Here is a 72,089-nt window from a genome sequence, read left to right as displayed (position 1 = left end):
CAAAAAAAAAAAAAAGTTTGTAATATTCCCGCAACTTGTGGCAAAATATAAAATATTCCATGGACTCAACATGCCTCTCAGTAAATAGCTTGGGGTGTCTACTTTCCAAAATGGGGTAATTTTGGGGGGTTTTGTGCTATTTTGGCATTTTATGGCCTTCGAAACTGTGATAGGTAGTGAGGAGTGTGAAATCAAAAATTTGCACCCTTAGAAATCCTGAAGGTGGTGATTGGTTTTCGGGGTGCCGTGCACGACTAAACTCCCAAAAAGTCCCACACATGTGGTATCCCCATACTCGGGAGAAGTAGCGGAATATATTTTGGGGTGCAATTCCACATATAACCATGGCATGTGTGAGCAATATATCATTTAATGACAACTTTTTGTAAAATATTTTTATTTTTTTGTCATTATTCAATCCCTTAGGACAAAAAAAAAAAATATTCAATGGGCTCAACATGGCCCTCAGCAAATAGCTTGGGGTGTCTACTTTCCAAAATGGGGTCATTTGGGGAGGTTTTGTGCCATCTTGGCATTTTATGGCCTTCAAAACTGTGATAGGTAGTGATAGGTAGTGAGGAGTAAAATAAAAAATGTATGCCCTTAGAAATCCTGAAGGCGGTGCTTGGATTTCGGGGTCCCGTACGCGGCTAGGCTCCCAAAAAGTCCCACACGTGTGGTATCCCTGTACTCAGGAGAAGCAGCAGAATGTATTTTGGGGTGTCATTTCACATATGCCCATAGCATGTGTGAGCAATATATCATTTAGTGACAACTTTGTGCAAAAAAAAAAAGTTTGTAATATTCCCGCAACTTGTGGCAAAATATAAAATATTCCATGGACTCAACATGCCTCTCAGTAAATAGCTTGGGGTGTCTACTTTCCAAAATGGGGTCATTTTGGGGGGTTTTGTGCTATTTTGGCATTTTATGGCCTTCGAAACTGTGATAGGTAGTGAGGGGTGAAATCAAAAATTTGCACCCTTAGAAATCCTGAAGGTGGTGATTGGTTTTCGGGGTGCCATGCGCGACTAGACTCCCAAAAAGTCCCACACATGTGGTATCCCCGTACTCGGGAGAAGTAGAGGAATATATTTTGGGGTGCAATTCCACATATAACTATAGCATGTGTGAGCAATATATCATTTAGTGACAACTTTTTGTAAAATATTTTTTTTTTTTTTGTCATTATTCAATCCCTTAGGACAAAAAAAATAAATGTTCAATGGGCTCAACATACCCATCAGCAATTTCCTTGGGGTGTCTACTTTCCAAAATGGGGTCATTTGGGGGGGTTTGTACTGCCCTGCCATTTTAGCACCTCAAGAAATGAGATAGGCAGTCATAAATTAAAAGCTGTGTAAATTCCAGAAAATGTACTCTAGGTTGTAGACGCTATAACTTTTGCGCAAACCAAAAAATATACGCTTATTGACATTTTTTTTTACTAAAGACATGTGGCTGAATAAATTTTGCCCTCAATGTATGACTAAAATTTAGTTTATTCGATTTTTCTTATAACAAAAAGAAGAAAATATCTTTTTTTTTCAAAATTTTCGGTCTTTTTCCATTTATATCGCAAAAAATAAAAATCGCAGAGGCAATCAAATACCATCAAAAGAAAGCTCTATTTGTGGGAAGAAAAGAATGCAAATTTCGTTTGGGTGCAATATTGCATGACCACGCAATTACCAGTTAAAGCAGTGCAGTGCGAAATTGGAAAAAGACCTCTGGTCCTTAAGGTGTTTATTAGTCCGGGGCTGTAGTGGTTAATGCAGAGAATGTGCCCTTGGTGGTCGTGCACTTTTCCAACATGACAATGATCCAAACGCAAATCTAAGGCCACTGTTATATTTCTGAAGAAGAACAGGGTGAAAATGATTCAGTGGCCAATTACTGTATGTCTCCTGATCTGAACTCAATCAAACACCTCTTTTAGACTCTAGTTCTTGAAGAATGGAAAAAGATAGATGTCGCAATTTGTCGCCAACTTCTTAATTTCATACCTAGAAGACTTGGTGCTGTCCTTACAGATCATGGAGGGCATATAAAAATAAAAAAATATAAAATAAAATATTAGATGTAGTAGTTTTTGTTGTGGAGTGCATTCATTTTTGCATAAACTAATTTGTGTAAAACTGAAGATTTTATAATCTGTTATATTATTCATTATTATTCATCTTACTTTCAAGTAATGGAGCTAAACAAATGTTCTATAAAACTCAATTTTGTGAAAAAAAATTAATTAATAAAAAAAAAATAATAATAATAATATATATATATATATATATATATCATTTTTAATTTTTGAATGTATATGTGTACTATCCCCCGTAGGGGTTGCAGAGTACAGGGTTTCCCACTGCTGCACAGCCAGGCCACCATTAAAGCCTTGTACACCCGGTTTGATTGTTGTACAATCGAGCATCTGATTTTTGTCAAAAGAGCATGTGCAGGGTTTTGTCTAGCATACTAGCTATCCGCAAATTGTCGTTTGTCAAACATGAACATAGTGACGTGCTATGAGAGTATAAAAAGGAAGTTCATTTCTCAAGCGCCACCCTTTGGGCCCCTTCTGCTAATTTCGTGTTAGTAGAAGTGTGGTGAACGTTGATTCGCGATCTTCAGATTGTACAATACAAATGCCTTTTTAAAAATGTTTGGCATAACTACAGTACATCAGTATCACCAGCAAAGCAGCTTCATTATAATCCCATTAACCACTTGCCATCCGCCGCACGCCAAAATATGTCGGCACAACGGCAGCAGTGGGCAAATGGGCTTACCTGTATGTCCCCTTTAATTTGCGCGGCTAGTGGGCACACGCCGCTGGTGGGGCATTACCACTCTCAGTTAGAGGTCATCCTCACAGCCCCCAAGTGATTCACTCCAGGCAAGGGATTGTCTTAGTTACGGTACATCTATAAACCAGATATTATAGTGGACACTATAAACAGAGCTTCCTAGATGCTAACTCTAGATAACATACCAGAGCTGTTTTATGATGTCAGCTGTTCTCAGAATGTCCAGGCAGTTTTCTGACACACTTTTTAAGCCATATTGTATGTCCATTTATTAATGCCGATTATCATTGACGGTAAAAATCATAGGCCTCATATTTCCACATCAGGGGAGGAACCAGAGAGCTGCCTGCATGAGTCACGCAGCCCTAAACTCTAATAACCCTGACCCAGATTAACTACTTGCCAACCAGCCGCCGCCGTTATACGGCAGCAGGTTGGCGCTCCGGCGCGAATCGCCGTAGCTGTATTATAGCTAAAAGTAAAGAATATTGATGATTTTTTTCAAAATTTGTGCTGTTTTATATATATATATCTCTATCTATCTCGCACATAAAATAGAAACCACAGGGGTGATCAAATACTACCAAAAGAAAGTTTTATATTTATGAGAAAAAAAAGGACAAAACGTCAGAGTGTAGATTTTTCTGTACGCTAGTAGCATACTAGAGGGCGCTATATATATATATGTTAGCTTATAAAGAGTGTTGATTTGCTGTCTGTCTCTTGGTAATGCTATAACCTGATAAACCTCTACCAAACAATATACAGTGCCTTGCCAAAGTATTCAACCCCCCCCCCCCCCCCCCCCCCCCCAGCTTTTTACCTATTTTGTTACATTACAGCCTTTAGTTAAATGTTTTTTTAATCTGAATTATATGTGATGGATCGGAACACAATAGTCTAAGTTGGTGAAGTAAAATTAGAAAAGTATATACCGTATGTATCACCGTATAACACACGCCGGCGTATAACACGCACCACAAGTTTAGGAGGGAAGTTTAAGGCAAAAAACTTTTAGGAGGGAAGTTTGAGGAAAAAAAAAAACTTACATTTTAAATGCTCATCAATGCAGCCTTATCAGCACCTATCTGCAGCCTTGCACACTGTCTATCTGTAGCCTTCCCCAGCATCCATCTGCAGCCTTACAGTTACCATCTGCAGCCTTACAGTGACCATCTGTAGTCTTCCCCAGTGTCCATCTGCAGCCTTACAGTGTCCATCTGTAGTCTTCCCCAGTGTCCATCTGCAGCCTTACAGTGTCCATCTGTAGCCTTTCCAGGTGTCTGTCTGCAGCGTTCACCAGGGTCCATCTGCAGCCTTGCAGTGTCCATCTGTAGCCTTCCCCAGTGTCCGTCTGCAGCCTTGCCCAAAATTGCAACATGTTTGGGTTTTAAATTTGCCGCCGCCGAAATATTCGGCTCCTCTCGCCGCCGACATAGACCAAGCCAAGTCGAGTGTACTGTATACTCGGCTCCACTTGCAGTCACGCCCCCGTACTGCCCCTTGGCCCAGCTCCTATGATAGACACAACACCGGGCCAATGGCAGGATGTAAAGGCTAGGAGACGGGACTGGGCATCACTGCGAGTGGAGCAGAGTCTAGCCAAGTATACAGTACACTCAGCTCGGCTCAGCCAATGTCGGCGGCGCTCCTGTTGCCCCCACAGACAGCAAGGATCAACCTATAACACCCACCTGCAATTTTCCCCTGATTTTAAGGGGGAAAAAAAGGTGTGTGTTATACGCCAATAAATACGGTACATAAAACTGTTTTTCAGAAATGAAAAACTGATAATTGGCATGTGCGTATGTATTCACCCCCTTTGTTATGAATGTTTTTAAAAATTCATATCACCACAGAGTGTTACTGTAGATACAACACACTGATAATTAATGCCACGTCCCGATGTTTGAGATTATTAAAATAAATTTTGGATGATGGACTTTGTAGGCATAACAAAAAAAGTTTTATAAAAAATGTAAATACTTATTACAAAAATAAAAAAAACTAAACAACTCATACATAGAATTACATATATTCACAGATTGTGCCTATGAGCATATTAAAGTGGTTGTAAACCCTTACAACACACTTTGACCTACAGGTAAGCCTAGATTAAGGCTTACCTGTAGGTCCAAGAAATACTCCTAAACCTACACAGTTTAGGAGATATTTGCCGAAAGACAGGCACCACTGTCTATGGCACAGCGGCGCAGGCGCGGCACCGTCAACTGCAAATATGCCACGCGTGGCCTCTCCTGTACGCATGCGCGGGAGTGACGTCATCATGGCTTCGCTGAATGACAGCGGCGGAGCAGCGAGACCCTCCGAGAAGATGGATGCGCCGGACTACAGGGGACAGCGGTGACATCGCTGGCTCCTGTGTCAGGTAAGTGACACATAATGGACTACTATGCGATGTATAGTAGTCCATTATGCTTTACCTTTGGGAATGAAAGAGGAAGTAAACTCATCAGGGATTACTTCCTCTTTAAATACACCATCTACGTAATCAAGTTAGATATTGAAAGATTTGGAAAACCGAGTTATTCACTTTTTACAATGATATGAAATTTTGGAGAGACAGTGTATCATATATAACTCAGCTCAGCTTGCTCTACATGTTGCGCTTTCAATACACTTCCTCAGGAGATTTTGGCGTATTCTATGAACAAAATAATAAGTTCATCATATTCTACATATATAAAGAACATTGATGTATAATACTGTTGCCCCCGTGACCTTGGCTATTCAGACCATAACCCCTAGCCAAAACCTTCCCCATTGCCACATAGAAAAGCCCCAAAAGGGGCAGAAAAATAAATAAAAAAATAAAAAAAAGAGACAAATACATTAGCATGGAATATGGGAACTATGGGAACGGGTGTTACATTGGGATTGTTTAATGGATGGGCAGTAGAAAGGGAGCTTGTCAGCATAAGGATATAGTTATAACCAGATATCTACTTATTTTTGTAATAAATATTGTAATTTTTTATAAAACGTTTTTGTGTTATGCCTACAAAGTTCATCATCCAAAATTTCTTTTATTAATCCCCTTTGTTATGTAGCCAATAAAAGCTCTGGTGCAACCAATGACCTTCAGAAGTCACACAATTGGTGAAATTATGTCCACCTGTGTGCAGTCTAAGTGTCACATGATCTGTCATTACATATACACACCTTTTTGAAAGGCCCCAGAGGCTGCAACACCTAAGCAACAGGTACCACTAACCAAGCACTGCCGTGAAGACCAAGGGACTCTCCAAACAAGTAAGGGACAATGTTGTTGAGAAGTACAAGTCAGGGTTAGGTTACAAAAAATTATCCAAATCTTTGATGATACCTAGGAGCACCATCACTAGTGATGGACGAACTTCCGACGGGACGTTTCGCGAACGCAAAACGCGAACGCGGCCGAAAGTTCGCGAACCGCAACGTTCGCGGCGGGCCCCATTGACTTCAATGGGAGGCGAACTTTACAAACCTACAGGTCAAATTTGCAGCCACAAAATAATTACTAGCTGTACAAACATAGTCCCACCACATGGCCAATGACATAACACATGTATGAGGTCAATCTGGGATCGACAACTACAAGCATTCTTTTTTTATATGTGAAATTGTGACAATTCAAGACTGTGGAGCACATGAAGGCAATGGAGGAGAGGGAAGGTCAGGGTAGGCACAGAAGAGGGTGCAGGAGATGATCACCAGCAGCGTGACATACAGCAATGACACCTGCACCGTGATAGAGTGATCTGACACCAGCACTTTTAAGAGAGCACTGACATCAGCAGCGTGACATACAGCAATGACACCTGCACCGTGATAGAGTGATCTGACACCAGCACTTTGATAGAGAGCACTGACATCAGCAGCGTGACATACAGCAATGACACCTGCACCGTGATAGAGTGATCTGACACCAGCACCGTGATAGAGATCACTGACATCAGCAGCGTGACATACAGCAATGACACCTGCACCGTGATAGAGTGATTTGACACCAGCACCGTGATAGAGAGCACTGACATCAGCAGCGTGACATACAGCAATGACACCAGCACCGTGATATACAGCACTGACACCAGCATCGTGATATACAGCATTGACATCTGCACCGTAAGCAGCCCCAGGAGCAAGTCAGCATAGCACAGGGATGGTGGGAGCCCCTCATAATGAGCATAGCATAGGGATGGTGGGAGCCCCTCATAATATGCACAGCAGAGGTACAGCCCCAGGAGTGAGTCAGCATAGCACAGGGATGGTGGGAGCCCCTCATAATGAGCATAGCACAGGCATGGTGGGAGCCCCTCATAATATGCACAGCAGAGGTACAGCCCCAGGAGGAAGTCAGCATAGCACAGGGATGGTGGGAACCCCTCATAATGAGCATAGCACAGGGATGGTGGGAGCCCCTCATAATATGTACAGCAGAGGTACAGCCCCAGGAGGAAGTCAGCATAGCACAGGGATGGTGGGAGCCCCTCATAATGAGCATAGCACAGGGATGGTGGGAGACCCTCATAATATGCACAGCAGAGGTACAGCCCCAGGAGGAAGTCAGCATAGCACAGGGATGGTGGGAGCCCCTCATAATGAGCATAGCACAGGGATGGTGGGAGCCCCTCATAATGAGCATAGCACAGGGATGGTGGGAGCCCTTCATAATAAGCAGCCCCAGGAGGAAGTCAGCATAGCACAGGGATGGTGGGAGCCCCTCATAATGAGCATAGCACAGGGATGGTGGGAGCCCCTCATAATATGTACAGCAGAGGTACAGCCCCAGGAGGAAGTCAGCATAGCACAGGGATGGTGGGCGCCCCTCATAATGAGCATAGCACAGGGATGGTGGGAGACCCTCATAATATGCACAGCAGAGGTACAGCCCCAGGAGGAAGTCAGCATAGCACAGGGATGGTGGGAGCCCCTCATAATGAGCATAGCACAGGGATGGTGGGAGCCCCTCATAATAAGCATAGCACAGGGATGGTGGGAGCCCTTCATAATAAGCAGCCCCAGGAGGAAGTCAGCATAGCACAGGGATGGTGGTAGCCCCTCATAATGAGCATAGCACAGGGATGGTGGGAGCCCCTCATAATATGTACAGCAGAGGTACAGCCCCAGGAGGAAGTCAGCATAGCACAGGGATGGTGGGAGCCCCTCATAATGAGCATAGCACAGGGATGGTGGGAGACCCTCATAATATGCACAGCAGAGGTACAGCCCCAGGAGGAAGTCAGCATAGCACAGGGATGGTGGGAGCCCCTCATAATGAGCATAGCACAGGGATGGTGGGAGCCCCTCATAATGAGCATAGCACAGGGATGGTGGGAGCCCTTCATAATAAGCAGCCCCAGGAGGAAGTCAGCATAGCACAGGGATGGTGGGAGCCCCTCATAATGAGCATAGCACAGGGATGGTGGGAGCCCCTCATAATATGTACAGCAGAGGTACAGCCCCAGGAGGAAGTCAGCATAGCACAGGGATGGTGGGAGCCCCTCATAATGAGCATAGCACAGGGATGGTGGGAGACCCTCATAATATGCACAGCAGAGGTACAGCCCCAGGAGGAAGTCAGCATAGCACAGGGATGGTGGGAGCCCCTCATAATGAGCATAGCACAGGGATGGTGGGAGCCCCTCATAATATGTACAGCAGAGGTACAGCCCCAGGAGGAAGTCAGCATAGCACAGGGATGGTGGGAGACCCTCATAATGAGCATAGCACAGGGATGGTGGGAGACCCTCATAATGAGCATAGCACAGGGATGGTGGGAGCCCTTCATAATAAGCAGCCCCAGGAGGAAGTCAGCATAGCACAGGGATGGTGGGAGCCCCTCATAATGAGCATAGCACAGGGATGGTGGGAGCCCCTCATAATAAGCAGCCCCAGGAGTAAGTCAGCATAGCACAGGGATGGTGGGAGCCCCTTATAATAAGCAGCCCCAGGAGGAAGTCAGCATAACCCAGGGATGGTGGGAGCCCCTCATAATGAGCATAGCACAGGGATGGTGGGAGCCCCTCATAATATGCACAGCAGAGGTACAGCCCCAGGAGGAAGTCAGCACAGCACAGGGATGGTGGGAGCCCCTCATAATAAGCAGCCCCAGGAGGAAGTCAAGTATGTGCAAGTATTTTATACGTGTATTACACAACTATATACTGCACACCAAATAGTACACCTATACCAGTCCTTAAGGACCTTTGTGGAACTAGTAGGTTGTGATTAGCAGACTGTACCTCACTCAACCCTATATACTGTAGTACACTGTACTTTACCAGTCCTCATAAGGACCTTTGTGGAACTAGTAGGTTGTGATTAGCAGACTGTACCTCAGTCCCTATACTCATAAAGGACTACTGCAGCAGAAGGGCAGAAGTCAGCAGTAGTGCACCTCAACCCTATATATTGTGGACCTATACCAGTCCTTAAGGATTAGCAGGCTGTACCTCACTCAACCCTATATACTGTAGTACACTATACCTTACCAGTTCTTAGAAGGACCTTTGTGGAACTAGTAGGTTGTGATTAGCAGACTGTACCTCAGTCCCTATACTCATAAAGGACTACTGCAGCAGAAGGTCAGAAGTCAGCAGCAGTGCACCTCAACCCTACATATTGTGGACCTATACCAGTCCTTAAGGATTAGCAGACTGTACCTCACTCAACCCTATATACTCTAGTACGCTATACATTACCAGTCCTTATAAGGACCTTTGTGGAACTAGTAGGTTGTGATTAGCAGACTGTACCTCAGTCCCTATACTGATAAAGGACTGCTGCAGAATAGGGCAGCAGTCAGCAGCAGTGCACCTCAACCCTACATATTGTGGACCTATACCAGTCCTTAAGGATTAGCAGACTGTACCTCACTCAACCCTATATACTGTAGTACACTATACCTTACCAGTCCTTATAAGGACCTTTGTGGAACTAGCAGGTTGTGATTAGCAGACTGTACCTCACTCAACCCTATATACTGTAGTACACTATACCTTACCAGTCCTTAGAAGGACCTTTGTGGAACTAGTAGGTTGTGATTAGCAGACTGTACCTCAGTCCCTATACTGATAAAGGACTGCTGCAGAATAGGGCAGCAGTCAGCAGTAGTGCACCTCAACCCTATATATTGTGGACTTATACCAGTCCTTAAGGATTAGCAGACTGTACCTCACTTAACCCTATATACTCTAGTACGCTATACCTTACCAGTCCTTAGAAGGACCTTGGTGGAACTAGTAGGTTGTGATTAGCAGACTGTACCTCAGTCCCTATACTCATAAAGGACTACTGCAGCAGAAGGGCAGCAGTCAAGTATAATATTCTTTCTATATTTGGAAGAAAGAATATTATACGTGTACAACCCTATTACCATACCAGTCCTGAAAAGGACCTTTGTGGACCTAATAGTAACAGCTACTGATTAAACTGACTGTCCCTCACTGCCACACACAGTTTCCTGTCTGTCCCTATTTAAACTGACAAAACACAGGCTGCTGCAACAATAACTTGAATAGCACTCAAAACTATATCCTGTACTACTACACCATACCAGTCCTGAAAAGGACTTTTGTGGACCTAATAGTAACAGCTAATGATTAAACTGACTGTCCCTCCCTGCAACACACAGCGTCCTATCTGTCCCTCACTCAGCACTGACAAAAGACAATCTGCTGCAACAATGACTTGAATAGCAGTGCCTCAAACCTATATCCTGAACTACACCTATACCATACCAGTCCTTAAAAGAACTTTTGTGGACCTAATAGCTAGCGATTTGGGTCACTGTAGTCTCTCCCTGCTCCACACAGCAACCTCTCCCTATAGTGACAGTAGAAAGAATGTAAAATGGCAGCCGGATCAGGTCTATTTATAAGTTAGGGGGAATGTCCAAGTGTCCATGTGCTGTAATGTCTCAATTGGCTGTCCTGTACCCCATGATGGATGTGCTATCATAGGTCAAAGTTCTTTTAACAGTAAACACGTAAGTCCGCCGGGCGAACAGCGGCAATAGTCCGCCGATCGGGCGGACCGCGAACAGTCGAAATTTGCCGCGAACCGACCGCCGGGCAAACAGTTCGGCCATCCCTAACCATCACATCTATCATAACCAAATGGAAAGAACATGGCACAACAGCAAACCTGCCAAGAGACGGCCGCACACCAAAACTCACGGACCAGGCAAGGATGGCATTAATCAGAGAGGCAGCACAGAGACCTAAGGTAACCCTGGAGAAGCTGCAGATTTCCACAACAGAGACTGGAGTATCTGTATATAGGACAACAATAAGCCATACACTCCAAAGAGTTGGGCTTTATGGCAGAGTGGCCAGAAGAAAACCATTACTTTCAGCAAATAACATGGCACGTTTTGAGTTTGCAAAAAGGCATGTGGGAAACTCCCAAAATGTATGGAGGAAGGTTCTCTGGTCTGACGAGACTAAAATTGTCTTTTTGGCCAAAGAAAACACTATGTCTGGCGCAAACCCAACACATCACATCACCCAAAGAACCCCACCCCCACAGTGAAACATGGTGGTGGTAGCATCATGCTGTGGGGGTGTTTTCCAGCAGTCTGGACTGAGAAACTGGTCAGAGTTGAGGGAAAGATGGATGGTGTTAAATACAGGGATATTCTTGAGCAAGACCTTTACCACTCTGTGTGATTTGAGGCTAGGACGGAGGTTCACCTTCCAGCAGGACAATGACCTCAAACACACTGCTAAAGCAACACTTGAGTGGTTTAAGGGGAAACATGTAAATGTGTTGGCATGGTCTAGTCAAAGCCCAGACCTCAATCTAATAGAAAATCTGTGGTCAGACTTAAAGATTGCTGTTCACAAGCGCAAACCTTCCAACTTGAAGGAGCTGGAGCAGTTTTGCAAGGAGAAATGGGCAAAAATCCCAGTACGGTGGCTCTACAAAGGATTGACTTTAGGGGGGTGAATAGTTATGCACATTGACTGTTTCTGTTATTTTGTCCTATTTGTTGTTTGCTTCACTATAAAGAAAAAAACACATCTTCAAAGTTTTGGGCATGTTCTGTCAATTAAATGATGCAAATCCTCAAACAATACATGTTAATTCCAGGTTGTGAGGCAACAAAACATGAAAAAAAATGCCAAGGGGTTTGAATACTTTTGCAAGGCACTGTAGATGTAGCACCCCCTGGGGTAGAGGCAAATTACTGACATTACTCCAGTGTGGATGAATGGGTGCAGGGGGAGAGCATCACTCAATGAAGGGTGCCAGTTACTTGAGTCTTTTCTAGATTTTTATTTCTGCAACTCAGAGAGAGAGGGTTAGGGTATAGGTCTCCATTAGAAACAGTGCTCCATAAGCAACTAGACTCCAGACTCTGGCAGGCATCTTCCTCTACTCAAGGGAGTGCCAGGATCCTCTCAGGGCTCCATCAGCAACTAGACTTCGGCTGGCATCTTCCTATAATCAAGGGAATGCCACAATCCTCTAAGGGCTCCATCAGCAACAGGACTCCTGGGAGTGCCAGAATCCTCTAAGGACAGACACTGATCCTGCTCCAGCAGGAGTTTCATAGGGCTCTACCACCTTGGAAGCCATGCCCTCCTCAACCAGGCTGGACAGCCTGAAGAATTCTGTGCCATGTCCCCATACAGGCTCCAGGCAGGGTCGTCTGTCATTGTTGGGGGCCCTGCGCTGCCCGCCCCTTGCGCCCTGCGTTGCTCGCCGGAGTTCGGCCACCTCCAGTGCTGGTCGCATGCTGACTGCTCGCTACTGTCACTTGGAAATACACAAGCCCTGTATTTCCAAGTGACAGCGCTCCTCTTCTGGCGGCCGCTCTCATTGCTCGGGTACACACGATCTCTGAGAGCAGAGGAGGAAGAGGGTGGGGACTTTGCACAGGAGAAGTTGCTTCTGGGACTGGCATGCTCTGAGTCCACGGACATCAGAGGCCAACATGCTGGGAGTAGCATTTGGGACAGAGTTTTCTTCTGTACTGGAATGGGGGGCTTTGTGCGAGGACAGCCTTCTACTTAGGGGGAGTGGAGCTCTGTACTGGAATCTGGGTGGGAGGAGAGCCCTGCACCCTCCTCACTCTGCACCACCCTCCTCACCCACCATACCTCTGCACCCTCCTCACTCTGCACCCTCCTCACCCACCATACCTCTGTACCCTCCTCACTCTTGCACCCTCCTCAGTCCTGCACCCGCCTCAGTCCTGCACCCATCTCACCCCTGCACTCACTTCACTCTGCACCCACCTCAGTCCTTGCACTCTGTACATAGTGCACCCCTCACTGCTAGTGCAGGTTGGCCACACTCGCAATTTGCACTGAGAGGTTATGATGTGCAGTAACCTCTAGCAACTAATCGGTGAGCAATAATAATTTTCAGTAACCTCTAGAATCCAATTAGTGAGCAGTAATGATGTTCTGTAACCTCTAGCAACTAATTTGTGAGCTGTAATGATGTGTTGTAATCTCTGGCAGTCAATCACAATCGTTGCCTGATCTGCTGCAGTAAACTCATTTGGAGTCTACCTGTCGGGCCCCACCAATAAAATCTTTGCCCAGGGTCCAATCAATATCAAAGATGGCCCTGGCTCCAGGCCTACAAACAACAAACACTTGCCAAAGCCCAGGGAAAAGAGATCAAACCAGGCCACTTACCACGCTTTTATATCCTTCCCCAACATGCACCACTGCCATTAAATTCCTATTGGTAGCCAAAAAGGACATAAAAATTCTCTATAGCACAATATTGTCACTACCCCATACCTACTTCCCTGAGTGCCAGTGACACCCAGAGGGAACAGTAGGGAACTGCAGCAATCCTATACAAAAATAAATTAAATGAGAAAAGCTACAAATTGACCTAAGCAAACTACTGTGCAAGAGAGCTGAACTTACTAGACACCGCTGAATACAAGTTGTCTACATAGACTATATTTCCTCTGAGATAGGGGATGGGGCTGAGCCTGCTTATGGTGTTATCTAACACACACCCCTGTAGTCTTAGTTATGGATACCATGGTTCTGAAAGCAGACAGTTGGCATCCTATGCTGCCTTAAAACATGTTGTCCAATAGCATTTACCATATGAGATGCTAAACAAGGTAATCTACTAGCTCATACACCATAGTACTACAGTGTTGCATTTAATAATAAGGAAGATAATAGTATCTGAGAGGTCAGTTAGTAGAGCTGTAGATATGAGGTGTGGACAACTAGCCACCAGGGCTCAAGTCCTGCGGGAACGCATGGGAACGGAGTTTCTGTAATTTTTCCACAACAGGAACTCAGTTCCCGTTAGCAGTCGCGTCCTGCAAGACTTTGAAGTATGTGAGCTGTGCGGCAGGTGCTACACCAGCAGCCGCCGACACAGCTCGCAATAGTAAGTGTCGCACACCAGGGGTGGACTGACCATTCAGGCATTACCAGTAGGGGGCCCCATGACAGCTTCCTCTTTGATCTACCTGTCAATCACAGCTAGCTGATGGGTAGATCAGGTCCCTGCTGCTAAGAGATTGTATTTAGTCAGACCTCTCGTGATGCTCTCCTCCCGCTGGCCCCTCTTGATTTTCTGGCTCCTCATCCCCCCCCCCCCCCCCAGTCTCCTGCATACTTGCTCTGTGTGTCCCACTGAATCTCCCCCTCCTCTATCTTCAGTGCCATATGATGAGAGAACCCAGAGGAGGAAAACAGCTATTCTTCTCACAGGACATGCAGGGAGAGAGGTGAGCTGAGGGAGGAACTGTCAGAAACCATGAAACAGACTGAGACAGAAGTACAATCAAATCACACTTGTTTATTAATAAAAATAAAAAGGTAAATAGGAAAAAGCGTAGTCAAGCATAGCCAGAGTCCTGTAGCCAGGTCAGGTAGTCAGCCAGTCCAAAGTTCATAAACCAGATCGGGTAACAGCCAGGCCGGAAGTCAGGGATCCAAGGAGAGCAACCGCAAGCAGGATAAGAAGCCAGGTGGGATGTCAGCAAGCCAGTCTTGAATCAAACAGCAGGAGATGGTTCCTTGTGATGTGACCAATGCGAAGGAAAATGAAAAAGTGAGCAGGAAGGCTTTAAATAGGCAGGTCAGACGAACATCATCGGGAACAGCTGGTAACTGTGGAAAGAGAAGAGAGCTGGCAATTAACCGACAGCTGAGCGGCCAGCCCAGAGGAGGAAGGGCTAAGCCAGCCCCGACAGTACCCCCCCATGACCCCTCTCCCTCGGAGGGCCACAGGGCTTCAGGGGAAACAGGCTATGGAACTTGCGGAGGAGAACAGGGGCATGTACGTCAGAGGATGAAAGCCAGGAGCGTTCCTCCGGACTGTACCCCCCGGACTTCTCCACAACAGTATTACGGACCTGCCTGGTGTGTTCCTTGGTCTTCATGATGCGCTTTCAACAGAACCCTGAGACTATCACAGAGCAGGTGCATTTATACAGAGACTTGATTACACACAGGTGGATTCTATTTATCACCATCAGTCATTTAGGACAACATTGGATCATTCAGAGATCCTCGCTGAACTTCTGGAGTGAGTTTGCTGCACTGAAAGTAAAGGGGCCGAATAATTTTGCACGCACCACTTTTCAGTTTTTTATTTGCTAAAAAAGTTTAAATTATCCAATAGATTTCGTTCCACTTCACAATTGTGTCCCACTTGTTGGTGATTCTTCACAAAAAATTTAAATTTTAAATCTTTATGTTTGAAGCCTGAAATGTGGCAAAAGGTTGAAAAGTTCAAGGGGGCCGAATACTTTCGCAAGGCACTGTATATACAGTGTTTTTAAAGGGGGAGAAATGCAAATATGCATTAAAACTGAATGCAAAAACGCAGGATTACAAAGGCAAAACGCACCGCAAAACATGCCTAAAAAAACGCATCAACCGCAAATGCATAGCTGTGAACCTACATTCAATGGGGAAACTGCAGAAAAGCATGTAATGCGATTTTGTTGCAATTTGCGCTTTTAATCTGCCCAACAACAAATTTGCCCAAAAATCAAAACATAAAAAACGAAAATCGCTGGAAAAGAATGCAAAAAGCACTTCAGAAAAGCTCAAAAGCAAACTATATAGGTGTGAATTGAGGCTCATTGGGGCCTAATAAGCCAGTTTGTTGAAAGTACAATTCAAAGGCAGAAAAGACTGCTGCTGATTCTGAATACAGGCCGGGGAGAGGTTTGCTACAAACATTGCTGACATTGTTTCATATATCAGGAAAACACCCTTTTCTTGCCATCAGAAAATAAATTGTTTGTGCTTTTATAGAACAGCCTCCACTTGCCACACTACTGTACAATGAGAACATGGGAATTCCCAAAACCTTATTTATAGATTTTAGTCCGTCTCTAACAGAAAGTATTTTTGAATTTCCCTAAATTTCTAATTATTTTTCCTGTTCTTTGTAGTATATAAGTAGATATAAGCTGGGTGAAATATAATGTATAATGTAGCACTATGTATCTTTCATAAAATACTTTATATTTCATTTCATATATTCATTTTTTTCAGGCTTTGTTGCAACTTAGTGCCGCTAATCTCCTGCATTCATTTTGCAGCCATTTCACATCTACTTGCAGTCACGGTGGCAGATGTTCAGGGAGGGCTTCCTGATAGTGACAATGGCAGAACATGCCTGTGCAATAAGCATGGGCGCACCCTGTGACAGCTTCAACTGTAAATATTTATTAGGGTGACAATGTAGGAAAACACCCTGTGTACAAGAAGTACCTAATTAAGGACTTTCATGGCATGATCACCAGGTATTTTGTTAAAGAAAGTCCTTCAACTGGAGAGGGTGGCGAGGAGGCACAGAGACAACACCGATGGAAAACTACTTTATCCATCACCCGCTGGCTTGCATGCTGACCTAATTGATCGTTTTTACCACCTTGAGGGACCTGGGAGTATCTTGGGATCCCCATTTGAAAAGCCACATAGACTCAGGGGTCAAGTCCTGGAGAAAAAAGTGTGGGAACTCCCACCCAAGATCCACTCCCCCACCAAAAAAATTTCAAATGACACGCTCATATGCATGAACGCTTCTAAAGTGGTATTTTTCATCCAATCTTCATATTGAATGTATGAAGCGTAACTGTTAGTACATAAAAAAAAAAAAAACAATCCTCAATAAACATAAATACGGTAATTCTCTGAATAATCAGCGTTCATTCAATTGTGCTTCCATGCAAATGTGAACATCATGTTCTGATCTTTATTGGGGAATGTTATTTTGTATATAGAGTGTTTATGTTGTGAGTTTACACTTTTCATTGAACAGAGTTTCGATAACACAGGGTTGAACGGAAAGGTCAAAAATGAACTGCACATTATCTTGACAGAATGCTTGGGGAGATAGTGATGTGTTCCCGCTTAGGAGATGTATGTTAGCTTGGGGGGCTGCAACCTCTGCAGGGCTCCAACACACACTCGCTGCTATTCCAACCCTTCACATATTTCCACATAAACTTCCCTCCTGGCATTAAACTTTGCCAGGTATTGTCCTCAGCTTACCACCCCAAACTGATGTTCCTCCCTCAGCTCACCTCTCTCCCTGCATGTCCTGTGGGCAGAATAGCTGTGCTCCTCCTCTGGGTTCTCTCATCATATGGCACTGAAGAGGAGGGGGGAATTCAGCGGGACACACAGAGCAAGTATGCAGGAGACTGGGGGAGGCGGGGGAGATGAGGAGACAGAAAATCAGGAGGGGCCGGCGGGGAGGAGCGCATCACGAGAGGTCTGACTAAATACAATCTCTTAGCAGCAGGGACCTGATCTACACGTCAGCTAGCTGTGATTGACAGGTAGATCGAAGCAGAAGCTGTCATGGGGTCCCCTACTGGCAGTGCCTGAATGGTCACGTGTGCGGCGCTTACAATTGCGAGCTGTGTCGGCAGCTGCTGGTGTAGCACCTGCCACACAGCTCGCATACTTCAAAGTCTTGCAGGACATGGCTGCTAATGGGAACTGAGTTCCTGTTGTGGAAAAAGTACAGGAACTCTGTTTCCATGCATTCCCGCATGACTTGAGCCCTGCATAGACTGTTATCGGATCACTTAGCTCCTGCACACTCTGCCAAATGAACAATCTATGGCCAGGGCTGGACTGGGACAAAAATTTGGCCCTGGACTTCATACAGACCGGCCCACTTTAATTTTGCAAACATGCAAAAAACAGTATATAAACTGTACGCAATTGGGCAAAAAAGCCCCTAGAGAGCCCCCCTTACATCTGGGTCCCCATATAGCCTTCCCCATACATTAGGGTCCCCAGAGAGCCCCTCTTACATCGGAGTCCCCAGAGATCATTCGCCTTACATCAGGGTCCCTAGAGAGCCAACCCCTTACATCCGGGCCCCCGCAGAGCCCCCCCCTTACATCCGGGTCCACAGAGAGACTCTCTCTTACATCAGGTTCCCCAGAGAGCCTCCCCTTACATCAGGGTCCCCATATAGCCTTCCCCATACATCAGGGTCCCCAGAGAGCCCCTCTTACATCAGAGTCCCCAGAGATCATTCGCCTTACATCAGGGTCCCTAGAGAGCCAACCCCTTACATCCGGGCCCCCGCAGAGCCCCCCCTTAAATCTGAGTCCACAGAGAGACTCTCTCTTACATCAGGTTCCCCAGAGAGCCTCCGGCTTACATCAGGGTCCCCAGAGAGCCCCTCCTTACATCAGGGTCACCAGAAAGAGGGCAGGTAGTGGGCTGGGACCCTGTGGTTGGGGACTCCTGGACTGACTCTGGGCTATGGGCCCCAGATTCGGGGCTATAGCCCCAAAAGTCGCCCCCAGTGATGCCACTGGCTGTCACTGAAACCGGCCCACTGAGCCATCGGCCCACCGGGAAACTCCCTATAGTCCCTATGGCCAGTACATGCCTGTCTATGGCTGTGTATTTAGTGAGAATGGTATTCACTGATCGCATAGGAAAAACATGCACCTGATAAGGGGAGGTAGTGATATACAGGAGTAGGAGGGTCTGGTATATTGATACATAAGGGAGCTGGAATTTAGAAAAAAACTATAGTTGTGGGTTCTGGCCTGTGCTTCTAACTTCCTGTGTCACTATTGCTCACTAAGGCCACCCAACAACCAAGGAATTCATAAAGCATGTCTATGACACTCTATAGAATTCCATTGTTCCTCCACATGGAAAATGTTGAAAAAAGTTTTAAACAGGTACATGCATTGCGCTTATGCCGCGTACACACGACCAGACTTTTCGACGTACTAGGTCAGACGGTCTTCCCGACAGACTTTCGGCAGAGTTCCGATGGACTTTCCAAATGAACGAACTTGACCGCACACAATCACACCAAAGTCCAACGGATTTGAACGTGATGACGTATGAGTGGACTAGAATGAGGAAGTTCATAGCCAGTAACCAATAGCTGCCCTAGCATCAGTTTTTGTCCGTCGGACTAGCATACACACAAACGGATTTCTCTATAGGAACTGGGTCCGGCGGAGTTGCGGTCGAAAATTTTTAAACATGTTCTATTTCTAAAGTCCATCAGATTTTTGGACAGCAAAGGTGCGACGGAGCCTACACACGAACGAATTGTCTGACAGATTCGTTCCGTCAGACCTTTGCTGTCGAAAAGTCCGGTTGTGTGTTCGCGGCACAAGAGGCACACTGAGTGTGCAAAACTAGCATCAGGTCTTTTTGAATCTGGAGCAGGAACTTTTAAAGGCAACACTACCAGAAATGCGGTGCAAATGCTTTATTGAATTCCCCTGAATACGTCAATCTGCAAAGGGACATTTGCATACCAAATGTCAGTTGAATGATAAATTAGGTACATAGTACAAAAAGTCATGCTGCACTGTTGTTTTATGGCACCTGCACTCAATAAACAGAATCACTGCCCTATATGAACTGCAGGTGGATAATTATTTTTTTCCAGTATCTGGTATATAATTGCTTCCTTAAAGTGGCTGTAAACCCTTTACAACCACTTTTTACTACAGGCAAGCCTATAATTAGGCTTACTTGTAGCTACACTGGATATCTCCTAAACCTGCACGGTTTAGGCGATATCCCTGTATTTGCATGTGCTGACGTCATCAGTCGCCAGTTAAGCGTACGTGCCATTGCTTCAGTTAGACTGTGCTGTTACCGGTGGCTCCCGTGACGTGATACACGGAAGTAACCCCCAGGAGAGATGGCGGCCGCCAGAGTGGTGAACGAGGACCACTGCAGGGGCTTCGATCTCAGGTAAGTAATTCATGAAGTCTCATGATTTTTTTTATTTTTATTTTTTTTAAATAACAAACATGTTATACCCACCTCTGTGCAGTTGGATTTGCACAGAGCAGCCCGGGTTCCCTTCTCGGGTCCCTCTTTTCTGCTCCTGGCCATCCCTCCAATTGAGTGCCCCCTCAGCCTCTCTGTGGGAGCACCCGAGCCGAGTCAAAGCTCCATGTATCCATTCAGACACAGAGCCCTGACCCGGCCCCGCCCCCCTCTTCCCTGATTGGCTGACTGACTTTGACTGCCGCAGTAGCCACTGATACCACTGCTATGTCTCAGCCAATCAGGAAGAGTGTCCCAGATAGCTTAGACACTTGTGGCCATTGCTGGAGAGAGAAGGGGCTCAGGTAAGTGATTAGATGGTGACACCTGCTGTGGGGGGAGCTCTGAAGGGTACACCTGCTGTGGGGGACTCTGATGGGGACACCTGCTGTGGGGGACTCTGATGGGGACACCTGCTGTGTGGGGGAATCTCTGACGGGGACACCTGTTGTAGGGGGGGACTCTTATGGGGACTGTGATATAAAGTGGATCCTCAGATGGGGACCCTAAAGTAAGCAGGGACTCTGATGGGGACACCTGCTGTAGGGGGGGACTCTGATGGTGACTGTGATATAAAGGGGATCCTGAGATGGGGACTCTGATGTAAGGAGGGACTCTGATGGGGACTTTGATATAAGCTGTGTGTGCTGCGGGTCACACTCTCCCTAGAATGTCCCTCATTCTAAACTTCAGACGTTGGGAGGTATGCACATGCTATACCATTTTAAATCCCAACTTTAGGTAAAAATGAAAAAATAAATCAACACAAGGGACAGTATTTACATGTAAGGAAAAGAGGCCCTTGTTCTGGTACCAGCTGTCATAGTGGATATCTGAAGTCCTCTGCCCCACCTTCCCTCCATACCATGCAGCCATAATCTTCTGGTGCTGCAGGGGTTAATACAGGCCCTGGAGATGTCACAGACACTCGTCTTTTTCAACCCCCTCCACTTATAGCTTTAGCATAAGGGGCACTTCTCAATAAATGTAAGTATGGTCCCCTGTGCTGATTGTTTGAAAAAAACAAAACGGAATTTTTGTACTCACAGTAATATCATTTTTTCTGAAGTTCATTGACGGACACAGCTCCTTTAATTCTTGACCTTAGGGTTATCACGCCACTTCAGGAGAGGACTAGGCAGAACATATAACACATGTAAAAACAACAAGACTGCACAGCACCGCCCATGGGGTGGTCCTTCTGGCTGTAACCCCTCACCCTGCTTCCTGCAGCTCAGTTCGTCAAAAAGCAGTACAAACATAAATAGGAGGGGTGGATGCTGTGTCCGTCAATGAAATTCAGAGAAAAAGATTTTATGGTGAGTACAAAAATCCTATTTTCTCTTTTGTTCATTGACGGACACAGCTCCCTTAATTCTTGACCTTAGGGACGTCCCCAAGCAGTGTCAAAAAATAAAATTTTCATCACGAAAATCAAATGACGCGTTTCAATCGAATTCTCATCCCCCTATGCGCAGTCAGGATTATATCAATCCAAATCGCAGTAGACAGAAGAGGAGCTGAAACAATAGGGGCTCCTTGGAAGAAGATCATAAAAAGCGCACAGTGGAAACTGATTCCGATCAAACATTGAGTACTAATTTAACTACAGATCACCCCACAATGGGGTTGGGAACAAGATACAATGTAGAACAGGGAGAATCGGATTCCTCATTCTCAGATGCATCTAGCATCTCTACTAATATGAACGTTCCAAATGAGCGCAATATGTCACAAAAGACTTTAAACTCAAATCGGGGGAGAAATCCCCCCAAATCAACAAAGTGGGGAAGGGATTGGAACCACATATGATGCGAACGTAATTAAGCAGCTGAATGTTGTAAATTTGTCTTCTTACACTCCCACTAATGCAGAGATTGAAGTACTCTCGAGTTTGAGTTTTTGTCCCAGCCAGAACTTCGATCTCTTTGAAGTAGTCACAGACTTACACTTGTTCGCTAGAAAATTTGTGCTAAAATGTGAATATGAAACGGGTAGGAAGGACATTGACAGTACAGACTGGTCAAAATATAGTATACATCTAGAAAAACATAGGCCGATCCTTAGAGACGATCACAAGATTGAGCAATTTGTACCCGAAAAACCTCTGATCACATACAGGCGAGCCTCCTCTTTGAAATACAAATTCGTAAAAAGCAAATTTGTAGACAAATCACTGGCAAAAAAACACTGTCCAATATATGGATCCTTCCTCTGTGGGCATTGCTCACAATAGAAAGGAAAAAAACTTTTTTACTTCCAAATGGCGAGATGTTTATCCCAAAACATTTTGCCAATTGCCAAACACGAGAAATTGTCTACCTGATGTCCTGCCAATGCAGGGCTTATTATGTGGGCAAAACGAAGCAAGAATTTTGTCACAGGATCTCAAAACATGTGTACAGCATTGAGATCGGGAACAGATACCTATCCTTAGGCAGACACGCTGCACTCCACCATCACTATAGAATGCCCAAAGTAACATTTGTGGCACCTTGACAGGATTCATATCCCTGATCGAGGGGGCGATTGGGATAAAACGCTGCTCCAACATGAGCAGCGTTGGATATTTAATTTACAAGCTACTGCTTTTCCAGGATTGAATGATGCACCCTTTCTGAAGGGCTTTGCCTCTGGAAAAACAAATTAATAGGTGTTGTCATTTCTCCCCCTTTTTGTTTTTTTGCTTTTTTGCAATTTAAATACCATTTTAATGTAATACTGTGCAGGCAATCACTGGAACCTTCTGCAAATATATGGGCAACAATATATTGTCAAATTTACTTTATATAAGTAACTCAATGTATCTATTTATAGTCAAAATTATTTTCTTAAAAAAATTATGTTAACACACTATGTAGTTAAAAATGTAATTGTTTCTTCTCTTTTCTTCTGACTTTTCAGCCTGGTGATCACACTCTTCCCCTGTGTTGGCTCCTGTCTCTCTCCCAGGGCGGGGGGACTCCTGGCTTCTGCTTCTTCCCAGCACACGGAGGGGATCTGTTTCTTGTAAGCCCTTGTACACACGGTTGGATATTCCGATGGACAGTGTCCGATAGGACCGTGTTGTCGGATAATCCGACTGTGTGGGCTCCATCGGACTGTTTCCGTCGGAATATCCGACGGACCAAGTTTTACAGCTGGGCTATAAAATTTTCCGACAACATGTTCCGATCGTGTGTGGCCTAGTCCAATGGACAAGGTGCCACGTATGCTCACAATAAAATTCTGAGACGGAAGCGCTCACTCAGGTAAAACTACTGCTCGTACTCGATATAGCACATTTGTCACGCTGTAATGTTAAAAATTCTTTCATGCAGCGCATTCTCTTTTTCTTTACAATGCTACAAGAATGAACTTGTTTTGCTGCTCATATTTACACACACTTCTCCCAAACGTATTTCTTTATTCTTTTTACTCATTTCAGCAATACAATATTTTAATTCGTCACATCTCCCCAATCTTATTTTTATTTTATTTTTTATAATTTTGTGGTTGGTTTTTTTAATCAACATCTCCTTTTTTTTACAGTTTGCTCATCTTTGCATTTTTTTGGTGTGTTTTGTGTGTCAACTTACCACAACACCATTATTATATTTTTAATTTATTATTTTCTTTTTTAATCTACAGGCGGTTGTTTGGTGTTGGTGCCCCTTGTTATTCATTTGACTTTGTATTTTTGAAATGTACCTGCCTACTCACAAATAAACTGTCCTTTTTGAAGTAAAACACATACGCAAGTATTTCTTCAACCAAAAAAAAACCTTTATTTAGGTGTCAAACAAATAAACAGGAAGGCAACGCTGGAGAAACTGGTCAATTTGGCAAAGCCTTTGGCCCCTGGGCAGACATGAACTAATTAGAAAATGCAAAATTGGTGGCCTGAGGAGTACATATCTCAGGGAGAGCAGTCTGGTCCAGAAGTCCAAGAGATCAGAAAGAGCAGATGCCATCTATGTCCCCAGGCTGTGGTCCTACAAGAGGCTGAATCTTCTGTCAGACCAGACTGAACCCAGGCCATCACTCTCTAGTCTTCCTTAGGCACTTCCCACCAGGCTTCCTTCCAGGCTGTGGCTCGGCTCCTGTAGTTGTGGCAGGAGGAGGAGAAGGAGGGCGATGGTCGACCTCCTGGCTGCCACTTGCCACAGCCTCCTCCCGGCTGAGGTCTTCCTGTGTATGAAAGTGGGTAGTTTTAGTTTTAGTTCGTAGTACACCATCCTGGGGTAATAAATGGCATCTGGATCTCCTGATCTCAGGGAATTCTGGTGCTTCTTTCACTCCCTGAGATATGTACTCCTCAGGGCACCAATTTTAAACATCACATAGGCCATGTCTGCCATAGGGACCATGATCCTGACCAAAGCAAGAAGTTTCTCCAGCGCTACCTTTCTCTTTCTTCGGTCATTATAAAAGGGGTTGTTCTTCTGCCACAGGCAGGGCACCTCCCTGAGCAGATCAATGAATAGCCCCATAAAATTAGAGTGCTTGAAGGGATCCATCTTGTCTGCAAGACACAACACAAGACAAACCCTAATAATAATAATGCCATGCTAAACTCTCCTAATCTTGTCCCAACATAGGCCTATATAGAAGCAGTATAGGCTAGTGATGTACCAAGTTAAAAATTGTACCTTCGTTTGCACGATCGTCCTCACTCTGCTCACAGATCATACGCACGACACATGCGTGTTGCGTTTTATATACAGTGCACATGCGTAAAACTCCACCCGCCCATGACGTTCTTTCTAGACTATTCCCCGCCCCTTCTCTTTCAGCGCAGTGGGGAGGGCACATGGCGGAGACAACGCAGGTGCACACTAATAATAGTTCCACTAACGAGGAGGAGGGCGAGGAAAGCCCGGAGCCTGAAACCTCCCGATCCTCAAATATGTCTTTTGGAGAGATGTTGGAGATGGTGAACATATTGAAGAGGAACAACTATGATGGGAAGTATGGACCTTACCCAAACCCAAATATCAGAAAGGCCAAGATCGTGACAAAAGTTGTGAAGAGTCTTAAGAAGAATTTTGGGGTACGACGATCCAAGGATCAACTGAGAAAACGCTGGTCAGACCTGAAACTGAGGAAGCACGATCAGTACAGAAGGATCAAGCGAGTTCTTCAAAAAAGTAAGTAGTTGTCGTGTGTTCATATTATTATTATTGCTTGCATACTGCTCCATGTGCTTTGATTTAATGTTGTACATTTTCAAATGACCACTTTCATGTTCATGGTTTCAATCATTCGTAATAAACATCGTTCGTTAGCCCACTCCCAAAACAATGTTTTCCCAACTTACATTTCACTACATTTGTTCACACTGCAGGTAAGTATTCCAGCTTTAGAAAGTGTGCAAAATAATGTTCTCACCTTTGAACTTGGCCAAAAAACACAATTGCACGACACTTATAAGCAATGTTTCATATTCCTATTTCTGCCTCTGTGTGCTAAGTATTCCTTTTTTACATTCTCATAGGGGAGAGAAGACTCGGGATGTCTGAGGACACCAGGGACCCCACACCTCCCAAAGAAGGGGAAATTGCAAAACCAGAAGCAGAGGAGGAGGAAGGAGAGATTGTTGAAGTTGGACAAATTGTCACCATAACAGGTGAGTGTCAGAGACCACCGCTTCCGGTAAGCTAATCAATGTATGTCTGCATATTTATAATACATGGTGTGTTTATTTATTTTTTTAGGTGATGTGGAAGAAGAATCATATTTTACCAGTGAAAGTGCCCAGATCCTCATTGGGGAGATAATGAGGTGTAATCGCGATTTAGAAAATATCCCAGAAAATGAAGAACATCATTGATGTTTTGGGGAGAGTCTGAAACACCCCAAACTAGCTAGCATATTTTTTGATTTTTCCGAAAAACTTTTATATTTTTCAAAAAGCCAAATTTGGAAGATGCACACAGTGTGTCAACATGTACTATCTCCCATCATGGGGGATCAATGTACGTGTTTTGTGGGTGCAACCCCTTCCTTAAAAGGAAAGGGGGTTTAGATTGCGCTATGGACCACTTGCTATAGAGTAGATTGAATTTATGAAAAATATGTAATATGGAAAAATAGGAGGGAAAATAGGTAAGAGCAGCCTCTATTTATTTCCACCTTAACAGGTGGAAAGGTACTAGGAAGAGGTGAGGAAAAATAGACTTGGCGCTATACCTTCCCCCTGAGAATCTGTATGTTTTAAACTTTTGTAAGATATTTTCCAGCTTGCTGGCAATTAAATGAAAATATTGAATATTATGAAATCAATGAATAGCAAATGCTTACCATAACCAATTCTAGTGATATATAAACCAGTGCAAGTACAAATAAATTACATGTGCCACAAATTATATACTGTCATTATTTAAAAAATTATTAAAAATGCAAGTGGAAAAAAGTGGTGGCTATTTCTTGCCTAAAAGTATGGTGACTGTGCTTGATCTATGATAAAAGAATCATGCTGGATATAATCAAGATAAAGTAACGTGATAACCAGCACACAGTGGCAAACATAAAAAGCAAATAGACATGTATTGTGCAAAAAAACATTAAGGGCCGGTTCACACAGCGGGCGATGCGAGGCGACACGACTCGCCTCGCCTCGCTCCCGCAAGTCGCCCCCGTTCTGTACAATGGAATCGTTCTGAGAGGAGCGACTCGAGTCGCTCCGACTCAGAAAAAAGGTTCCTGTATTACTTCTGGGCGACTTCGGGGGCGACTTGCATTGACTTCTATACAGAAGTCCTCTGCAAGTCGCCGCTGAGGTCGCCGCAGGTCGCGGCGAGGCAAGTCGGAGACGCCTCGCCGCGCCTGCAGTGTGAACCGGCCCTTAAAGTTGGAATTAACATTCATAGTGAACCATATATATTTATATTGTGAATAGTCTTTAGTGAGTGGCGTGATCCTCCGTGCATAAAGGGAAGGAAGGGGGGTGATGATTTCCAAACAGTGTTTCCCGTGTTCAGTGGTTACTTCAATAATATGCTCTCACCGGAAAAAATACCCCATCCGGGGTGGATCGACCTTCACAATATCAGCTATTGTGTCGCTCTCTGGCTTGCTTCTGATGTGATACTGGGGGTCTCTCGTTTTTCGGTGAGTGTAGTAAACCACGTGTGTTATGTCAAAAGAGAGGCATATCCATAGTGTGATACCGTTTAAAATACATATTTATTAAAGAAAATGAGTAAAACCTACTTACAAACGTAGCTATTGCAACTGCAGTGATAATACAGCGTTTAGGCAGGTTTAAAAGTCCCGCTCAGCTTCCTGGTTAGTGCTAGAGGTGTACGTCGTATGGCCACGCCCTACGCGTTTCGTCATTCAGACGTCATCTGGAGCGCTACCAACCCCTTCCTTGCTACTAAAGTGGCTGAGATGAAGGGGTTGCACCCTCAAAACATGTACATTGATACCCCATGATGCCATGATGGGAGATGGCCCATGTTGACATTAGGCATGGGATCAGGAGGAAAATGGCCACTTTTGTATTCTCAATGTGTGTACATCTTCCAAATTTGGCTTTTCCAGGGGTGGCACCTCATCCGATGAAGGCAATATCAGCACAGTTTGTACGTACTCATGCCTGATATTGTCTTCACTTTTCAAAGTTGAACTTTGTAAGCTCCTGTGTACTGTATGTTATGCTTTGATACATGCCTGTTTACACAAAAACGCCAAGTTATAAAAATGTTACCCAAAATAATGTTTTCTATACACCAAATATGTTGGTTTGTTGTAAAACCCTTTTCTAAACGCACATGTGAATGTACTTTGAGTAAAAAGTGAAATTAACAACAATGTGTGGCTTCCTTTTTCAATGCGCAAAAGCAGTATTTGGAGTAAAGTTGTTGTTTTCTATGTCAATGGGTGGTATTTACTAAAGGCAAATCCACTTTGCACTCCAAGTGCAGTTTCAGGGGCACTTTTGCAGTGCACTTGTAGTGCATAGTGGATGTGCCTTTGGTAAATAACACCCACAGTGATGTTTAAATGTCCCCAATCACGCCATTTTCATGGCCCCACATATTTCTGCCAAGGTGCTGAAAGTGAGCAATGTTTTTGTCAGTAATGCACTACATACATTATCAACAAAAACAAGGTGTGTGTGTGTAGCAGCCCCACAACATAATAATATTATCTGAAGAAGAGACTGTCACCTCATCTTGCTCAGAACTTGGGTTTGCACTGTTGTTAAAAAAAGGCACAAAAAAAACAGCAAAAATACGTAAGAGACACCTAAAACAAAGCCAAGCAGTAAATTAAATCAATTATTGGAGTTTCAAAGAAAAATGTATTAAAAAAATGCCTCTCAGACATTGTCTGGTATATCAATGACCCCCCTACCCACAAAGTACTCCATGTATTGGTTTCTGACCTTGCGGGCGCTTTGGGGGGCAAGCCAGGACGAGCAGCTTCAAGGGCCGTGAGGTTGTCATTTTCAGGCAAGTCTGCATCTGGGCCAACTGAGACTACATAGTTAGCTGAATGTTTTAGTGTGATTTAGTTTATATTCCGCCAGGTGGATTGGCGTCAAAAATAGGCAGAACCGGCTGGCCAGTATTCCAAAAGTGTTCTCCATGACTCTTCTGGCTCTGGCCACCCGGAAATTAAAAAATCCTCTGATCCGGGGTGAGGGTCCTCATCGGGAAAGGCCGCATCAGGTGGTTTGCCAGAGCAAACACCTCATCCGCGACGAAAACGAAAACGAACGGGAGTTCTTCTACATTCTCCTCTGGGAGTGGCAAACCCAGACTGCCACTCTGGAGACGCCAGTAGAATTCCGTCCGTGCGGACACTCCACCATCAGACATCCGGCCATTTTGCCCACGTCCACATAAAGGAAGTCATAGGTTGCTGACACCACCGCCAACATCACGATACTATTAAACCCCTTGTAATTATAATAGTACGACCCCGAGTTGGGGGGTGGGATGATGCGGACATGTTTCCCATCAATTGCACCTCCACATTTGGGAAAGTCCTAACGGCTGGCAAAGTGGGAGGCCACAGTCTGCCATTCCTGTGGCGTTGAAGGAAACTGTGAAGTGAAACAAGAAAAAAAAATTGTCATTTTGCACATCAACAATGCAAGTAGATTAGACACAAACATTTTTGGACAATATCAGTATAACGTTTTGGGAAATTAGTATTTAAAGCCTAAAGTATAAGGTCCCCTTATCAGAGTCATCACCCCCCTATCCCCCCCACCTGATGGGCCCTTGCAAAAAATGAGGGGGGGGGGATGTTTTGGACAGGTAACCCTCTCCACTTCATTGAGAGCTGAATGCAGAAATAATGTGTGATACCTCCTTATTTACACTATTGGCAGCCCACCAGACAGGTAAGAAGTGTCATAATACCAAAAAAAAGGAACAAATGGAAGCACATTTGGACATTCTGCTATTACCTATCAAGATAATAATAGGTGAAAAAAATACTTGAAATGTAGCATTTGAAAGTATTGAGGCAGGCCCTTGCACTACATGCTTTGGTGAATTTGTCCATAAATCTGACCAGGAAAAAGGTAGGTATAGTGTGTATTGGGTTTGGCAAAGTCAGCAGATAGAGGATTGCTATCAGCTGACCTAGCAGTTGGGGGGAGGGGGTTCCTAATGAGTTTGGCCCAACCAAAAAAAAAAAATCTGGCACTCTGCATGAATTTAAGCACACACATAACATTTGTACACATTTTAGGGGAAAGCAATACTATGGAGCTGACAAAATACTTCGCTAAGTGACTAGACTATAGGTTTATGGGCCCAGAAAGGTTAACCAGTTGCCGACCGCCGCACGCCGATGTACGTCGGTACAATGGCACGGGCAGGCATAAGGACATACATGTACGTCCCTTGCCTCCCGCGGGTCGGGGGCCCGATCGGGCCCCCGCCCGGTGCCTGCGGCGGTCGGTATTCGTTCGGGAGCGATCCCGGACGAGGGGACGGCCATTCATTCATGGCCACCCCCTCGCGATCGCTCCCGACGAATAGAAATCCCCGGTGACATCACTTCCTCTCCTGTAATGTAAACACAGGAGAGGAAGTGATGTATTCTCTCCTCCGTGTCGGTATTTTTCGTTCCGACACGGAGGAGAGCGGATCAGTAAGTTGCACCAACACTCTACACACACAGTAGAACATGCCAGGCACACTCACACCCCCCCTTTACCCCCCGATCACCCCCCCAATTACCCCTGCCCCCCAGTCACAGTGACACCAATGTCATTTTTTTTTTTGCATTGGTGTCATTTGTGACTGTAATAACTGTTAGGGCAGTTAGAGTTAGCCCCCTTTAGTTCTAATGTACCCCCCTAACCCCCCCAATAAAGGTTTAACCCCGTGATCACCCCCCGTCGCCAGTGTCACTAAGGCTGGGTTCACATTGCAGCGGTTTATGAGAACGAATGTGATTCGCACCGCACTGCAGTGCAAATCACATCCGATCTCTGTGCGATTCGAGTTCAGCCATTCGCCGCACCCGCCGCACCCGCCGCACCCGCCGCAAATTCGCACGGGACCCTTTTTTTGGCCCGCAGCAGAATCGGATCGCATGGGTGTTCACACCATGCGATCCGAGTTTGCAGATCGCACTGCGATATGCGAACTGATCTGGGGGTGTCAGTAACATTTCACTGACACTCCCAGCAGTTCGCATAGGGCAGTGTGAACTGCCGCCGGGAGGCATGCGATGCGGGAACCCGCCGCGGATTCGCGGCGTTTCCGCATCGCTCCAGTGTGAACCCAGCCTAATAAGCGATCATTTTTCTGATCGCCGTATTAGTGTCACAGGTGACGCTAGTTAGGCAGGTAGGTATTTAGGTTCGCCGCAGCTTTTTATAGCGCCAGGGACCCCCATATACTACCGCATAAAGCCCCCTGATTGCCCCCTAGTTAACCCTTTCACCAGTGATCACCATATAACTGTTACAGGTGACGCTGGTTGGTTAGTTATTTTTTTATAGTTTCAGGGCACCCGCCATTTATTACCTAATAAAGGTTTAACCCCCTGATCACCCGGCGGGTGTCATTTGTGACTAATAACTGTTAGGGCAGTTAGGGTTAGCCCCCTTTAGTTCTAAGGTACCCCCCTAACCCCCCCAATAAAGGTTTAACCCCGTGATCACCCCCCGTCGCCAGTGTCACTAAGGCTGGGTTCACATTGCAGCGGTTTATGAGAACGGATGTGATTCGCACCGCACTGCAGTGCAAATCACATCCGATCTCTGTGCGATTCGAGTTCAGCCATTCGCCGCACCCGCCGCACCCGCCGCAAATTCGCACGGGACCCTTTTTTTGGCCCGCAGCAGAATCGGATCGCATGGGTGTTCACACCATGCGATCCGAGTTTGCAGATCGCACTGCGATATGCGAACTGATCTGGGGGTGTCAGTAACATTTCACTGACACTCCCAGCAGTTCGCATAGGGCAGTGTGAACTGCCGCCGGGAGGCATGCGATGCGGGAACCCGCCGCGCATTCGTGGCGTTCCCGCATCGCTCCAGTGTGAACCCAGCCTAATAAGCGATCGTTTTTCTGATCGCTGTATTAGTGTCACAGGTGACGCTAGTTAGGCAGGTAGGTATTTAGGTTCGCTGCAGCTTTTTATAGCGCCAGGGACCCCCATATACTACCGCATAAAGCCCCCTAATTGCCCCCTAGTTAACCCTTTCACCAGTGATCACCATATAACTGTTACAGGTGACGCTGGTTGGTTAGTTATTTTTTATAGTTTCAGGGCACCCGCCATTTATTACCTAGTCTCACTAGTGTACCCCTAAATTTAGGGGTGTCTACTTTCCAAAATGGGGTCATTTGGGGGGGGTTTGTGCCATCTTGGCATTTTATGGCCTTCAAAACTGTAACGCCCTTAGAAAGCCTGAAGGCGGTGCTTGGTTTTCGGGGCCCCGTACGCGGCTAGGCTCCCAAAAAGTCCCACATATGTGGTATCCCCGTACTCAGGAGAAGCAGCAGAATTTATTTTGGGGTGTCATTTCACATATGCCCATGGCATGGTGAGCAATATATCATTTAGTGACAACTTTGTGAAAAAAAAAAAAAAAAGTTTGTAATTTTCCCGCAACTTGTGGCAAAATATAAAATATTCCATGGACTCAACATGCCTCTCAGCAAATAGCTTGGGGTGTCTACTTTCTAAAATGGGGTCATTTGTGGGGGTTTTGTGCCATCTTGGCATTTTATGGCCTTCAAAACTGTAATAGGTAGTGAGAAGTGAACTCAAAAATTTACGCCCTTAGAAAGCCTGAAGGCGGTGCTTGGTTTTCGGGGCCCCGTACGCGGCTAGGCTCCCAAAAAGTCCCACATATGTGGTATCCCCGTACTCAGGAGAAGCAGCAGAATTTATTTTGGGGTGTCATTTCACATATGCCCATGGCATGCATGAGCAATATATCATTTAGTGACAACTTTGTTAAAAAAAAAAAAAAAAAAAAAAAGTTTGTAATTTTCCCGCAACTTGTGGCAAAATATAAAATATTCCATGAACTCAACATGCCTCTCAGCAAATAGCTTGGGGTGTCTACTTTCTAAAATGGGGTCATTTGTGGGGGTTTTGTGCCATCTTGGCATTTTATGGCCTTCAAAACTGTAATAGGTAGTGAGAAGTGAACTCAAAAATTTACGCCCTTAGAAAGCCTGAAGGCGGTGCTTGGTTTTCGGGGCCCCGTACGCGGCTAGGCTCCCAAAAAGTCCCACATATGTGGTATCCCCATACTCAGGAGAAGCAGCAGAATTTATTTTGGGGTGTCATTTCACATACGCCCATAGCATGTGTGAGCAATATATCATTTAGTGACAACTTTGTGTAAAAAAAAAAAAAAAATTTTTTTTTGTCATTATTCAATCGCTTGAGGCAAAAAAATAAAATATTCAATGGGCTCAACATGCCTCTTATCAATTTCCTTAGGGGGTCTACTTTCCAAAATGGGGTCATTTGGGGGGGTTTTGTACTGCCCTGCCATTTTAGCACCTCAAGAAATGAGATAGGCAGTCGTAAACTAAAAGCTGCGTAAATTCCAGAAAACGTACCTTAGTTAGTAGATGTGACAACTTTTGCGCAAACCAATAAATATAAAATTATTGACTTTTTTTTTACCAAAGACATGTGGCTGAATACATTTTGGCCTAAATGTATGACTAAAATTGAGTTTATTGGATTTTTCTAATAACAAAAAGTAGAAAATATCATTTTTTTTCAAAATTTGCGGTCTTTTTACGTTTATATCGCAAAAAATAAAAATCGCAGAGGCAATCAAATACCATCAAAAGAAAGCTCTATTTGTGGGAAGAAAAGGACGCAAATTTTGTTTGGGTACAACATTGCATGACCGCGCAATTACCAGTTAAAGCAGCGCAGTGCCAAAGTGTAAAAAGACCTCTGGTCATTTACCAGCAAAATGGTCCGGTCTGAAAGTGGTTAAGTTAAGTGAAGGCAAATATGCAGGAAGGACAAAAAAGGAACTTGAAAAGCTTCCAGCATGCATGAGGACAAAGGGGCACAGCATATCAATTAGAGCATATTGCAATCATGGTAATTAGGGAATGAGAAAAGAAATACAAAACATTAGCAATCATTAAATACATAGAATGTGATGTTAAAGGAGAAAACTTACCTTCATATAGTCCTTCTGCAGGACCTGAATGATGGCAGAACAGGTCTCTGGAATAATGATTCCCAGAGCCTGGGGGGAGATGCCTGTGGAGAACTTTAGGTCCTGAAGGCTTCTCCCTGTCGCCAAGTAGCGCAACATGGTGATGAGCCTCTGCTCCGGAGTGATGGCTTGCCGCATGCAGGTTTCCTGCCTGCTGATATTAGGGGACAGCAAAGCCAGCAGACGGTGAGAAAACGGGGTCCGTCATCCGGAGTTAATTCCTGAAATCATCAGGATTATTCTCCCGGATCTCACGAAGCAAAGGCATGTGCGAAAACTGGTCACGCTGGCGCAACCAATTCTTAGTCCACAAACTCCTCCTCTCCCTGTTCATGGACCGGGCTTGTGTCAAAGCTAAAAGCCCAACACCAAGCCCCTGCACAGCACAAACTCTACGACGAGTATGTACACGAAAGATGGCTTAAAACGGTCGGCTGGTCAGAACGAACAACAGAAAGCACCGATAAACAACAATGCCTGAAAGAACGACCTGAAAAGCAGAAATTACCAGACAATAAGCAATGCAAATCAAAGTACTATACCAAGATATAGTCCACAATGAGCAACAAATGCTTACTGACTCCACGCACTGATAAGCAGATATGCACCGACAAGCACAAACTGAAGAGCAGTAACGAACGAAAGCACAAATCTGAAAAGCACGAATCGTCTCTCACCAAACTTCTACTAACACGCAATAAACACAAGATCAGCAGAAGGAGCCCAAAGGGTGCCGGACGTGGTGCTGAACTTCCCTTTTATAGTGCCGTCATATGCGGCTTACGTCACTACGTTCTTGGCAACCAGAAATTCCGACAACTTAGTCTGACCATGTGTATGCAACACCACTTCCGGACCACTTCCGGACTAAATCCGTCGGAATTTATCCGACAAATTTGGTTGCCGGAATGTCCGACCATGTGTATGGGGTCTAACAGTTCCCTTCTGTGAAGCTCCGAGCGGCGCATTATCTTTCTGCGCTGCTAGATGAAGCCTATGTGTGCAGGTGGCATCCTGTGATCGTTGTTGGATGTATTTGGAGTGCCGTGCGCGGCCGTGATGATTGCTGTGCATGCGCGTGATGTCAATGTCGCACGCATCCGGGGTGTCTGGCATGCGCGCGCTGCACTTAAGCGTCTTGCTGTTGCTACAGCAACGGCAGCGGTTGCCAAGGTACCTGGATACCTTCCAGGACGCCAAGGGAGTCGCACCTCAACAGCTATTGCAGCCAACAGCCTTGGTGGGGGTTAATGGGGGAGGGTGGGGGATGAGGACGAAAACAGCTGTTGCCTCTTAATTCATATAATCCCCAGACTGCAGTGGATCATTTATGGCGCGTACACACGATCAGACTATCCGGTGGACTTAGTCTGGCGGACAAACCGCCGTAAAGTCCGCCGGACTGTCCGAACGAGCGGACCTGCCCACACACGTGACTTTTCCGGCGGACATAGTCTGCCGCACTATCTGCCGTACTTTTGAAATGAACGGACTTGCCCACACACACAGAGGAAAGTCCGTTCATTTTGAGCGCAGCTTCAGGTAGCCGGGACCAGCGAAGGAAGCGTCGCTGGCCCCGTCACCTGGTATGGAGTTAAAGGGGAAGCTCTACGCCGAAAAAACGGCGTGGGGTTCCCCCCTAGGTCCATATCAGACCCTTATCTGAGCACGCAACCCGGCCGGTCAGGAAAGGGGGTGGGAATGAGCAAGCTTCCCCCCTCCTGAGCCGTACCAGGCCGCCCTCAACATGGGGGGTGATGTACCAGGCCCCCCCACCCCAAAGCACCTTGTCCCCATGTTGATGAGGACAAGGGCCTCTTCCCGACAATCCTGGCTGTTGGTTGGGATCCTCTGGGACTGTGACATCATAATGGGCGGGGACATCACCCGGCGATGTCCCTATATAAGTCACCGCACACCGCGTCCCAGTCATTGTGGCCAGAGACAGCGACGAGTCAACAGCTCAAGTAGAGAAGAAGAAAAAAAAAAAAGAAAAAAAGGAAGAGAACTGCGCAATCCCCAATATTTCTATTAGGATTTAAACCAAACTACCTTAAACAGGTGTATCTTGTGATCTATAACTCTAACACACCAAACTTATGGCTAAATAAACCAAAAACATTACTTATAATTATATACAGTGAATATATATATGTTCCCTCATAGGCTATGAACCAAAAAGGAAAAAGACATGTGTAATTCAAAAAAAGGCATATGAAGTAAACTCAAACGGTTCTCAAACTATATGTGATAACATAAAGTCCATAAACAGTCCAACTGGAGAGCCACCCTGTGTAGAAAGGATCTATTCAATCGTAAAGCTTATCGATCAGCGTGAAGCAAAACCAGGTGCACCTCAACCAGACAAGTAATAATAGCCCCTTACCAGATGTCCCGGTAGGGAGCGCGTATTCACAAAATGGGTCTGCAGATGGATCAAACTTGAGCCCTCCAAATGGAACACTCCCGTAAGGCAGGTTTAGGAGATACACCAGTCATAAACCGTCAAGCATGGGAAGACGCTGTTTGAAGCGGGACTCAGATGTATGGCATTGTAGAGTCAAGGAGGGTTCACCATAGGGAGGAAAAAAAGCGCTCCAAATAGTGTAAAATCATTTATTAAAACGAATATAAAAAACAAGAGATGCACTTACAAACATGAAAGAACATCGGGCATATCATCAAACTGGGCAAGCGTCGGCCGATCGCGAACACCAATCGATATCCCTTCTAGTACCGGTTCACACGAGGCAAGTAAGCGTGTCACGCCACCCAACGCGTTTCGTGAAAAATTCACGTCGTCTGGGGTATGGGTGACACGCCATATTGCCTCCATTAAATAGTGAATGTTGGAACAAGCCACCTCCTCCACTGTTTGAAAGCCTCTTTCACTTCCGGGGTCAAAGGGCCAAGCCTCACTCCCATATCCAATAGAATGCGAGGTCAAAGGGCCAAGACAGCGGAAGTGATGCTCCCATGTCCAATGACGTGCAAGATCAGGGGGTCAGGGCGGCGGAAGTGATCCATGCAATCACCCGCCCATCTCTATTTCCGTCTAAAAAGGCGCTCAATATGACGGCGTGACAACACGCCGTACGTAACGAGCGGATGACGTCACGTCGTGGATCACGAGCGGATGACACCACGGCGTGCGTGGCGAGCGGATGGGCGGCGCACAACACCCACTACAAGGAAGTGTGTGCGCTCCATCTGATACCATGTCTCACTTTCAATGTAATGGGCGCGACGAACGGATGACATCGCGTCGTACGTAGCAGACGGATGAACGGCGCACATCACCCCTTACATGGAAGTGTGTGCGCTCCATCCGGTGCCACGTCTCACTTTCAATAAAGCGTGGTAATAACTACGGGCCTCCATAGCCAATAGATCTTCCTACTTATCCCAAAGGAGGAAGACATATATAGGAGGAAGATGTATAAACCTCAAACAAAACTAAATTGAGACGGGAGGAGGGGACTGGTCCAAACACAAAAATTAAAAATTATTAACTGACAATTAATAGTCAAAATAGATAAAACATACAAGGCACTTTATAATGCATATCTAACTAATTATGTGGTTAAACACTTCGTAATGATAGAATGGCGGTATTGGATCAGCTACAAAGTTCACCCACAGCAAAAAGTGGAAGGGACATACACAACTGTATTATATGGGACTCAATGTATTATGAAATATAAAGTATTTCCCTCTTAGAATAGAAAAATGGGAGCTTGCAAGAACAACCATCAGACGCTAAAGTAAGGTAAGGAAATCCACAGATATCCAGATCCCACAATGTCTAATGGAAAAGTCATATCTGTTTAGCGTCTATACCTAGAACACTGACATAAACAACACGCTAAGCATTATTAATGAATGCATTAACGTCTGTATCTGTATTCATACCATAAGGGGTGTAAGTTTTTAGTCTATGGATCCAAGACATCTCCAACCGTGAGATCTCTCTGACCAGAGCTCCCCCCCTCCAGTGGGGTTTGTACTTATCAATCCCCATGTACAAGGTGTTGGACGGATCCCTTCCATGTTTCTCGTCATAGTGTCTAGAAAGGGGATGTTTGTCAAAACCCCGTTTAATGTTGGCAATATGCTCATTCAATCTGACCTTGAGGGCGCTCTTAGTTCTCCCCACGTACTGAAGCCCACAAGGACATTGAATGAGATAAACCACTGCTTCTGACGAGCATGTAATGAACGGCTCTACTGTGTACTTTCTATGGGTACTGGTGGAGACGAACTCAAGGATTTTAGAATTTTTGTTCTTATTATAGGAACATACCTGACAATTCCTACATCTATAATACCCTTTAAGGTTCTGAAAGAAGCATCTGTCTTTAACAGGGGGATTCTGTACGCTAGGGGCAATCATATTACCTAGTGAAGAGACTCCTTTAAAGATCACTCTGGGGACTTCCGGTAGGATAGTTCCAAGAGTTTGGTCACTGGTCAAAATATGCCAGTGTCTGCGGATAAGCTGTTTAACCTTCTGGTTGATGATATGCCCGATGTTCTTTCATGTTTGTAAGTGCATCTCTTGTTTTTTATATTCGTTTTAATAAATGATTTTACACTATTTGGAGCGCTTTTTTTCCTCCCTATGGTGAACCCTCCTTGACTCTACAATGCCATACATCTGAGTCCCGCTTCAAACAGCGTCTTCCCATGCTTGACGGTTTATGACTGGTGTATCTCCTAAACCTGCCTTACGGGAGTGTTCCATTTGGAGGGCTCAAGTTTGATCCATCTGCAGACCCATTTTGTGAATACGCGCTCCCTACCGGGACATCTGGTAAGGGGCTATTATTACTTGTCTGGTTGAGGTGCACCTGGTTTTGCTTCACGCTGATCGATAAGCTTTACGATTGAATAGATCCTTTCCACACAGGGTGGCTCTCCAGTTGGACTGTTTATGGACTTTATGTTATCACATATAGTTTGAGAACCGTTTGAGTTTACTTCATATGCCTTTTTTTGAATTACACATGTCTTTTTCCTTTTTGGTTCATAGCCTATGAGGGAACATATATATATTCACTGTATATAATTATAAGTAATGTTTTTGGTTTATTTAGCCATAAGTTTGGTGTGTTAGAGTTATAGATCACAAGATACACCTGTTTAAGGTAGTTTGGTTTAAATCCTAATAGAAATATTGGGGATTGCGCAGTTCTCTTCCTTTTTTTCTTTGTCTCTATATGTATATTACACTTTGGGTATATATAAGAACTGCTGCATCACACATTTTTTCGTTAAGTACACACTGTAGCGCAGATTTCCTCTCCTTTTTTTCTTAGTCTTTTTCCAATTAATAATCTTGCGGCTTCAGGAGATAGGTTAAGTCCTACACTATGCATATCTTTGAATTTAGAAATAAGAGGGTGATAGACACGGCTGGGGTGTTTGATTCTACACCCATATCTGCTGGTTCAGATATTAAAGGTGTATTCACCAGACTAAAAAATCTCACTACCTCTGAATTACATGCCCAGTGGGACATCGCTTTCTTTGAGACATATCTCAGAGAGGGCATGGTCCCCAGGAGTCTCAGGTGGGAGCTGAGCCCACACAGGGATGAGTCCGACATGGAAGGGTGGCAAAAGTTTTTTAATGATTCTGGGCTGTGTCTTTTACGTTTTCTAGCTCAAAAAAAGAGCGAGAAATTAGCCCGCCTTGATGAAGAAATTAAACTAATCAAGGAATCACTAGTCCCTCTGAGCACCACTGAAGAGTATAAGGAGTGTTCTAAGAACCTCCTCAAAGCTCTTGAGAAAGAGGAGAAAGAGCAAAAGCTCAAAAAGAAAAAGAAATTCATCAGGGACAAGGAGGACTATCAATCTGGGGTTATCTTTCTTTGGCAGAAGAAATTAGCCATGGAGAGGGAACAGATGGATACTCTTCCTCCCAATGCTCCTAACAATACTCAGAGGGGTCCTCCTGAGGCAGTCCCAAGGGACAACATAGTACACTATCCCACAGAATGGGTACAGGGTGTTAGAGTCACACCGAGCAATCAGGCCCATCTGGGCACAGGTCCATGGCAGACACGAGGTAATACCTCTTTGTCTCTGGCATCTCCAAGACCCCAGTGGGCTTCCCCGGGGAGGGGACCCGTAAATGGGAGATACAATAATAAAAACAAGAAAAAGAACAATAAGGGCCCTTATCAGGGTGGCCATCAGAGATCTACCCTAACTCAAGGACCTGGCGGTTACCCAGTATGGGACTCTATTCAAGGGTTTGACCAAGAGAGGTCGGTTTACTCCAATAGGAGAAATCAACCTTGGGAGGCTTCAACTCAAAACCGTTTCTTCCCACTGGCAGACTTTGAAGCCCCATACATGGGGAGCCAGAGAGAGGATAATCTCCAGCAAGCACCATACCCGATTAGATCCCGGGGGGTAGATCAAAGTGCTGTGTTTAGGCCCTCCCAACTTAGTCATGACTCCATCAATAACCACGGGTGGGATTTTCCCAGGGACCACAGAGGCCTAAAAAGGCCTATAGAACCAAGAGGGGAGTCAGAGGGGGGAGGCGGATACAAGCAGCTAAAACGAAAAAGGCACTAGGGGAGGGTATTTTTAACCTTAGCACCCAGGCACTTTCTGACTCCGAAAAACGGCTTTTGGATAAGGGTCTGAAATTTGCTCCACCAAGATGTCTGAGCAAATTTCAGACCTACATGGACATACACAAATTTGTACGCAGATTAAATATCAAGCGGTATATGTTGGGTAACCCCATTCAGGAGAATAATAGGCCGAGTCCGGTCTTTCAACATTCCGGCCTTGCCAATGCATCCCTTTTCAATCCCCCAGGGACACTGGCCCCTAGTATCAAAGTCTTTAGGGATCTAGTACTGAAGGATTTGGATGGGATGAAAATAAAAAAATGTAAACTTCGTGGTGACCTGCAGAAGGGTTTGGATTCCCTCTGCAACAATAAGTCCCTCGTCATCAGACCTGCAGATAAAGGGGGTGGCATTGCTATCCTGGACAGGTGCGACTACCTTAAAGAGTTGCATCGCATCACTGATGACAGGGAGACTTACTCCCTGCTTAGCAGGGATCCAGTGACGAAATACAAAAAGGAATTAACAGGGATTGTAGATGTGGGTTTCCGTAGAGGGATCCTTACGGACAGGGAAAAATCTTTCCTTGTACCTATGGCCCCCAGAACCCCAGTTATCTATTATCTCCCGAAGCTACATAAGAGTACTACCTGCCCCCCTGGTCGACCTATTGTCAGTGGCATAGATTCAGTGACGTCCAGGGTGGGCAGGTATATAGATTTTTTTCTTCAGCCGCTTGTGAAGAAAATCCCATCATACGTGAGGGATACCAAGCAAATCCTGAACATGTTAAACACCTACAAACCAACCCCAGGTTTATGGCTTGTGACAGCCGATGTCACATCCCTTTACACCATTATTCCCCATGAACTGGGACTTGAAGCCGCCAGGGTTTATCTGGAGCGAGACTCTGGTTTAACACAGATCCAGATTGATTTTATTTTGGCCCTTTTAGATTTTGCAGCCAAGCACAATTACTTCTGGTTCGACAACCAGTTTTATCGTCAAGATAAAGGGGTTGCCATGGGGGCCAAATATGCCCCCAGTTTGGCTAACTTATTTATGGCCAAATGGGAGGAGGATGTCATAGATTCTCCCAGACGACCGGAGATAGTGCTGTGGGCACGGTATATCGATGACGTCCTCCTCCTTTGGGACGGTGACGAACACGAACTCCATGCCTTTATGGAAGGGCTAAATAACAACACGAGAGGCATCAAATTCAGCTATGAAGCCAGCCAGGAAGGTGTCAACTTTCTAGATTTAAACATCAAGGTTAACAGTGAGAGTTTTGTCACCTCCACCTTCTTTAAGTCTACAGATAGGAATTCTTATATTCCTATGGGCAGCTGTCACTTGGACTCCTGGTTAAGGTCGGTCCCTTTGGGACAGTACCTACGTATCAGGAGAAACTGTTCTGATACCAACAAGTTTGATGAGCAAGCTAAGCTTCTATCCCAGCGGTTTGCGGAGAAGGGCTACGCAGCGGACCTGCTGACCGAAGCATATACAAAAGCACGGGAGAGAGACAGATCTGCTTTGCTGGCGGACAGGGAGCGTGAGGTTGATGCGAATCAGTCCCTATTACCCTTCGTCACTACCTTCTCGATGCAACACCAGAAGGTTAAACAGCTTATCCGCAGACACTGGCATATTTTGACCAGTGACCAAACTCTTGGAACTATCCTACCGGAAGTCCCCAGAGTGATCTTTAAAGGAGTCTCTTCACTAGGTAATATGATTGCCCCTAGCGTACAGAATCCCCCTGTTAAAGACAGATGCTTCTTTCAGAACCTTAAAGGGTATTATAGATGTAGGAATTGTCAGGTATGTTCCTATAATAAGAACAAAAATTCTAAAATCCTTGAGTTCGTCTCCACCAGTACCCATAGAAAGTACACAGTAGAGCCGTTCATTACATGCTCGTCAGAAGCAGTGGTTTATCTCATTCAATGTCCTTGTGGGCTTCAGTACGTGGGGAGAACTAAGAGAGCCCTCAAGGTCAGATTGAATGAGCATATTGCCAACATTAAACGGGGTTTTGACAAACATCCCCTTTCTAGACACTATGACGAGAAACATGGAAGGGATCCGTCCAACACCTTGTACATGGGGATTGATAAGTACAAACCCCACTGGAGGGGGGGAGCTCTGGTCAGAGAGATCTCACGGTTGGAGATGTCTTGGATCCATAGACTAAAAACTTACACCCCTTATGGTATGAATACAGATACAGACGTTAATGCATTCATTAATAATGCTTAGCGTGTTGTTTATGTCAGTGTTCTAGGTATAGACGCTAAACAGATATGACTTTTCCATTAGACATTGTGGGATCTGGATATCTGTGGATTTCCTTACCTTACTTTAGCGTCTGATGGTTGTTCTTGCAAGCTCCCATTTTTCTATTCTAAGAGGGAAATACTTTATATTTCATAATACATTGAGTCCCATATAATACAGTTGTGTATGTCCCTTCCACTTTTTGCTGTGGGTGAACTTTGTAGCTGATCCAATACCGCCATTCTATCATTACGAAGTGTTTAACCACATAATTAGTTAGATATGCATTATAAAGTGCCTTGTATGTTTTATCTATTTTGACTATTAATTGTCAGTTAATAATTTTTAATTTTTGTGTTTGGACCAGTCCCATCCTCCCGTCTCAATTTAGTTTTGTTTGAGGTTTATACATCTTCCTCCTATATGTCTTCCTCCTTTGGGATAAGTAGGAAGATCTATTGGCTATGGAGGCCCGTAGTTATTACCACGCTTTATTGAAAGTGAGACGTGGCACCGGATGGAGCGCACACACTTCCATGTAAGGGGTGATGTGCGCCGTTCATCCGTCTGCTACGTACGACGCGATGTCATCCGTTCGTCGCGCCCATTACATTGAAAGTGAGACATGGTATCAGATGGAGCGCACACACTTCCTTGTAGTGGGTGTTGTGCGCCGCCCATCCGCTCGCCACGCACGCCGTGGTGTCATCCGCTCGTGATCCACGACGTGACGTCATCCGCTCGTTACGTACGGCGTGTTGTCACGCCGTCATATTGAGCGCCTTTTTAGACGGAAATAGAGATGGGCGGGTGATTGCATGGATCACTTCCGCCGCCCTGACCCCCTGATCTTGCACGTCATTGGACATGGGAGCATCACTTCCGCTGTCTTGGCCCTTTGACCTCGCATTCTATTGGATATGGGAGTGAGGCTTGGCCCTTTGACCCCGGAAGTGAAAGAGGCTTTCAAACAGTGGAGGAGGTGGCTTGTTCCAACATTCACTATTTAATGGAGGCAATATGGCGTGTCACCCATACCCCAGACGACGTGAATTTTTCACGAAACGCGTTGGGTGGCGTGACACGCTTACTTGCCTCGTGTGAACCGGTACTAGAAGGGATATCGATTGGTGTTCGCGATCGGCCGACGCTTGCCCAGTTTGATGATATGCCCGATGTTCTTTCATGTTTGTAAGTGCATCTCTTGTTTTTTATATTCGTTTTAATAAATGATTTTACACTATTTGGAGCGCTTTTTTTCCTCCCTATGGTGAACCCTCCTTGACTCTACAATGCCATACATCTGAGTCCCGCTTCAAACAGCGTCTTCCCATGCTTGACGGTTTATGACTGGTGTATCTCCTAAACCTGCCTTACGGGAGTGTTCCATTTGGAGGGCTCAAGTTTGATCCATCTGCAGACCCATTTTGTGAATACGCGCTCCCTACCGGGACATCTGGTAAGGGGCTATTATTACTTGTCTGGTTGAGGTGCACCTGGTTTTGCTTCACGCTGATCGATAAGCTTTACGATTGAATAGATCCTTTCTACACAGGGTGGCTCTCCAGTTGGACTGTTTATGGACTTTATGTTATCACATATAGTTTGAGAACCGTTTGAGTTTACTTCATATGCCTTTTTTTGAATTACACATGTCTTTTTCCTTTTTGGTTCATAGCCTATGAGGGAACATATATATATTCACTGTATATAATTATAAGTAATGTTTTTGGTTTATTTAGCCATAAGTTTGGTGTGTTAGAGTTATAGATCACAAGATACACCTGTTTAAGGTAGTTTGGTTTAAATCCTAATAGAAATATTGGGGATTGCGCAGTTCTCTTCCTTTTTTTCTTTGTCTCTATATGTATATTACACTTTGGGTATATATAAGAACTGCTGCATCACACATTTTTTCGTTAAGTACACACTGTAGCGCAGATTTCCTCTCCTTTTTTTCTTAGTCTTTTTCCAATTAATAATCTTGCGGCTTCAGGAGATAGGTTAAGTCCTACACTATGCATATCTTTGAATTTAGAAATAAGAGGGTGATAGACACGGCTGGGGTGTTTGATTCTACACCCATATCTGCTGGTTCAGATATTAAAGGTGTATTCACCAGACTAAAAAATCTCACTACCTCTGAATTACATGCCCAGTGGGACATCGCTTTCTTTGAGACATATCTCAGAGAGGGCATGGTCCCCAGGAGTCTCAGGTGGGAGCTGAGCCCACACAGGGATGAGTCCGACATGGAAGGGTGGCAAAAGTTTTTTAATGATTCTGGGCTGTGTCTTTTACGTTTTCTAGCTCAAAAAAAGAGCGAGAAATTAGCCCGCCTTGATGAAGAAATTAAACTAATCAAGGAATCACTAGTCCCTCTGAGCACCACTGAAGAGTATAAGGAGTGTTCTAAGAACCTCCTCAAAGCTCTTGAGAAAGAGGAGAAAGAGCAAAAGCTCAAAAAGAAAAAGAAATTCATCAGGGACAAGGAGGACTATCAATCTGGGGTTATCTTTCTTTGGCAGAAGAAATTAGCCATGGAGAGGGAACAGATGGATACTCTTCCTCCCAATGCTCCTAACAATACTCAGAGGGGTCCTCCTGAGGCAGTCCCAAGGGACAACATAGTACACTATCCCACAGAATGGGTACAGGGTGTTAGAGTCACACCGAGCAATCAGGCCCATCTGGGCACAGGTCCATGGCAGACACGAGGTAATACCTCTTTGTCTCTGGCATCTCCAAGACCCCAGTGGGCTTCCCCGGGGAGGGGACCCGTAAATGGGAGATACAATAATAAAAACAAGAAAAAGAACAATAAGGGCCCTTATCAGGGTGGCCATCAGAGATCTACCCTAACTCAAGGACCTGGCGGTTACCCAGTATGGGACTCTATTCAAGGGTTTGACCAAGAGAGGTCGGTTTACTCCAATAGGAGAAATCAACCTTGGGAGGCTTCAACTCAAAACCGTTTCTTCCCACTGGCAGACTTTGAAGCCCCATACATGGGGAGCCAGAGAGAGGATAATCTCCAGCAAGCACCATACCCGATTAGATCCCGGGGGGTAGATCAAAGTGCTGTGTTTAGGCCCTCCCAACTTAGTCATGACTCCATCAATAACCACGGGTGGGATTTTCCCAGGGACCACAGAGGCCTAAAAAGGCCTATAGAACCAAGAGGGGAGTCAGAGGGGGGAGGCGGATACAAGCAGCTAAAACGAAAAAGGCACTAGGGGAGGGTATTTTTAACCTTAGCACCCAGGCACTTTCTGACTCCGAAAAACGGCTTTTGGATAAGGGTCTGAAATTTGCTCCACCAAGATGTCTGAGCAAATTTCAGACCTACATGGACATACACAAATTTGTACGCAGATTAAATATCAAGCGGTATATGTTGGGTAACCCCATTCAGGAGAATAATAGGCCGAGTCCGGTCTTTCAACATTCCGGCCTTGCCAATGCATCCCTTTTCAATCCCCCAGGGACACTGGCCCCTAGTATCAAAGTCTTTAGGGATCTAGTACTGAAGGATTTGGATGGGATGAAAATAAAAAAATGTAAACTTCGTGGTGACCTGCAGAAGGGTTTGGATTCCCTCTGCAACAATAAGTCCCTCGTCATCAGACCTGCAGATAAAGGGGGTGGCATTGCTATCCTGGACAGGTGCGACTACCTTAAAGAGTTGCATCGCATCACTGATGACAGGGAGACTTACTCCCTGCTTAGCAGGGATCCAGTGACGAAATACAAAAAGGAATTAACAGGGATTGTAGATGTGGGTTTCCGTAGAGGGATCCTTACGGACAGGGAAAAATCTTTCCTTGTACCTATGGCCCCCAGAACCCCAGTTATCTATTATCTCCCGAAGCTACATAAGAGTACTACCTGCCCCCCTGGTCGACCTATTGTCAGTGGCATAGATTCAGTGACGTCCAGGGTGGGCAGGTATATAGATTTTTTTCTTCAGCCGCTTGTGAAGAAAATCCCATCATACGTGAGGGATACCAAGCAAATCCTGAACATGTTAAACACCTACAAACCAACCCCAGGTTTATGGCTTGTGACAGCCGATGTCACATCCCTTTACACCATTATTCCCCATGAACTGGGACTTGAAGCCGCCAGGGTTTATCTGGAGCGAGACTCTGGTTTAACACAGATCCAGATTGATTTTATTTTGGCCCTTTTAGATTTTGCAGCCAAGCACAATTACTTCTGGTTCGACAACCAGTTTTATCGTCAAGATAAAGGGGTTGCCATGGGGGCCAAATATGCCCCCAGTTTGGCTAACTTATTTATGGCCAAATGGGAGGAGGATGTCATAGATTCTCCCAGACGACCGGAGATAGTGCTGTGGGCACGGTATATCGATGACGTCCTCCTCCTTTGGGACGGTGACGAACACGAACTCCATGCCTTTATGGAAGGGCTAAATAACAACACGAGAGGCATCAAATTCAGCTATGAAGCCAGCCAGGAAGGTGTCAACTTTCTAGATTTAAACATCAAGGTTAACAGTGAGAGTTTTGTCACCTCCACCTTCTTTAAGTCTACAGATAGGAATTCTTATATTCCTATGGGCAGCTGTCACTTGGACTCCTGGTTAAGGTCGGTCCCTTTGGGACAGTACCTACGTATCAGGAGAAACTGTTCTGATACCAACAAGTTTGATGAGCAAGCTAAGCTTCTATCCCAGCGGTTTGCGGAGAAGGGCTACGCAGCGGACCTGCTGACCGAAGCATATACAAAAGCACGGGAGAGAGACAGATCTGCTTTGCTGGCGGACAGGGAGCGTGAGGTTGATGCGAATCAGTCCCTATTACCCTTCGTCACTACCTTCTCGATGCAACACCAGAAGGTTAAACAGCTTATCCGCAGACACTGGCATATTTTGACCAGTGACCAAACTCTTGGAACTATCCTACCGGAAGTCCCCAGAGTGATCTTTAAAGGAGTCTCTTCACTAGGTAATATGATTGCCCCTAGCGTACAGAATCCCCCTGTTAAAGACAGATGCTTCTTTCAGAACCTTAAAGGGTATTATAGATGTAGGAATTGTCAGGTATGTTCCTATAATAAGAACAAAAATTCTAAAATCCTTGAGTTCGTCTCCACCAGTACCCATAGAAAGTACACAGTAGAGCCGTTCATTACATGCTCGTCAGAAGCAGTGGTTTATCTCATTCAATGTCCTTGTGGGCTTCAGTACGTGGGGAGAACTAAGAGAGCCCTCAAGGTCAGATTGAATGAGCATATTGCCAACATTAAACGGGGTTTTGACAAACATCCCCTTTCTAGACACTATGACGAGAAACATGGAAGGGATCCGTCCAACACCTTGTACATGGGGATTGATAAGTACAAACCCCACTGGAGGGGGGGAGCTCTGGTCAGAGAGATCTCACGGTTGGAGATGTCTTGGATCCATAGACTAAAAACTTACACCCCTTATGGTATGAATACAGATACAGACGTTAATGCATTCATTAATAATGCTTAGCGTGTTGTTTATGTCAGTGTTCTAGGTATAGACGCTAAACAGATATGACTTTTCCATTAGACATTGTGGGATCTGGATATCTGTGGATTTCCTTACCTTACTTTAGCGTCTGATGGTTGTTCTTGCAAGCTCCCATTTTTCTATTCTAAGAGGGAAATACTTTATATTTCATAATACATTGAGTCCCATATAATACAGTTGTGTATGTCCCTTCCACTTTTTGCTGTGGGTGAACTTTGTAGCTGATCCAATACCGCCATTCTATCATTACGAAGTGTTTAACCACATAATTAGTTAGATATGCATTATAAAGTGCCTTGTATGTTTTATCTATTTTGACTATTAATTGTCAGTTAATAATTTTTAATTTTTGTGTTTGGACCAGTCCCCTCCTCCCGTCTCAATTTAGTTTTGTTTGAGGTTTATACATCTTCCTCCTATATATGTCTTCCTCCTTTGGGATAAGTAGGAAGATCTATTGGCTATGGAGGCCCGTAGTTATTACCACGCTTTATTGAAAGTGAGACGTGGCACCGGATGGAGCGCACACACTTCCATGTAAGGGGTGATGTGCGCCGTTCATCCGTCTGCTACGTACGACGCGATGTCATCCGTTCGTCGCGCCCATTACATTGAAAGTGAGACATGGTATCAGATGGAGCGCACACACTTCCTTGTAGTGGGTGTTGTGCGCCGCCCATCCGCTCGCCACGCACGCCGTGGTGTCATCCGCTCGTGATCCACGACGTGACGTCATCCGCTCGTTACGTACGGCGTGTTGTCACGCCGTCGTATTGAGCGCCTTTTTAGACGGAAATAGAGATGGGCGGGTGATTGCATGGATCACTTCCGCCGCCCTGACCCCCTGATCTTGCACGTCATTGGACATGGGAGCATCACTTCCGCTGTCTTGGCCCTTTGACCTCGCATTCTATTGGATATGGGAGTGAGGCTTGGCCCTTTGACCCCGGAAGTGAAAGAGGCTTTCAAACAGTGGAGGAGGTGGCTTGTTCCAACATTCACTATTTAATGGAGGCAATATGGCGTGTCACCCATACCCCAGACGACGTGAATTTTTCACGAAACGCGTTGGGTGGCGTGACACGCTTACTTGCCTCGTGTGAACCGGTACTAGAAGGGATATCGATTGGTGTTCGCGATCGGCCGACGCTTGCCCAGTTTGATGATATGCCCGATGTTCTTTCATGTTTGTAAGTGCATCTCTTGTTTTTTATATTCGTTTTAATAAATGATTTTACACTATTTGGAGCGCTTTTTTTCCTCCCTATGGTGAACCCTCCTTGACTCTACAATGCCATACATCTGAGTCCCGCTTCAAACAGCGTCTTCCCATGCTTGACGGTTTATGACTGGTGTATCTCCTAAACCTGCCTTACGGGAGTGTTCCATTTGGAGGGCTCAAGTTTGATCCATCTGCAGACCCATTTTGTGAATACGCGCTCCCTACCGGGACATCTGGTAAGGGGCTATTATTACTTGTCTGGTTGAGGTGCACCTGGTTTTGCTTCACGCTGATCGATAAGCTTTACGATTGAATAGATCCTTTCTACACAGGGTGGCTCTCCAGTTGGACTGTTTATGGACTTTATGTTATCACATATAGTTTGAGAACCGTTTGAGTTTACTTCATATGCCTTTTTTTGAATTACACATGTCTTTTTCCTTTTTGGTTCATAGCCTATGAGGGAACATATATATATTCACTGTATATAATTATAAGTAATGTTTTTGGTTTATTTAGCCATAAGTTTGGTGTGTTAGAGTTATAGATCACAAGATACACCTGTTTAAGGTAGTTTGGTTTAAATCCTAATAGAAATATTGGGGATTGCGCAGTTCTCTTCCTTTTTTTCTTTGTCTCTATATGTATATTACACTTTGGGTATATATAAGAACTGCTGCATCACACATTTTTTCGTTAAGTACACACTGTAGCGCAGATTTCCTCTCCTTTTTTTCAAGTAGAGAAGAACAGAAGGTGGCGACGAAGACAGCGGTGATAGAAGACCGGGCCACCGCTTGTAAAAGAGCTAGAAGAAGGCGCGGGGGCCGGCAAGAAGAACCGAAGAGGGGGACAAGACCCCCGAAGTCGGAAGAAGAGGGCGGCGACTAAGAAGAAAGTCGGGCTCCTCCGCTAGTAAAAGAGATAGACCAGCGAGAAGACCCCCGAAGACGGAAGAAGACCCCCGGAGCTGTGCAATAAAATATTTTTAACCCTTGTGTGTTGTGGTTTACTTTTTTTTCACAGGTGAATGGGTAGGGGTACATTGTCCTCATCAACATGGGGACAAGGAGTATTGGGGTGGGGGGGCGCTCGCTCGTCCCCACCCCCTTTCCTGACCGGCCAAGTTGCGTGCTCGGATAAGGGTCTGATATGGATCTAGGGGGGACCCCCATGCCGTTTTTTCGGCATAGGGCTTCCCCTTTAACTCCATACCAGGTGACCTGGAGCCACGCTCAAAATTAACAGACTTTTCTCCGTGCAGGAAAAGTCTGTTCATTTCAAAAGTACGGCGGACTAGCACACACCGTATTGTGCAAAACTACTTTCTATGTCCGCCGGACTTTTGGGTAAAAAAAAGTTTGCCGTAGCCCACACACGGAGGGATTGTCCGCCGGACTTTTCCACCGGATTGCTTGATCGTGTGTACGCGGCATTAGAGATCCCTGGCAGTCTGCATAGCAAGGAACCCACTGACAAACTTTCTCTCGGGGTGAGTTACACAGATGGATAATTTCTTACAAGGATTGTTACATGGCTTTTTAGGTTTCAATTTATAGATAGACTAATTTGTTTTTTACATATTTTTTTTTCTTAAAGCCATAGAAGCCGACGCAAGGCTTTATAGTAGGCTGCTATAATTGTATCTTGGAGCCAATTCACTTTTTGAAACATTGAAGGTAAAAATTATTGTTTATACACTTTTTTCCAAATTTCCTTTTTTGCACTTTTTTTATCACATATTATTGTAATAGTTGTCACCAGGCAACACATGTTTGTTTTTCACCAGTAAATTTTTAGCATGTGTTTCACATTATACATGCATTTATTTCACCTATGGATTATATTAAAATCCTCTTTACATGGCATTTCTTTTTATAGCATATATTTTATTAAAATATGTTTTCACCATCACATCAACACTGCTTCACAGCTAATTCAATTTATTTATTTGATTGATAATTTTCATACACATTCTCCTTTCCCTTTTTTTGTTTTTTTTTCATTAATAATAGCTAATTATATGATACACCTGCATATTATATGATCAATAGAATCGTACTGATTTAAATATAAAAATAACTAAGATTGTAAGATATTTTAATACATTCAGATAGATTGCATTTGATTTAAAAGGTTGCAGGGATATGCATCTCATTATGAATAAATCATTTCTAACAACCTAAGTCAATTAAATATCACATTATTAGCTGTAGCATGATATCCCTTGGGTTAGAGATGATCTGTCTGTCATACACCCCCTATTGCATTACAATTTAAATCTAGATCCCTTTGATTTTTGTTACACAGATCATTAAGGGGTGCCACAGTGTTCCTTTTTTCTTCTCCCCTTCTCTCAGAGGCTCCCCCCACATGCGACAGGAGGCAACTCCTTGCAAGTTGTACAGAGGCCGTGAAGGGCCTGTGCCCCTGTTGAAGGTGCGGAAGCACTTCAGGGGGGTGGGATCTTCTAGGCTAGAGATGTTTTTAGAAGAATGGCAATTCATTTAACTGGTAGTTCTCTCGTCAAGAATTGGTAAATATACACATCTCTGTCACAATCAGTATGAAATGATGATGTAAAATAAATGATGTAACTAGAGACAATGTAATTCATACTTTTTCTTTTTCATATAGAATAAACTCCTCTGAAGAAAACCGTTACATATATAGGTCGAAACGCGTAGGATTATCATGTGAAACGCTCACAAAATTGTTTATTCTCATATATAGAATGAGTGTACACGTGTGTTTTTTTTTTTTTTCTCAAAGTTGACAAGATATGTGTTTTTATGTCGAGACCAGAATTGCTTTTTATAACTCCTCTGCATTAATGCAATACACCTCCTTTTTGATACTATAACTTTAATAAAGAAAAAATAAATTTTAAATTATTGTTGTTTGCCCAAATATCTTTTTGTTGCTAAAAAACCCCTTAAGGGAATTTCGATTCAATCAAACTGATAGTGCTCTTCCCGACTGCAAATCGCAGAATCCAGGGATGCCAGAAAGTCCCCCTGATGGAGTGCAGCGACCACGGAGTGAACTGATTCCATCCTAAACCTTTGCACTTTCACAAAGCTGTTGAGTGCCTTCAAGTCCAGGATTGGACATACCCCTTCTTTTTTGGGGACTACAAACAGATTATAGTCGAACCTGAAACCTTTCCAGCGTTGGTAAAGGTACTATCGCCCCGTGCAGTAGTAGGTCCTGTACTGCCCGAACAGGGCTTCCCGACAAGCTAGAAGTAGAGGTAGGTTGGAGAGAAAAAATCTGTTTGGTGGACAATAAACAAACTATCTTGTATCCCAATGAAACCAGTTCGCAAACCCACTGGTCAGACAGTAGAGAGGTCCACCAGGCTGCAAATTCCCGAAGGCAACTCCCCACCCGGGAGTTGGGCGGGGGGCAAACCTTCATGCAGTAACATTTTTGTTCGCAGACTTGTTTGGCTTGTGAAACCAGGGATGGTTTTGTCTTTCAGCAGGAGCCTTGTCGGACTGGGAACACTTACCTGCCGACCTGGGCAGGCGAAAAAGACATTTCTGAGTGGAAAAAGAGGGCCCTTGCCTACAGCGTGGCTCTTTACCCTTTCTGGACTGTGGGAGCAACATGCTCTTCCCACCAGTAACATTTTTAATAATATCATCCAGCGAAGCTCCAAAAAGCCTCTCACCTTGGAAGGGCAAATCCACCAGAGCATTTTTAGATGCCTGGTCCGCAGACCAGCATTTCAGCCAAATCAGGCGCCGTAGCACCACTGCTGATACCGATGCTCTAGAGAGCAGGGGGACCATATCTAGGGCCGCATCACAGACATAATTAAGGCCATGCACCAACTGCCAGCTCTATGTAGACCGGGTGAGACTGTTGCTTCTCCAATTCATGGTGCAACAGCTTTGCCCATTCAGTAAGCATCTGCGACACCAAGGCCGTGGCCAACACAGGTCGTAACGTTTACCCCACTACCGTAAACATGAACCGGCCACTGCTTCGGCCTTCCTGTTGGCAGGATCCTTGAAGGCTGGAGTCCCTTCTACCAGAATCGTGGTTACTTTATTTAACCTAGATACCGGGGGGGGGGTCAACGACCGGAGAAGACGTCCATTTTTTCAGGAGGCTCTCCTCAAAGGGGTAACGCATGGCCATTGTTCTTGGGACTGAAAAGGCCCGCTGCGGACTTCCCCATTCCTTGTAGATTAACTTTTCAAAATAAGTCAAATACGGAAATACGTTAGGTGGGACCCAAAAGGGACCGCTGTCTCAGCAGAGGTTCCTGCTGCATCCTGTATTTTCAGGGTATCACTCACCGCAGTGATAAGTGCTCTTACTAGCGCTTTTTCCTGTGCTAACCCGGACACAGTCATTCTCACTTCCGAACAGTCCTGGTCCGCATCCTCTGACACATCAGAACAGGGGCCGCCAGTCACCATGGGACCCAAGTCTGAATCAGAGCTCTCCCCAGAAGACGGGGGCAGGGGGCATTTTTTACCCCCCTTGTGCCCGCATGCCATTTCCACCCTGGCAACAAAGGTTTCCAAGACCACCGACAAAGCTTCCATAGACACCACCTTTTTTGCAGGTGAGCCGGTTGCAATAGCAGGGATGTCTGGGGAAGAAGCGCCAGCTTCTGACACCATGCTGACCCTCACTCACCTGCCACAACTTAGGGAGTTAAAGGGGTTGTAAAGGTAAATGTTTTTTCACCTTCATGCATTCTATGCATGAAGGTGAAAAAACATCTGACAGTGCCTGGGCCCCCAGCCCCCCATTTTACTTACCTCACCCCTCGAAAGTCCCGCACTCATCCCCCGACATCCTTTCCACCATTCAGCCTGGCCGGTGATTGGCTGGAGTGGATGGATGAGAAGCAACGCAGCCATTGGCTCGCGCTGCTGTCAATCACATCCACTGACGCGGAGCGCCGGGGGCGGGGCCGTGTGATACAGCAAGCGGCTATAGCCGCCGGCTGTATCACGGGAGCGCACCCGCAGATGCTTCTCATGAACATGAGAAGCACCTGCGGGAGGAAGCACAGACAGCTGCCGAGGGACCCCAGAAGAGCAGGTTCAGGGCCACTCTGTGCAAAACGAGCTGCACAGTGGAGGTAAGTATAACATGTTTGTTATTTAAAAAAAAAAAAGCAAGGTATACAAATCCCACCCAACTAAGCTGCTCACAGACTGAGGGGCCCCTCCGCAGGACTCGCCACCTTGACCAAGTGCTGCACTGTGCTGCCACTAGCTGATCTGCCCTGTTTCAGTCACAAAGTGCTCAGTAGTGCTTTTTTACCACTACAATTCCTTTATATTGGCTTTACAAATGCAGCAATTTAGAAATCAGATGAAAGGTTTAGTGCTGGAAAACACTTTTTGATAGATAAATGAGGGACAAATAAGGAGGAATGAGGGACAGAGGGACATTGCTCCAAATCAGGGACAGTCCCTCGAAAGCATATACACAGTGTGACAGACTCACCAGGGCAGGGACTTTTGGAGGGGACTGAATGCGAGCCTCTTGCCCACCGATTATGGGCCCCGGCATTTGGGGGAACGGTGAGCTGTATGCCTGGGGACCCTTAAGGTGGTGTTACTTTGGATTCAGGTCCATGTTCCTCCCAAGACGCACAGACTCTGGCTATGTATATGCCATATTAGTAATAGTGACTGAATCCTACTGTTGGGACCCAAACTGTTAGATGCTAATATCATCAACTCTAGCCATCTGTCTGTTGTCTTCTATAATGTAAATGAATCTAGCCTGGCTTGACACAGAGTATTTCACCTATTGTTGTTTGTGTTAATTACCATGCTACTTATATAGTTATCTGCTAAGTGTTTACTAGAGGGGAGGGGGGAGTAGCCAGGAGCCAGCCCTACCTCGTTATCTAACCCCTTGTGTTAAAAGTGTATAAAAAGACTGTATTCTGGTTCTAATAAAGAGTCCATGTCAGCAGTGAAACAAGTCTTGTCTTGTTTTGTGCTTGGGCGCGGTTGGAATATCTGATATCTATATTCAGACTAGGAGGAAATGGTATATGACGAAAGCACTCAAGCGGAGTATAGGGACGTTTCGCCACATACAGTATCTCACAAAAGTGAGTACACCCCTCACATTTTTGTAATTATTTTATTATATCTTTTTATGTGACAACCCTGAAGAAATGACACTTTGTTACAATATGAAGTAGTGAGTGTACAGCTTGTATAACAGTGTAAATTTGCTGTCCCTTCAAAATAACTCAACACACAGTCTAAACTGCTGGCAACAGAAGTGAGTACACCCCTAAGTGAAAATGTCCAAATTGGGCCCAAAGTGTCAATATTTTGTTTGGCCACCATCATTTTCCAGCACTGCCTAAACCCTCTTGGGCATGGAGTTCACCAGAGCTTCACAGGTTGCCACTGGAGTCCTCTTCCTCTGCTCCATGATGACATCACGGAGCTGGTGGGTGTTTGTCTCCTCCACCTTCCATTTGAGGATGCCCCACAGATACTCAATAGGATTTAGGTCTGGAGACATGCTTGGCCAGTCCATCACCTTTACTCTCAGCTTCTTTAGGCAGTGGTCATCTTGGATGTTTGTTTGGCGTCATTATGTTGAAATAATGCCCTGTGGCCCAGTCTTTGAAGGGAGGCGTTCATGCTCTGCTTCAGTGTGTCACAGTACATGGTGGCATTCATGGCTCCCTCAATGAACTGTAGCTCCCCAGTGCCGACAGCACTCACGCAGCCCCAGACCATGACACTCCCACCACCATGCTTGACTGTAGGCAAGACACACGTCTTTGTACTCCTTACCTGGTTGCCCCCACACACACACACACAATTGACACCATCTGAACCAAAGTGATGGGCACAAGTCGAGTGAGGGCAAGATGGCGCCACTTATGCCCTCCGGCCTTAAAGGGCCCATTTTTTATGTGTAAAAATAAAATGGCTTTTTTTTTTTTTTTTTATTGCTTTCAGGTGTAAATAAACGTCAGATCTGAGGTCTTTTTGACATTAAAGAGGCCCTGTCCTGATTTTTTCTATTACAAGGGATGTTTACATTCCTTGTAATAGGAATAAAAGGGTTTCCCAAAAATAAAATAAAAATTAAAGGCACAGTGTAAAAATAAAAATTTAAATAAATAAGACTTTTTTTTTTTTTAATTGCCCTGTCCCTCCTAGCTCACGCACAGAAGCTAATGCATACGCAAGTCGCAGCCAGATGTGAGGTATCACCGCAAATGTTAGAGTAAGAGCAATAATTCTAGTACTAGACCTCCTCTGTAACTCTAAACATTTCGCTAATTATGACATTTCACATCCAAGGCAAAGGGAAGATCCGCACAGTTGTTGATAGGAGGAAGATCTCTAGAATGGATATTGAGTTGTTTCAAAAAGAAATTAATGAATAGAATAAAACTGGAAGCAATATACTTCATGTGCTAAGGAAAAGCTCATTAAGATGATCAGCATTACAATGAGCAAGTGCCCTATGTCTGTTCTGTATTTAAAAATGTGTCTGCACCCAATGCGTGCAACAAAGTCAACAGCTGTTTTTTATTTATTTAAGTATGCATCATGTCGCAATAATTGTTCCCGCGTGTGCAAATGCGCCACCATGTTCGTAAATCAGCCCCTTAGTGTTTACTGCTGCCACACCACACTGCACCACCCCACACTTAGGCTCACTGTGGCCCATCTGTTTATCGGCACTCTCTCCTCTCCACTGCAACAGTGCTGGTCGACACAGGGGATTAGGATCATGTGACCAGACCAGAGCAATTTTAAGAGTATTTAAGGTCATCCCAGAATTCCACTTTAAAGCCTAAGTTTAGGTAGAACATTTTTTCTCTTTTGTTCATTGGCAGACACAGCTCCTTCAATTCTTGACCTTAGGGTTATCATGCCACTTCAGGAGAGGACTAGGCAGGACATGTAACACACGTAAAAAAACAGCAAGACTGCACAGCAGCGCTCAGAGGGCGGTCCCTCTGGCTGTAACCCCTCACCCTGCTTCCTGCAGCTCAGTTTTTTTCTGCCTTGTGTAGGAGAAGGACCTGGCTCCCTGAGGGGACCATTGGTCCTTTCTTTTTTGTTTTTTCAAAAATTTTTGATCCTGTGATCTACTATCAACAGCCAGCTGGGTGACAGGCTGGATAATTGTGGATTTAACCAATCTTGTTTTTTCTTGTACAATTCTCCTTTAAGGGGGCATGGCAGGGTGTGTGTCTTATGCCTACATACTTTTGCTGATAGGCATCCCTCATACCCATCTCAAATAGTTGGGAGGTATGCACTGGCGGCTGGTGAGGTTTTAGGATGGGGGCACCAGACCCCGCCTTCCTTTTTGACCCCTCCCACTTCCTATAAGCCCCACCCCTTATAGCATCCACCCACTCTGTCCCCTGTATTTCATCCATAGTGTCTACAGCTCAGCATCACAGGACAGGAGTATACAGCCCTAGCATCTCAGGACAGCAGTATACAGCCCTAGCATCGCAGGACAGGAGTATACAGCTCTAGCATCACAGGGCAGGAGTATAAGCCCTACCATCACAGGACAGAGTATACAGCTCAGCCTCACAGATCAGGGTATATAGTAGGGATGAGCCGCACACCCACCCTTTTCGTGTCTGGAGTGACAATTGGGTAGGGGGCGACTCTGCTCTAACCTCTGACACCAATGGGTGTGGGTGGGACGCGGCAATTGCCCTGGCCTTCTCAGATATTATGAACTCACTGATGATGTGTACAATATGATTAAAAAGAATTCGGAAGTATGTAAATATTTGTCTAGCTTGAAGTGGGATTAGGATTACAACCTGTTTATTTATCAGTAAGACAAAGTTCTATTTTTGGGGACCAAAGAATCAAAGGAGGTGGAGTGTGTAACCATGGTTTGTTAAATTCGGTATGCAATGCAGGGAGTTTACCCAAGTCATTTAACTAAGCAATGGAATTAAAGGGAAAACACTGCGCTATAGCTAAAGTGAAGATTAGCAGCTAACACTCACACAAACAAAGTTCAGTGAAAGTGGGGAAACAAATAGTGTAGCGCTGGTGAGTGAATAAGGAAATTAAATATTAAGGAGTATTAGTAGTGAAACTAGTACTGTACCACATGCAAGTGACAAAATATAAGAAAATGCGTAAACCAAAATACAAATATTAGTTCGCTAAATACACAACATATGTATAAGGGCACGCAACTATTAGTGAATATCAGTGGCTAAAATGTGAGTCCCAGCAGAAACAGTCCACATGTGTTGGATAATGGACAGGTATCAATGTTGGTCTTCCCAACAAGAGGATCAGGCAACCCACAATTCAGTTGTACCAGGAACAACGACTTGTCTGGAGTAATTTCAGAAAGAATAAATACTCTTACCAGAGAAAATGGACTCATCTGTCATATGACAGTGAGTCGGCTGCGCTTGTAATCCCAAGTGAAGTCAATCGGGTATTGTGAGTTGATGGTAGTTGACGTCAATCGCCGCGCTGTCTCCGGACTACACAGACTTCCAGTGTTGGGGGCTGTAACATGCGTCTCCCGGATCGACAGGGTCCAGTTATTCGCATTGGGATGCCACCCCAAGTGCGGTGAATGTTCAAAAAAAAAAAGAAAGGAAAAAAGGCTCCAAATGGTGCAGGTCAGACGGTAACCATTGGGTTTATTTAACCACTTTCAGACCGGACCAATTTGCTGGTCAAAGACCAGACCACTTTTTGCGATTCGGCACTGCGTCGCTTTAACTGACAATTGCGCGGTCGTGCGATGTGTCTCCCAAACAAAATTGACGTCCTTTTTTTCCCACAAATAGAGCTTTCTTTTGGTGGTATTTGATCACCCCTGCGGTTTTTATTTTTTGCGCTATAAACAAAAATAGAGCGACAATTTTGAAAAAAACGCATTATTTTTTACTTTTTGTTATAATAAATATCCCCCAAAAATATATAAAAAAACATTTTTTTCCCTCAATTTAGGCCGATACGTATTCTTCTACATATTTTTGGTAAAAAAAATCGCAATAAGCGATTATTGATTGGTTTGCGCAAAAGTTATAGCGTTTACAAAATAGGGATAGTTTTATAGCATTTTTATTAATAATTTTTTATTATTTTTTTTTTACTAGTAATGGCGGCGATCTGCGATTTTTATTGTGACTGCGACATTGTCGGGGACCCATCGGACATTTTTGACACATTTTTGGGACCATTGTCATTTATACAGTAATCACTGCTATATAAATGCAGTGATTCCTGTGTAAATGACACTGGCAGTGAAAGAGTTAACCAGTGGGTGGCAGTGTAGGGGTTAAGTGTTCCTAGGGGTGTGTTACTAACTGTGGGGGGGTTGGGCTTTCATTTAGTGTACACTGATCTCTGCTCCAATCACATGGAGCAGAGATCAGCGTCACTAGTTGCTAGGCAGAATGGGAAAATTTTGTTTATACAGCATTTCCTCCATTCGGCCACTCCGTGAGACGATCGCGGGGATGCCCGCGGCGATCGAGTCCGCGGGACCCGCGACCGGACTCACGGGGGTCCCGACCAGCGCGGGAGCGCGCCGCCGGCGGCGCGCTCCCGATGGCACGGCGGCAACGAATATTGGACGTACATGTACGCCAATATGCCTGCCCGTGCCATGCTGTCGACGTACATCGTCGTGCGCTGGTCGGGAAGTGGTTAAGAAAGGTCATAAGAACCATGACATAAAAGCAACATGTGATCACAGAATAAAATAAAACATAAAAAAGCAATGTGGGGTGCAAAATGCAAGCTTTTTTTTCCTTTCTTTTTTTTTGGCGGGGTAGTTCCCTGGTAAGGGAAATTTCAAAACTCGAGATGTCCTGGATTCATCGTTTAAAAACTTACGCCCCATACGGGCTTAATATTGATACTGATGTCGATGCTTTTATCGATAACTCTTAATTTTTGTTTATTATTGCATATGTTTTATTAGCATATATTTGTCTATATTGGAGTTTGGGGGACTGGCCTTCCTCTAAATTTCTTGTTTTACCTGTTCTGGGATGCTCGATAGGTCTATAAAAATAATATTTTTTAATTATATATATAATTTTATGTACACTATCTATCGATTATTATGTATCGATATGATATTTACACACAATTTGTGTTAGGATAGGGATTTGGTAATTCTCTATGGACTATATCCACAGATTATCACATATCGTTTTGATATTTATATATATTATTTTAATAAATTAGCTGACATTAATATTCACTTCATTATAGCAAAATTTATTTTTCATATATACACATCTTTGTTCTACTAATTCACATATTATAGGTGTGTGACATTAAATATAGTGGCACAATCATTGTATTTATTTGCTAATGGATTTGGTTTTAGTTATTATGCCATTTACATCGTTCACTTTTTGCGTTGGTGTATGGCATTATGTGGACTATATACCGTTTATTTTAGGATATTAGCATATTGATATACATATATATTTTTTATTAATTTATTTATATATATTTTTTGATTTTTGGTTAAGGTTATTCTTACCCTAGATTGGATTCGACCCTCTGAAACGCTCGCGTGATAAAGTGAGTCCTTATGAGCTACATTAGTCCATAAGATATGCGAGTTCGTTCTTTGTTTTAGTGAGGGACCAATCGTGCAATGTTCAGGGCTATTCGCCATCAACTAAAATGGCGACGTTTGACCAAATCTTGCATCTCAGAACGAGGTTTGGGTTTAGCCTTGGTTATATAAGGTGGTGCGTCGCTGCGCTGCCTGTTCCCCATTGACAACGTCATTTATGACGAAACGCGTCTGGGAAGGCACGCAGTGACGCCATCACGTTGTAGGAGGGGAGGATGGGCTCCCGAATGCCGGCCGGCTTTTTATGTTCCATTTGTGCATGCTGTATTGATTCGATGCTCATGTAAGTGCGCTACTTTTTACTTCAATAAATCCTCCAAACAGTATCACACTATGTTGGTTTCCTCTTCTTCCCTCGAGCTACTGATAGTAATTTTTGGGATCGTTGATTAAGATGTGCTTATATGAGTGCTGCTTTTCATTGCGGTGAGCTGATCTACTAAAAGGAGGAGTATTCTGATGTGATTGAGGATATATTTACAACGCTCTAACCAAGGTTCCATCTGGTAAGCGCACTCACTATATGGTGACGGGCACTTGTGCGCATCTGAGTGTGTTCAACCACCGTGGTGTTTTCACATAGGACCGCAACTGTTGATAATTTATGGACTCTTTTATGAACTCTTTAATGATGAATTCATATTAATTGTCATTCTTTATTTATAAGTTTTGAATATATCAATTATTTACATTCTTCATTTTATATTTTTGGGGAGTTAACTTATAGATTATTTTTTGTTGGTGCAGCTTTTTGTATTTTCTTATTGCTGTTAGATGTTTGTATCCCATTTATTGCTGCTGCCTTCTTTATAGATTATTAGTAATTTTTTTTTGTTTTTGTTTCACCCAAGCGCAGTTTATTTTTCCTTTATTTTATCTCGTGTGTTGTGTTTTTTTTGTACTTTTATTTTACAGGTGAATGGGTAGGGGTACATTGTACCCCATACTCATTCACATAGGGTGGGGGCCGGTATCCGGGGGCCCCTTATTAAAGGGGGCTCCCGGATTCCGATAAGCCCCCCGCCCGCAGACCCCAACAACCAACGGCCAGGGTTGTCGGGAAGAGGCCCTTGTCCTCATCAACATGGGGACAAGGTGCTTTGGGGTGGGGGGCCGCGCGGCCCCCCCTTCCCCAAGGCACCCCCCATGTTGAGGGCATGCGGCCTGGTACGGCTCGGAGGGGGGGGGGGGGGGGCGCTCGCTCGCCCCCCTTTCCTGGCCGGCCGGGTAGCGTGCTCGGACAAGGGTCTGTTGTGGACTTGGGGGGGACCCCCACGCCGATTTTTTTCGGCGTTGGGATTCCCCTTTAAGTCCATACCAGGCGGCGGGGTCAGTGACGTCTCCTTCGCGGGCCCCGCCTACCTGGAGACGCGCTCGAAATGAGCGGACTTTCCTCTGCGTGTGTGGGCGAGTCCGTTCATTTCAAAAGTAGGGCGGATAGTACGGCGCACTTAGTATGCCGTATTAGTCCGCTCAAAAAGCACCGTGTGTGGGCAGGTAGCCCGTTCGTAAAGTCCGACGGACAGTCTGGCGGAAAGTCCGCCAGACTAAGTACGTCGGACATACCGCTACGTGTGTACGCGGCTTTAGTCCGCCGGACTTTTGGAAAAAAAAGTCAGCTGGAGCACACACACAGGCGGATGGGCCAAGTTCGCCGGATAATCCGATCGTGTGTACACGGCATTAGTCTCCATTTATACAGTACATTTTCTGTATTATGCTGCAGCTACACACACTATGATTTTTGACCTATCTGATGTTTATCTGAAATGATCTGTACAAGTTTTTGGATTAAAAAGCTTTCTGCGATTTGCAGGATGTAATTTAGATCAAATCAATATCTGCTAATTCTACTGAGACTGTAAGTTACAGCTATCTTGCCACAACTGTTATACAGTTATATAAGTTATAGAGATCACACTTGCAGTGCTTAGGTTGGAGAGGAAGAACAACATCAATAAAATTAAATATATATGAAATCAAATGGTATAAAAAGAGATATTTATAGGAAGATGTGTAAACTGTGGCAATAGTGAGTGTACTAAATAAACACATAAAATATGGGCACCTGTTGCATGTAAAACGTAGGGAAAAACACCTGGAATGGAATGAACAATATATTAATCAAGGCTATTAAAATGAACCAAAAATATACTGTAGGGCCACAGGCAATCCACCAAAATGCCAAAAATTAAAGGAACATTCTCATGTAAGTGTGGCAAATTGATATATAAGACAATAGTATGGACCTCCAATTGTTCATTCAGTCCTGTGGGGTTTAAGGTATTTAAAGTGAAGATCCAAAAGGTCTTTCTTTTAAATAATCTGTGAAATCTCTCAACCATAGATTCACATTTTGGAATGGTCTAAATGACTTAGACCAATAGGCCAATGGTGGATTTTTTATGTTTTAAGACAAAATACCTGGGTATGCTGTGATCTAGGTCTCCTCCTCTATGAGCCTCCTATGCTCTCCAAATCAACAACATGCAGTGCAGATGGTGCACCCAAAAGGGGGACAATATACCACAAACCAGCGGCAGCTGGTGTTTTTTTATTTTTTTTGGAGGGGGGGTGGCAAACGATCCAGTATCTGCACGCAAAGCAGTATTAATTTTGTTGCCGAAAAATGTTTGGTTAAAGAAATTAACACTGTTTTAGTCGACTAAAATATGACTACAAATAAAACAATTCAGAATTTGACTAAAACTAAAATGGCATATTAGTCAAAAGACAATGACTAAAACTAAATCAAAATTAACACTGCGCCACATAAGAATAAGTAGGGGGTATCTACGAAGCTGCTGAAATAAATAAATAAGAAAAACGTTTTTTGTTTTTTTTTCTCAATATTTAATATTGGTAATATTTTCAGGTAATATGTCCAATGACATTACAGCCAATAGAGTTGTTTTTTTTTAACCACCTAAGGACCAGGCCTATTTTCAAACTTGTTGTTTACAAGTTAAAATAATTTTTTTTGCTAGAAAATGATGTAGCACCCCCCCCCCAAAAAAAAAAATATATATATATATATATATATATATATATATATATAAAATAAAAGAGAATAAAGAGAATAAAATGGCAGTCATTGTAATACTTTATGTCACACTGTATTTGCGCTGTGGTCTAACGCATCTTTTGGGCAAAAAATACACTTTTCTTAATAAAAAATAAGAAAACAGTAAAGTTAGCCCAATTTTTTTTATATTTTGAAAGATAAGGTTACACCAAGTAAATTGATACACAACATGTCAGGCCGCGTACACACGGGCGGACTGTTCGCTCAACTTTGTCCGCTGAACAGTGTTTCAGCGGACAGTCCGCTTGTGTGTGGGGCTTCAGCGGACAGTTTCAGCGGACAGTTTGACGAACAAAGTTTTTCGGAAATTCCGAAAAACTGTCCGCTGAAACTTGGTTTGAGCGGACAGTCCGCCCGTGTGTAGGCCACTTTCGAAATGAGCAAACTGTTCCCGCTCGGAGGACAGTCCGCTCATTTCGAGCGCGTGTGCAAGTCGGGAGAAGAGGCCGGCGCCGGGGAGGAAGAAAGCCGGACTCCTCCGCTAGCAAAAGAGCTACAAGAAGATAGCGGAGGAGTCCGGCGAGAAGACCCCCGAAGACGGAAGACCCTCGGAGCTGTGCAATAAAATATTTTATCTCGTGTGTTGTGGTTTTTTTTTTGGGTACTTTTATTTTACAGGTGAATGGGTAGGGGTACATTGTACCCCATACTCATTCACATAGGGTGGGGGGCCGGTATCCGGGGGCCCCCTTATTAAAGGGGGCTCCCGGATTCCGATAAGCCCCCCGCCCGCAGACCCCGACAACCAACGGCCAGGGTTGTCGGGAAGAGGCCCTTGTCCTCATCAACATGGGGACAAGGTGCTTTGGGGTGGGGGGGCCGCGCGGCCCCCCCTTCCCCAAGGCACCCCCCATGTTGAGGGCACGCGGCCTGGTACGGCTCGGGAGGGGGGGCGCGCTCGCTCGCTCCCCCTTTCCTGGCCGGCCGGGTAGCGTGCTCGGACAAGGGTCTGTTGTGGACTTTGGGGGGACCCCCACGCCAATTTTTTTCGGCGTTGGGGTTCCCCTTTAAGTCCATACCAGGCGGCGGGGCCCGCGACGTCTCCTTCGCGGGCCCCGCCTACCTGCACACGCGCTCGAAATGAGCGGACTGTTGCCTCGTGTGTGGGCGAGTCCGTTCATTTCAAAAGTTGCGCGGACTTAGTACGACGAACAAAGTTTGCCGTATTTGTCCGCTCAAAAAGTGCCGTGTGTGGGCGTGTTCGTTCATTCAAAAGTTTGAGCGGACTGTTTGACGAACTTAGTTTCGGCAGACAGTCCCCGCGTGTGTACGCGGCCTCACGCTTCAAAATTGCCCCCACTTGTGGAATGACAAATTTTGACACAAAAAAAATCTCCATAGGCGACATTTAAAAATTTCTACAGTTTACCAGTTTTGAGTTATAGAGGAGGTCTTTTACCAGCATTATTAATCTTGCTCTAACGATCACAGTGATATCTCACATGTGTGGTTTGAATGCCGTTTACGTATGCGTTTGCTTCTGCATGGAATGTAAACAACCCTTGTAATAGAAACAAAGCATGACAGGGCCTCTTTAATGTGAGATCTGGGGTCAAAAAGACCTCAGATCTTACATTTACACTTTACACTTTTTTTTTCCAATAAAAAAAAAAGTCCCCTTTAATGCTGTTGGGTGGAAGTGATGTTTGATGTCATTTCCTTCATCCAACATCATTGAGTCGAGTGGGGGCAATCATTCCCTCACTCGACTTTGTGCCTCTGTGGGGAAAGGATCGGATAATCTCCAACGCTACTGAAGGCTCTGGTAAGCAGTGGAGGCAACCGAAACGCGGCAGGAAGGGGGTGGGCACCTCTACCGCCACCACAGAGACCACTTTTATCCTAAAGGAGACTGCCCACCATTTGAGAGTATTATACCGGGGTTATGGTAGCTGTCATAACCCCGGTATTTAATGTCAAAGTACCAATGTATAACGACAGCGGGCAGTCCGGAAGTGGTTAAAGTTGCACTTCTGTTTGTCAGAAAGTAATATTTTTGTTTGTTTATGAAACTTGGTTTTATTTATAATGACGTTTTATATTGCAACAGCTACTGTAAATCTGTCTGCAGTGCATGTTCAAACCTTAATACATAAATAATACCATGTTATTAGATTTTTACTCCCGGAGTATATAAAGAGTTTGGAAATAAAGGAAATGCTTAACCACTTCAATACAGGGCACTTAAACACCTTCCTGCCCAGACCAATTTTGAGCTTTCAGCGCTGTCGCACTTTGAATGACAATTGCGCGGTCATGCTACACTGTACCCAAATGAAATTTTTATCATTATTTTCCCACAAATAGAGCTTTCTTTTGGTGGTATTTGATCACCTCTACGGTTTTTATTTTTTGCGCTACAAATAAAAAAATACAGAAAATTTGGAAAAAAAAAATGATTTTTTTTTGTTTCAGTTTCAAAACTTTGTAAATAAGTACGTTTTCTCCTTCACTGATGGGCACTGATGGGGCTACACTGATGGGCACTGATAAGGCGGCACTGATGGGCACCAATGTGGCACCAATGAAGTGGCACTGATGAGGTGGCATTGATGGACACTGATATGTGGCACTGATAGGCGGCACTGATAGGCGGCACTGATGGGCGACACGGATGGGCGACACGGATGGGAGACACGGATGGGAGACACGGATGGGCGACACGGACGGACACTGATAGGTGGCACAAATTGGCACTGATAGCTGGCATGGATTGGCATGGATGGGCGGCACAGATGGGCGGCACAGATGGGCATGGATAGGCGGCACAGATGGGCATGGATAGGCGGCACAGATGGGCATGGGTGGGCACTGATAGGCAGCACAGGTGGGCACTCATAGGCAGCACAGGTGGGCACTCATAGGCAGCACAGGTGGGCACTCATAGGCAGCACAGGTGGGCACTCATAGGCGGCATTGGTGTTATACTATAGTAATGGATGCCAATCAGTGCCAAACAATAATGCATGCCAATCAGTGATGCCCATTGTGGGCACTGATTGGCATCCATTATGGGCACTGATTGGCATCCATTGTGCTGACTGGCATCCCTGGTGGTCTAGGGAGGATTACCTTTTCCCTGGTGGTCTGGTGGCGTCCCTGGTGGTCCAGTGTGGGCATCCTTGGGGGGGCTGTGCTGATAATCGATCAGCACAGACCCCCCCTGTCAGAGGAGCAGCCGATCGGCTCTCCTCTACTCGCGTCTGACAGACGCGAGTGAGGGAAAGCCGATCACCGGCTCTTCCCATTTACACTGTGATCAGCCGTGATTGGACACGGCTGATCATGTGGTAAAGAGTCTCCGTCGGAGACTCTTTACTGAGATCGTTGTTGCAGGGTGTCAGACTGACACCCTGCAACAGCGATCGCCGCGATGCGCGCCCCCGGGGGCGCGCAGCGGCTCATAATCCTGATCACGTCATATGACGTCCGGTCAGGATTATGAAACCACTTTGCAGCCGTCAATTGCCTATAGGGCGGGCAGCAAGTGGTTAAAGGGGTTTTAAACCCTCAGGGTTTTTCATCTTAATGCTTTAAGGTGAAAAACCTTTTGTGCTGCAGCACCCTCCACACCCCTTTTTCTTACCTGGGCCCGATCGTTCCAGCGACGGGGACGAGCACAGCGGCTGCCTCAGGTCCTTATTGGATAGATTGATAGCAGCGGAAGCCATTTTCTCTCACTGCTGTCAGTCAAATCCAGTAACGCAGGAGCCAGGGGCGGGCCGAGACCTGCTGTCTGTGTCAATGGATGTAGCAGCAGGACTTGGGAGCGCGCCCACAGGAGTGCCCCCATGGAATGTGGCTTTCCGAGGGGACACTTGATAAGAGGAGCCAGGAGCGCCACCGGGGGACCCCAGAAAAGGAGGATCGGGGCCATTCTGTGCAAAATCCTTGCACAGAGGAGGTAAGTATGACATTTTTTTTTTAAATCACTTTAAAAAATGGATTACAATTTAACTAAACCATACGCAGCCACTTGTGCCCATCAAATGCAGCCACTTGTGCCCATCATATGCAGCCACTTGTGCCCAGTATATGCAGCCACTTGCGCCCAGTATATGCAGCCACTTGCGCCCATCAAATGCAGCCACTTGTGCCCATCAAATGCAGCCACTTGTGCCCATCATATGCAGCCACTTGTGCCCACTGACCCCCCCCCCACTCATGGCACTTGCTGCTCTGGCAGCACCCCCACCCACGTGCGGCTCTGGCAGCACCCCCAACTCCCCCCCGCCTGCACAGCTCTGACAGACCCCCCTGACACTTACCGCCAGGCAGCAGCTCCTCTCAGTGCACCAGAGCGGTGGCGACCTCCGATCCAGTGGGTGTCTCCTCCGCTCCTCTTCCTAAGCACCAATAGGATGGCCTGGCGCTTTGGCCAATCAGGACACAAGTCTGGCGCCCTGCCTCCAGATTGGCAGGGAGGAAGGTTAGTGCGGAAATAGCGAAAATGTATTCATTAATTGGGTGAGATCAGGGCCCACCCTATTTTTAAGCCCATTAGAGCCTCAGGCTCTAATCAAGTGCTTCAAAAAGTACCACCCCCTCCGGAAAGGGGCCGGGCACATGGATGGGGGGGCAGCACCCGTGTGCCCACAGTGCATGGGTCGCCACTGCCTCTGAGCCCAGTGGCAGAATGCCAGGGCCTGGTTGTAAGTGCAATCTTTGCGACCCTGGTAGTTCCTCCACTGGTGTCAGTAGTTGTTATATAATTTTTTTAAGGATCCTATTAGGGGGCTTTGGTGAGATATCAGGGATAACAGACCCCTGACATCTAACCTTTGAGGCAGAGAAAGGAGATTGAGGACACAGCCCTCAATCTCCTTCTCTGTAGCCCCAGCTGTACAGATTGAATGGGCAGGAATAGCTCTGTACAGAGGCTTCCCGTTCCTTCACAGACTGAAGCAAAGTAAACATAGTTTAGTATTCTACAGTTAGAAATGGACAGCAGAGGACTGTAGAAGGGCATGAAGGTGAGAGGAACCAGAGAACAGCATCGAGACCAGAGCACGGGGGGGGAGACAGAGAAAGAGCATGAGGACCTGAGAACAGCACAGGGGGGACCGGACAGCACAGGGGGGGACTGGCAAACAGCACGGGGGGGACCGGGAAACAGCATGGGGGGACTGACAAAGAGCACAAGGGGGACCAGAGGATAGCAGGGGGTTGGAGAAGGGGGGTGGGGTGGGAGACAGCAGAGAAGTTGCTGGGGAAGATCACAGAGGGGCCAGGAGAGAGTTGAGGGACCTATGGGTAGCAGAAGGAAACTGGATAGGGGGGGCGGCATATAGAGGAACTCATGCCCTCCCTGTTCTTCTTACAGCCACTGAATGCCCTGCTTTTCCTCCTGAATCCCTCCTGCAGGGATTCAGCGACTGCAAGATGAACATGGAGGGCATCAGTTCCTCTATATGGCGCCCCTCCTATACAGGTTTAGAGGGAAGCTGCATGGAGTGTGAGGCTGGGTTGCAATGGTGACCCCTGTAGTCGCTGCAGTGGAGGAAAAAAAAGTTCTGGCAGGTTGAAGGAGCAATGAGCAATGAATGGAATGCTGCCAGAATTCTGAGCCTGTGACATTTGCAGATGAGAGATGGGCCACTGCTGAGAGGATTGCTTAGTATACAGAGGGGTTAAGAAGACTATTAGGTGAAAAGGTGTCAGAACATGAAAGGCTGAGGATGAAGGAGGAGGGGGCTGCTGCAGGTGTAGTGAGAGCCAAACAAGTAGTGGGAGAGAAGAGACAGTGAGCAGCTGGACAGAAGGGCCAGGTGTGAGGAGTTATCATGTGTGCAATGATGCAGGAAACATCTTCAGCTCTGAGGGGTTCATTCCGGGACCTCCCCCAAAAGTGAAGGACTACAAGTCCCAGCATGAACCCTGCCCTGATATCTAAGGATGTGTCCTCCTTCCATCCAGGGTGCATCTCATCTTTCAGTGTCCTCTCCTGCCGACCATTATTTGCCTACCATCATCTCTGCACAGTCCACTGAGAAGCTTGCTAGCTTCAGGCTGACTCACACTCTGAGCTCCAGAGTAGTGCTGACAGTTCAGCAAAGAACTCCAGCTGCTGGGGAAGAGCTGACTGAGAATTTTAACCCAGATGGATCGGTCATATTGGTCAGTGCTTTGCATTTTACTTGCCTTTCTACCATCTCTCCATGTCATTTGTGCACGCCTGCCTCAGATGTTTCTTCTGCATGCCGCTGCCTGGCAGGACTTGAGAACATACAAGGAGGAGGTGGGCTAAACAGTAGGCGCTGAGAAGAAGGAAGTTAAATCTCCTCCGCTGTGAATTCTGGGTCTCTGCCTCGTTCCTCCTCGTGATGTCACTGGTTGCTAGACGCTGTGGTGAATAAAGTAAAAGGTGTCTTTGCCAGCCAGGGGTCCACCACAGGCTGACAGTGAGAGACAGCGACAATGCAAAGGCTATTTTAGGCCCTTTGACCTATGCGTAACACAATCCGGGAAAAATGGTTCCTGTCTGTCAGGTATCAACAGCATGAATGCCCAGATCTGTGTGGCTACACTTGAGAAACTTGAGAGACCAAACCATATATATTTAAAGTTAGATTTATTTGCAGTGAAACAAAAGACATTCAAATACCAGCAAACATACAGATAAAAGTGAGCCAAAAACCCAGTGACAAATGCCTAACTAACTAATTTACCTAACAGAATAACAGAAATCCTAAAACTAACTATATACAATTTGTACAAAACAAGGAACTAACACAAACAAAATAAACTGGAGATGCAGGGAACAAGTGGGAAAGGGAAACCAGTACTGGAATCGGGAACAGATAAGAAGCAGCAGGGTACAGGATGAAGGGCAGGAGCAAGAGCAAGATATAGGCAGCAAGCATAATCAGGTTATTAGGCAAACAAAAGCAAAATGTAATAGTGGAGGAGAGAATAAATAACCTCCTAGAGCCAGCATCAGGTGTAGACTGATTACTGGAATCTGCTGGCTGCTGGGAGACACTCGCTGGTGGACACCGGAACTACAACCTTCAGCTCTGGAAAGTACAGTGCCATCAGCAGTTGACCCAGGTCGTGACACTATGACTTTTGCCATGTACACACGATCAAACAATCCGGTGGAAAAGTCCAGCGGACTAAGAAAGTAGTTTTGCACCAAAATATGTGCGCCGGAATACGGCCGTGTGTGTGTGCTAGTCCGCCGTACTTTTGAAATGAATGGACTTTTCCCGCACTGAGAAAAGTTCGTTCATTTTGAGCGTGGCTCCAGGTAGCCGGGACCAGCGAATGAAGTGTCGCTGGCCCCATCACCTGGTATGGACTTAAAGGGGAAGCCCCTAGGTCCATATCAGACCCTTATCCGAGCACGCAACCCGGCCGGTCAGGAAAGGGGGTGGGGACGAGCGAGCGCCCCCCCTACTGAGCCGTACCAGGCCACCTACCCTCAACATGGGGGGTGCTTTGGGGAAGGGGGGGCCGCGTGGCCCCCCCATCCCAAAGCACTTTTGTCCCCATGTTGATGAGGATAATAGTCCGCCGGACCTAGTGCGTCGGAAAAGTCAAGTCAAAAGTGTGTGGGCAGGTCCACTCATTCGGACATACTTTACGGAGGTTTGTCCGCCAGACTAAGTCCGCCGGATAGTCTGATTGTGTGTATGCGGCATTTGAGGCACTCCCCTAAGCATCTCCCTTTTTGTGGCTCTAGATAGATTGTGTTCAGCTACAAAAAGGCAGATCCTATAAGTGTTTTATTGGGTGTTGACATATTCACAGTTTTTCTGAAAGCATGGCCTATGTGAAAAGCTACAGCCAAGGTCACATTGATTTAAAAAAAGAAGAAAAAAAGGCTTCTTTCAGAAGTTGTCTGCCATTATTATCCCTATAGTTACTTAATCAAATAGAGACTCACACCTTATCCATGAAATCATAACTAACATTTTGATAATACAAATGTTACACACCCCCTACTATCTCATGGGTCCCTTTCACATGGTGCGGTATCCACTTCCTATCTGCTTGCTCAG

At 45.2% G+C, this 72,089-nt stretch overlaps 1 protein-coding gene across 2 annotated transcripts; it reads left to right on the top strand.

Moving 5' to 3' along the window:
• Positions 1–19,661: 19,661 nt before the first annotated feature.
• Positions 19,662–27,855, top strand: LOC143923811 (uncharacterized). 2 transcript variants are annotated; one of them, XM_077447720.1, is made up of 4 exons: positions 19,662–20,014; positions 22,997–25,221; positions 25,569–25,700; positions 25,789–27,855. In XM_077447720.1, exons 2-4 carry the CDS (start codon positions 24,804–24,806, stop codon positions 25,902–25,904), a joined length of 666 nt encoding a protein of 221 aa, XP_077303846.1. In that variant the 5' UTR covers positions 19,662–20,014; positions 22,997–24,803; the 3' UTR covers positions 25,905–27,855. The 2 variants fall into 2 exon arrangements, with proteins under 2 accessions (XP_077303846.1, XP_077303847.1); XM_077447721.1 differs by lacking the exon at positions 19,662–20,014 and having other exon boundaries at positions 20,088–25,221.
• The last annotated feature ends 44,234 nt before the right edge of the window (positions 27,856–72,089 follow it).

Source organism: Lithobates pipiens, unplaced genomic scaffold, assembly GCF_037356315.1.
Source record: "Lithobates pipiens isolate NorthernLeopardFrog02 unplaced genomic scaffold, aLitPip1_a1.2 Scaffold_22, whole genome shotgun sequence".
NCBI lineage: Eukaryota > Metazoa > Chordata > Amphibia > Anura > Ranidae > Lithobates > Lithobates pipiens.
Note: the sequence above shows the minus strand (reverse complement) of the source record. Positions and strands in the feature narration are given on the sequence as shown.

What these genes read in the sequence shown, in the direction of transcription:
- LOC143923811 (XM_077447720.1), top strand. Translation starts at nt 24,804, where the DNA reads ATGCGTAAAACTCCACCCGCCCATGACGTTCTTTCTAGACTATTCCCC. An exon ending in CAAGCGAGTTCTTCAAAAAA is followed by an intron (nt 25,222 to 25,568) that starts GTAAGTAGTTGT and finishes ACATTCTCATAG; the next exon opens with GGGAGAGAAGACTCGGGATG. An exon ending in ACAAATTGTCACCATAACAG is followed by an intron (nt 25,701 to 25,788) that starts GTGAGTGTCAGA and finishes TTATTTTTTTAG; the next exon opens with GTGATGTGGAAGAAGAATCA.